Here is a 72089-nt window from a genome sequence, read left to right as displayed (position 1 = left end):
CGATTCTGTAAACAAAAAATAAAGAAATAAAATTTCTGCAGGAGGAGGTGCTGTTATGGTGAATGTTTTATGTCATTCGCTCAAACAGTGAATAAAGGTGGAAAAGTGAGGGCCCCGGCCAACGTTCCACATCATGGTCAAGGATGGTTGTGGACGCCAATTACTCGTACGTACTGTATATGGTTTTTGGAATATGGTATATATTGTGACGGTTGAGAGCACGAGGTCGGACTTCATGCTCTTCTTCACGACACTTGATCTTCAACCCGACCCAACTACCACGAGTGACATTTTCAGCACTACAGGTGGGGCAGTGTAGCCTCTGAACACAATCTCCCCAACATCTGGCTCACTGTACAGACTGCAGATCATCGGAGCTCTGCCACACGAAGAGAGCACAATGAGTGATTCAAGGTTGTAGTAAGGTCGCTCCGAACAGAGCGACCCCAGGTTCGCCAAAAGTCCTGTTCTTTCCTCTACCATCAACCTCTACATTTTCTTCCCCTCCTCATTCGAATCTCTCTGTGTCACTCCCCGTGGATCTAGTAGTGTGTTCTGTACTAATTGTCCATGACTGCTTTGGAGCGGGTATGCTCACGTAGGGGTAAGGGCGAATGTTTATGTGGTTCATATGTGCTGGTATACGTGCTATTTGTGTGTTTCATTTTTCCCGTAACTTTGTATTTGAACTTCACCGCCATTTTCTCTCCACTTATCATCGTTATATAATCCCGCTCTTCATTTTCTACTCTTTCGCTTCATTGTCCATGTCTGTGATAAATTCCTGAAATTGTTGATACGCGTCTTGATTTATCTTGCTTGTGGTTGGTCCAAGATAGCGTTCCAGGTGAGCAATTGGTCTGAGACTGTAGTTGTAATGGTAGCCTATGTAATGCAGCACATGGCATTTGTTCACTCAACTAAATAATTAACCACTGCGTTGTCACCGGTACAGTTCCTCATTTACCACATTTAATTCACTGGCACAGTAAAGAGACTTTGGGCACGAGGATCCATCCCGAGTTAAGGGTTGCAGACCACGCCGCCCTCTTGGAGTTATCCAGAGGGGAAGTCCATCACAATATATATGGCGTCCACAAATTATTATTCCAAATTCAAACTGGAATAAAAAAAAACAATGAAATGGGATACAACCAGCAACGGTACCCGCCCTATGGGCGGGGCTTCAATTGTGAGGCCCAAATGAAAAGGCAAAATATCAGAAATTGAAGGGTGTTTTTTTATTTTAAACGATTAATATAAACATCCGTTACATCATATCACATGCAAATCATCAAAATCTAAACAGTATTTGTAGAATTTCAATAAAAGCCACATCACGGTTCATATCGGTAAATATTATTCCATCCTGTTTGGAAAAACTGGAAAATTGGAAAAATTGGAAATTGGACAAATTGGAAAAAAATTGGAAAAACAATACAGCCTATTTTACCCCAGGAGGTCCCAGGATATCTCACCCAAAATTTCGTTGCGATCGGTTCAGCCGTTTTTGCGGTACCTGGGAACAGACGGACGGACAGACATTTGGTGAATTGTAGTAAGAAGATGACGAAGTTTCCTGAATTTGAAAACATTTCTCCAAGTTTTATTTTCATGATCATCATCTGAATCCAAATGGACTTATGGGGAATGTGCTCGACCTACGCACAAACATGTTCAACATCCTCACCAACTGTGCTTGGCCAGCATGCCTCTTCCTCCGCTGGATGCTACCGGTCTCCATAATGTTTTTCCTCGAAGGTGAATGACTGCCTTCCATACGTCGCCCTGAAGCTTTCTTCAACCAGCCTAGCTAATTTGGTCTCTAAACCAGGAAAGACATTGCACTTTTCCTTGTGGGAACATAATTTGGAGTAAATGCGACATCACGTGTCACAGGAGACACCTGGAAACGCCAAAATTGTCGATAAAACGTTGAAAAATGTTCTTTCATACGCAGCAAACTGCATTCTTGTATCTCATTTCAAGTTTTTTTTGTACAGTTTTAATTTGGAACAGTATTTTGTGAACGCCCTGCATATTTTCCTCATTTTAGGTTTTCTTTTGGATATTGCATAATGAAAATTCATGGGAGATTTTATCCTGCTGCTGCATCGCATTGCAATGGCAATTTCTTTAAGCGGATGAGTTCTCACATTATAAACCCTTCGAGACAGTTCCGGAAAGTACCGGTACCACCCAGGAACCTGCACTGATTGCATAGCCGTGGCAGCACCAATCACTCTTGTTGGTTCAGCCCTCGGTACAAACTGCCTCAAGATTGCCTCCTATAAGGGCACGTGGCAGGAGCTTGACAAGCAACCAGATGACATCGGGCAATTTGAACTGCTATGTTGGGTTATAACTGCCTGGAAATTTCTCGACGAATCCAGAAACTTCCATTTATCCATATAGAGACGACAAGGTGCTCACCTTTACAGAAATACGGTAATATCTTTGATCAGAGGTTTTCAATCGAGGAGTGAAAAACCAGTGGGCTAGAAGGATGGCCTAGTGGTACGCGGACATGCCCCAAAGCTTTCCAGCCTGGGTTTGAATCCCGACCCACCTGTAAACTGTCATCTTGGTGTTTCACAGGGTGATTCATCAATGTGTGTGCCATCTCTCTCATAACATAGATAAATAGGAAGAGTACAAACAAAAGCTGTTCACCACCATCTCTTATGTTCCCCCACCCAAAACCTTGATCTTTTCTACCCCCGTTAGTACACCCAAATCCACGTCCTTCAATCTCCGGCTTCATCTATCTATAATTCCACTAATCTCTGTCTGTGTGTGTGTATGCGACCGCTGTTTCTCGACAACTACCGGTCCGATATACTTGAAACTTGCCAGGTATATTGCTGGGGACCCGAGGATGTGCCTTTTCAAGGTTTCATATTAATCGGACAAGTAGTTACCGAGCTATGTCCAAAAAACGATTCAACCAATCAGAGAGCAGCGAGCTATCACGTGTGCCGAACGTGCCGAACAGACTCTGCCTCGGACGGCACATTTGAGAGCGTATTCATTTATTTCACGTTGGCAAACTATGTTGGCGTTAAACTATGTTTTAAAACTAATTAAAACTACTTTGCGATTCATCGTAACTGCGATTCGTAACTGCCGTTCGCTTTGGCTTTGCGAATGGACCAAACCATTTCATGTAAATAGAGGGGGGGGGGGGGGGGGGGTTGTCACCGTACTCGCAAGCCGTTCGCTTTGGACCAAACCATTTCATGTAAATAGAGGGGGGGGATATAATTTTAGATATAGATATAGTACGGGCATGCCCTAGTCTATCTATAATTCCAGTAATCTCTGTGTGTGTGTGTGTGTGTGTGTATGTGTGTATGTCTGTGTGTTTGTCTGTGACCGCTGTTTCTCGACAACCACGGGTCCGATATACTTGAAACTTGCCAGGTATATTGCTGGGGACCCGAGGATGTGCCTTTTCAAGGTTTCATATTAATCGGACAAGTAGTTACCGAGCTATGGCGATTTAGCCGTTCGCCGTTCGCTTTGGCGTTGCGAATGGACCAAACCATTTCATGTAAATAGAGGGGGGGGGGGTTCTGTGGTCGTTACTGGCTTTGCGAATGGACCAAACCATTTCATGTAAATAGAGGGGGGGGTTCTGTGGTCGTTGTGAATGGACCAAACCATTTCATGTAAATAGAGGGGGGGGATTGTCACCGTACTCGCAAGCCGTTCGCTTTGGCTTTGCGAATGGACCAAACCATTTCATGTAAATAGAGGGGGGGGATATAATTTTAGATATATATATAGTACGGGCATGCCCTAGTTCCTGAAATTCCTGGTTGTGTCAATTCGTTTTACACCGTGTACCAATCCCCCCCTCCGCCCCCCCAAGCCCCCTCCATTCCACAGATCTCCAGATGTCCCTGTTCTCTACTGTTGCTGTTCTTGTGTGCTTCCTTCTCTCTCTCTCTCCATCTTGTCTCCCACTTCCTTTATTATATGTTTTATGTGTCCGTTTATGTTTTTTGTGTTTAATGTGTTAGCTCTTACACGAGCCTCGATCTTGTATACAAAAAAAACAAAAAAAACAAACTGGGAAGGGCAATCTAGGATATACCCCATTATTTAGGGAACATCAGGTTTTGAGAATTCCTGCCCTGATGTCCTGAGTCAGAGAGGCGACCCGACCAGGATTGTAGCCTAATAACTGCTTTGGCGGCAGCAACACCTTGTAGGGCATGATGAAGAAGAAGATGAAGAAGAAGACGATGAAACAGATGATGAACTAATCTTGCTGGTGAAGGCTATTGTCAGCAGACAGGTAGAACAAGTGATGACATGAACATGATATTGATTGGGGTATGCTAGGAGACGTCATGAGAAGCAAGGAGACGTCAGACTATTTTTGTCCAATGAAGGGTTAATGGATGAAACGTCAGCTTCTCCCTGCTTCCCATGGCGGTTAGCATACCTCGATCAATATAATGTTCATTTCATCCATTGTTCAACAAAAGAGGCAAAGTGAACACACTCAAATCAAGGCATCAATCAATCAACCTTATGCAGATGATCTGTGGGTAGCAGCACATTATTGGTGAGTGACAAGGCCACTGATGCAGGAGCCAATGGCAAAGATCACACACTCAACTGGGTTGGGATTGAAACCTTCAGACACAGCATGTCTGTCCTTGCAGACACGGCCAGGCATTTATCATTTATCTGTGGATTTATCATTGCACACTTGCCATTGAACAATGATGTGTCATTTGACATTATCAGCCATTTGAATCAGAAATGCTGAAATGATCCAATAAATGATCCAATAAACATAATTGTACATACTTTATAGACAAAAAAAAAGAAAAAAAAAGTACTTACCAGATCGTGCAAATAACTCATCCTTTGGAGTTCTTTATATTCCTGGAAAGCGACGACATTTCAAAGGGACTGAAGGTGGTGAATGGTATAGACTGAAAAACTTGTCTTTCTCAATCATGAGCCCCTTTTAGTTTCTCATCAACTCTTAGCAAAAACCTTAATCCACACAATCACAAAACCACGGTCGAGGAAATAAAAAATAAATAAAAAGGAATAAAAACCCCTAACTTGCCGCCCAATAACAGCAGCCCTTCGACATCTGAACCTGCTGTTATATTGTTCACTCTTGTTCTTTATCGTACATATAATTGTATAATTATACGTACTTTATAGACATACACACGCTCTAATAGCGTGTACTTTATAAACATATACACGTTCTAATAGTATGTACCTCATAGAAAAAACCACGTTCCTAATAGTACGTACTTTATGAACCTACTCGCATTCTTAACAGTACATACTTTACAGACATTCTCACATTCAAATTGTACATTCTTTATGGACGTACTCACATTATAATGGTAGATACTTTATATACATACTCACATTATAATTGTACATACAATACATACATACTCACATTATAATTGTACATACAATACATACATACTCACATTATAATTGTACATACTTTATACACATACTCACATTATAATTGTACATACTTTACAGACGTACACACATTATTATTATTATTGTACATACAATACATACATACTCACATTATAATTGTACATACTTTATACACATACTCACATTATAATTGTACATACTTTATAGACGTACACACATTATTATTATTGTACATACTTTATATACATACTCACATTATAATTGTACATACTTTATATACAAACTCACATTATAATTGTACACACTTTATAGATGTACACACATTATAATGGTACATATTTTTTATACATACTCACATTATAATTGTACATACTTTATAGACGTACTCACATTCTAATTGTGCATACTTTATCGACAATCACGTTCTAATTGTACATACTTTGTAGACGTACTCGCATTCTTATTGTGCATACTTTATAGACAATCACATTCTAATTGTACATACTTTCTAGACATACTCACATTCTAACTGTACATGCTTTATAGAATATAGACACTCACATTCTAACTGTACATACTTTATAGACATTCACATTCTAACTGTACATACTTTATAGACATACTCACATTCTAATACTACATACTGTTACGGTTTCCGCATGACCCTCCTGCCCTTACCAAGGGGAGATTAAGCCCCTTGTTCTTCTTGGGTCGTCACAACCGCGAGATTTGAATTGCCACTCCCAGACAGACGCAAGGTAGGGTTTCGGGACAATTCTCGCATGTACCTAAATACCTGCGCCGCCGCGGGAGCGGGAATCAAGCCTCGCACAAACCACGCGTAATTTGGGTACGTCCGAGTGGATGACGTACCACATGGTCTGTGCAGATCTCTGGTATTGGAACCCGATTCGAGCGGTTTTATTCGTACCACGCTTAGTCAATAGATGGAAGGGATCTCCGGTCGAGTAAAAGGAAGAACACAGGTTTAACAATTATTTACACTATTATGTACAAGGATCGGTGGAAAGCAGAGACACAGAGCAGCCTTATACAGTCTTAACTTATACCCAGACACGGGCCCGATCACACTCACAGGGGGAAATGAAGGAAGGATGATGTTCACTCGCCGAACGCGCCGACTTGGTCGTCCAGGAACGGCTTCGCCCGGCGTGGCTCTCCCCGGTCACAGCACGTCCCTCGATGAAGGCAAGCAGGTGGCTTAAGGGATCCTTGCAGCGCGTCTTTCAAACAAAGGGGCAGAGCAGGCAGGCGGGAGGGAAATGTACGCATCTCTCGCCAGGCTTGGCGGTTTCTCACAGCGCGATTAATTACCGGCGGGCTCTCACTCGCGTAACTCATTGGAGGTTCTGCCTCAAGCTCAACTGAGCGCTTAATTTGTAAGAGCGCCTTATAACTTGGTTCACGCGCATCTTCTCTCAGAACTCGTTCAACAAGCGCCTCTCCCTTCTCATAACTTGGTTCAGCTCACCTCTCCGCAGAACTCCGTGGGGGGCTTCACACAATGGGTTATATTGCCAACCCCCTTAGCTCGCTTGAATGTTCTAACCACGCCTCTTGACCCAGTGACGCAGCCACTCCCTTCGAGCCCTGATTGGCGGCTCGCTCTTACCGTCGGCTTCTCCTCCGCCTTCCTTCATTCTTGCCTCGACTTGCCAGGCCTGCCTCGTGTTAATTTGCGCCAAAAGCCAAAGGCGGCATAAGGCGGCATAAGGCAATGAAAGGACCTAATAGTCTACTTGCCAGCAATGTCAACCCGGAAATGTTGAGTACCCCAAAGTTTAAAGTTAGAAATGTACAGTATGGGTCCCCAGCACTTAGAAACTGCCGGATGCTAACTTGCATATATTGGGCAATTAGCAAAATTAGCATTAATAGCATTAACCCTATCAAACATAGGCCTGGGACACTGAAATTTCTGTTTCGCTCTATTCCTCCACTTTTATTCACAGGTATTAGAGGTAACAAAGGCAAGTACCATACCAAACTAGAATAATATGACTATGGGTAAATAATATCCTCAAAATTAAAACACAAGTATACCCAAAATTATCAGAGCTGAAAAATATGTGCACTAGTTACACAACATAAAACTTCCATCAAGAAAGAGCGTCTTGCACTTCTACTACTCTGCACTGTTATAAAGCATATCCTCATCATAAAACTCATCCTCATCGTCTTCATCTTCTTCTCCTGACTCTACATTCTTGTCATATTGCTCTTCTTGCTGTGAGTGTGTGAGTGTGTTGCAACATGTACGATCAGAGCCTTTGCAGAAGCAGTAGCTGGTACAGGCCAGGCCTGCAGCTATGCAGCTGCACTTTGCTGTTAAACAGGGCTTTAACCCAGCTTTGCAGCTACAGCTGATCATTTCCAACACGGCAGGAGGAGCAACGGGGCTTGCATCCAGGATGGGCATGATGACTTCCTCTCCCTTCTTATTCCATCCAAACTCTGTTATGTCCACAGCTGGTGGGTCAGGGCAGTCTGCTGCTTTCCAAAGCAGCACCTGTAGATGGGCACGCCGTCCATGGAGGAGAGCGTTGCGCTCTGTAGGAGGCAGTGTCTTCAGTGCTGGGGGGGGGGGGGGTTTTGCGCTTTCGGTAGATGTCATATCTGGCGACGTTCAGAGATGCCGACTCCCTCTCGTTGTACAGAGCCAGGAAGAAACCACTCACTGCCTCTGTAATCTGTAAATCAGTAGCTCCCTCCTCTCCGATGAAGTGAAGCAGGTCACCAGGTACTACTCTCATGGCCTTGAGTGCGGACACCTTCCCTTTCCCCGCGGGATAGGAGGTGGTGTCACATCCGGAGAGAGCATGCATAGCCAGGATGGAGCGACACTGCTCACCGAGATTCTCTGCTGTCGAATTGATATTGAGAATAGTGCCATCCCATCTCTCCATCTGCAGGTTACATGTGATACCCACCTTCCAGCACCAATAGACCATGAGTACGAAAACATCAGTGTCGTCGCTGAGAATGCGGACAGTTTCAGCTCCGCGACTGGCTGCATCCAACATGTATGAGATGAGGGAGACGTCAGCCTCGTCATGAGTGACAATACTGTCTGCTTTGCTAACCATCTTGATGTGATCACCCAGTCTCCGTGAGCACAGGAGCTCACCCAGTCTCCGTTTGTTTGTCTTGTTCTTCATCACTTTGTCGCGGCTAGGTAGAGGGGTTGTCAGTGAGAGTCGGTACTCTGTTGAGCTCTCCCCAGCTCTTCTCTGCCTCTCGTGGTCTTTGGCAGAGACTTGCTCATACCGGTCAAAGATGACAAATCTTTCGGTGATGTAGCGATTAAGCCGGCGCCCCATGCTGGCTGCGAGGTCAGCCACAGTGCCTGACGATGGCCACACCACGTGGTAGATGAGCTGCGATGCATCAACGAGTACAACATGTGGTGGGTGGGGATTGGGGGCAAGGATTCCAAGACGCTGGACGATCACAGACTTGTTACCCTTCCTGAGGCATCCATACTCATCGATGATGGATGCAGGGACCGGACCGAGCTCGTAGTCAAAGAGGGCAGAGAGCTCCATTTTTCTCTTGCTCCCCACCACCAGCAGCCGAGCAAACAACGCCTCAAGGTCACATATGATCTTCGCATTGACCTTCACTCTTTTTTTGGTGAATGTCATTGTCACCACCTTATTTGAGATGGGCGCATGAAATCTCTCAGGAAGTGATGAAGAGAACAGTGTGCTCATGTCCTGTCCGATCTTCAATGCATCTTGCACATTCACCTTTTCATCTGCCACCTGGCCATTTATGATATGGTGGAGGGTCGCGGTCTCTATGGTGAGTGGATGGGAGTTTTCCTGTAGCACTCTCAGGATTTTAGCCCGGTCCTCCGCATCCAATTCCCGCCATCCTTTACCCTCTTCTTTGTGTCTGTTGGGCTTCATTGTCTTATCCGGTGCTTCAGCATCGTCGTAAATCTCATCCAATGACTTGGAGAGATAGGAGCAGATGCCGAAAGATTGGATCCACACGGCGACCTGCTCAGGGTTGGTGGAGATGCCCTTCATGCCTCCTACTCCCTTCCCTTGCTTGATGCATGTCTGCTCCCCAAACATGTCTCCACTCACTGCAGCTGCACCATCAGAGTGGCGGCACACATGGCTTCCAGCATAAAGGTCATCCTTGGCAGTAGCAGGAAGGTACTGCATGTCGCGCAGATGCCATGTGATCCATCTTGCGTAGTGGTGATGACCGGCAGCAAAGAAATAGGGCAGCATCTCTTCAAGGCAGTGTTGTTGCAGCATCCAATCACCCTCTCTTTCTGCTCGCCAGAACCTGTGAGCTATTAGGGTAGGGGTGATGAAACAATCCACCCATAGCCGGCCTGTGGGGTGCTCTCTGGCTTTCTCCAGGAATGCCGTTATCTGCTCGTGAGTCTTCTCTCCCTCCTCTAAGAAGTCATGAAGAAGAGCAGACACAACCATACGGAAGGCTCGCATAACCTTGGGCCAGGCCTTCCCGTTGAAGATGGATTTCAGGCCTCCAAATGATGCACCGACTAGCTCCTCCACACCTGTTGAATTCATCAGTTGTCCGATTGAGCCGATGAATGACATGAGAGTGTGCATCATCCCAGGTCTGAGAACCACTGATGACCATCGCTGCAGATCACTCCACTTGATCAGGCAAGCGATCACGTACAGCTGCATGTCAAACGTGATATGACTGTGGCTCATGCCAAGCTGCCTCAGTGATGTGTCTAAGTAGGCAATGGTACTGAGCACTGTATCAGGGTGGGCAGGGAGCGAGTCAAGCAGTGGTCCAAAGACACTTATCGTCTTCAGCTTTGGAGCACTGTCATCACCATTGCGATCTTGCACAACATTGTAGGCTGCCCAGCCTATCACACAAGCTGTTGACTCTCAGAAACTTGTCTCCTGATTCTGTTGTGGCTTTCGGTCTGCCAGACCTCTTCCTGTCAGAGTTTCCTCCAGTTTCCAATATACTACTTCCTGCAGTGCAATATTGTCCAAATAATGCTTCAGAAGGTGTAATAACAGTCTGTTCCAATCCTGCTTTTATACATACAGGGGGTTTGTAATCAAGTAATCAGCAGAGGTTGGAATTGTTTGCATCAACTGTCAAGGCTTAATTTACTTACATTGCTGCAGAACAGCTGGAAGTTGTTAACCCATTACTTGTTCCCTGAAGGCCTTTTTTTTTACAATATAACTGTGCAATTTACATTATTTTCCCACTTTTGCTAACCTAAACTGTTTTTTTAAACCTCAAGCAGTTGACTGCTTACCTTTGTACCATTTCAGGTTATTCACTGGACTTGAATTGCTTAAATTTCAATAAAAACTGGAAAATTTGAGGTGTTCTAAAGCTCTTGACCAGTCGTGTACATCATCAGGACCAATCAAATTTGTTGCTCGAAGACTCCGCCCATGTGATTGCTTCCAAAGACAGCGTGGGGTAAGGTGGTCTTCTATGAACTCTGTATATTATTATTCTGTGGTCATTTGTTTATATACGTCTGTGCTGGTACCTATAATAAATTACTTGTTTGTAATCAAAGTGGTACTCACTCCACCCTGTGGTGCAATTATGCTCCAAATCGAACTTGGGAGGTGAAAATAATTGGTGTCCACTCGACCGGATTGCCATGTGAGCTTGTGTGTGTCATTGGTTGTTATCTCCATGATTACTCCCACCAGGGAGTAATGCGTTCGATCGTGTCCGTCCGTGTGTGTGTGTGTGTGTGTGTGTGTGTGTGTGTGTGTGCGTGTGCGCGTATGTGTGTTCGTATGTTCGTGTGTTGGTGTGTTTGTGAACAAGATATCTGGAAAAGTTCTGAACAGATTTGGATGAAAGTTGGTGGGATGATTGCCCTTGGGATAAGGAAGAATTGATTAGTTTTTGGTGAAGCTCAGGATATTATTCCGGATCCAGGAATTTTTTGAAGGATTTTTTACCATTGGAAGATAGGGCTCAGCAGCGGCCACCCACGGCGGGCGTATGCGCTCTACTGAGTGGCGTTCTAGTTTGGGTTGTAGAAGGTGAAACGGAGCCCTCCCAGGTCTCAAATTATCCACCTTCGTGTGTGTGTGTGTGTGTGTGTGTGTGTGTGTGTGTGTGTGTGTATGAATGTATGCACGTATATGCATGTGTGTATGCATGCAAGTTGTTTTTGCCTGCTATCGCTATCTGTGGGTGGGCGCAAAAACTCAGGCCCCCTTGTCACTCGGGTCCACCAAATCTCAGATCTCCAAATCTCACTCAGGTCCGCCAAAACTCAGGCCTTCCTCCAACTCAGGTCCGCCAAATCTCAGGCCTTCCTCCAACTCGGGTCCTCCAAAACTCAGGCCTTCCTCCAACTCGGGTCCTCCAACTCAGGTCTTCCTCCAACTCAGGTCTGCCAAATCTCAGGTCTCCCACCCACTCAGGTCCTCCAAAACTCAGGCTTTCCTCCAACTCGGGTCCTCCAAAACTCAGGCCTTCCTCCAACTCAGGTCCGCCAAAACTCAGGTCTCCCACCCACTCAGGTCCACAAAAACTCGGGCCTCCCTCCCACTCGGGCGTGTGTGTGTGTGTGTTTGTGTGTGTGTGTGTGTGTGTGTGTGTGTGTGTGTGTGTGTGTGTGTGTGTGTGTGTGTGTGTAAGAGCCGTGTCCTCAGGACATGGCCTACTTCCACCTACAGGTGTGTGACTTGGTGTTGATTGAGACCTTCCATTTACTGAAAAGTGTTTTTTTCCCCAACTTTGGCTCATGATTAAAAATTGCCATTATAATTACAAAACAATGAGACCAATAATTTCATTGACGTGAATCAATTATGAACGAAATTCATATTTAGTTCATTCAAACAATGACAAAAACAAACCACCTCGATAAAAGATTACATTTTCGACGATGTTTGGGTTTGAACAGAGTTTGTGAAAATGAACAAAAATAAAAAGCAGAGTCAGCTGCAGCCAAACATGAAGTTAAAACCAAAGTGAAAAGAAAGCGCTTTGATGACCAAAGTAATGGAATCATTACTTTTGATGTTTTATTAGCGTTTATAATAAAATATTGAATGCAGCAGATGGAATGCCAGGGACAAAACAACTGAAGCCATTTTGTGAGGTCCAGAGCCTCAGGGCAGCAGCAGAGATATTTGTGCTTTGGTAACCTGATCAAGAACCAAAGGTGCAACATTAATGTACTTTGATGAACGATGATATAACTGGGAGATGACAGTTTAATTTCAGTTTAGAGAGAGAAACAACAAACTAAGAGTCTTCTCTTCTTTAGCAATTCCAATGTGGAAGCAAAGCAATGAGGATAAGCAAAATAAATGGCCGCTCATTATATTACAATATTGGCATCTCCCACAATGAGGCCAAATCACAAGGCCTGGTACTCTCACCTCAAAACATGTGATCGGTGGCCTTTCCTTTTCTTTAACCTCCCTCTCTCCGTTCTCTCAGCCCTGTGACTTCACCCTCCAACCCCAGCTCCTCAAGAACGCACGGGGTCTTCCAGTAGCCCCCCTCGTGGTGTAACTTCCAAAAACCAGGCTTACCACACACCTCGACTACTGTGTTCCACAACTATCGGGGACGCCTCTCCGCGGTGGTTGTACCATCCAACCCAAGCCGGGGACCAAATCTATCCCAGATTCGTCAGGGCAGCGCGGTCACAGTCAGAGTGCCAATCGGTCCCCATGGACCGGCCCTTTCCCTCTTGTCTGTCTCTGTCTAACTCTGACTCTGTCGTTGCTCTGATAAACAACAACAACAACAACAACAACAACAACAACTCTTTTCCTTTTTCCTCTTGCTTTTGAAACTCCCTTCACCCCCACTCTTCACTCCAGGGCTTCCAGTGAGCAATACACCACCATATGTCACCCCCACCACCCCCCATCCATACCATTTTATAACCCCATTAATAACCCGACGTTCCTATATACTGTACTTGTTTCCAACTCCTCTCTCTACTCTCTTCTTTGGTCGTCCCTTGCTTGTCGTGTTCAAATGTTTCCCCACAATCAGTTTGTTGCCTTTTTATCCTGTGTCAATACACTCTTCCATGAGTCTCGATCTTATGTAGAAAAAAATAATATATTAACGTAAAAAGAACAATTGCTTCAAATTCACAAATGTAAACAAGTGTGGCATATACGTCAGTATATATATACAGTGGGACCTCTAAATCCGAATTTAATTCGTTCCAGCGGCAGTTCGGATTGGGAAAAGTTCGGAATTAGAAACTATTTTCCTCATTAGAAATAATGGAAAGTGAATTAATCCGTTCCTGGACCCCAAAAATCCATTATCAAGACACTTAACTGCAAATACACATGATTCAAGGTAAAATAAGATGAGTAAATGCCCGAAATATCAAATAATAATAATAATAAAAACAAGAAATAAATGTACTAACATGAAAATAACTGCATTTACCTTAGTGGAGAGTTCTGATGGTGCATGTGGAGGCTGGAGAGGAGGAAGGAGGGAGAGGGTTTTATTGCTTGGAAGGTGAGGCACCTTCCAAGCTAACATCAGATGACTGTGCTTCTGGTGTTTGCTCTGTTTGTCTCTTAACACCACTTGTAGAGGGTTGGGGCTCACTAGGCTTGCTTTCTTTAGAGAACCACCTCTCCAAAGTTTCCTGGTGTTGGCGACTTTTCTTAATTTTTCTGAAGTGGTCAATCACATTGTCACCGAACAAGTTAATTCTCCTGTTAACCACTGCTTTATTAGGGTGCCACCTTTCAACAATGGCCTGTGTTTTAGACCAATGGAAGCACAGTTCTTTAATTTCAGCACTGGAAATGTTACCACTAGCTCCCTCTTCCTCCTCTGAATAAATTTCCACTGCCACTTCTTCTTGCTGCATCTTGTGGAGGTGCTGAAGTTCTTCTGTGGTGAGTTCCTTGTTGTGATCCTCCACTAACTCCTCCACATCCTCTTCACTCACCTCCAAGCCCATGGACTGACCCAATGCTACAATAGCAGGCACAATAGGTTCTTCAAAGCCTTCAAAATCTCGACACTCGCGGCGGGAAATATGAACGACGCTAACGCTATGTTGGCGGTTCGGTTATAGAAATACATTCGGAATTAGGGACAAAATTTTCTCGAATTTACGGTTCGGAATTAGAGTAGTTCGAGATGAGGGGCGTTCGGAATTAGGGGTCACTACTGTATATATATATATTGTTGCGGATTTGAGAATCCGTGCACTGTGTGTAATTCATTGTTGTAAATATCACCCTCTGTCAATTCTAGTGATTCTTGTAAATACCTCCATCAATTTGTGTAAAGATCAAAGGTCGTCCCCTTAGTTAATCCATCGCATGCACGTAGAAAATCATATACCCTTCTAAATAGTTATTTCCTTATTATGTGTTCCAGTTTAAGGCTCTGTTGCCCATTAGTTGACACTGCATTGCACCGAATCGAATAAGATAGGATCCCTCCGACACCCCCATGGTCTCCTAAAAAGCGCCAGTACGGCGGCGTTCGCCACTACTGCTTTGGGCGGTTTTCTGCGGCGTTCGCCACCGTTGCATTGGGCTGTTTTCTTCACCCCAAAACTCCATTATGCACGCGGTCAACTCGGGGGAGAAGGGCGTGGCTGGCCCATCGTCTTCAGAAGGTGGAGCCAGGAAAGCCCCGAACGACCAACCACAAATCAGTGGGTACCCTCGGACCTCCCTGTCGCCCGTTCTGTGGACCACCTGAACCTTCTCATCCCTCCAGCCAATCCTACCTGCAATTCCCCAGTCGTGTGAGTCTGCTCGTCGTCTGTCCTCTGTGTTGTCTGGGGTATAATTTAAGCCTGTGTAGATAAGCTAGAAATTGCTCTGTGTCCTTCCGCTCCTTCCATTTCCCTGTAAATTACATTTCTTTTCTGCTTTGGTTGTGTGTAAATAATTAATAAATCCCTGTGTTCTTTCTTTACCCCTTTTGCTTCTTCACATTCGGTCACTTTAGAGGTTTCCACATTGAACACCTGTGGCACGATTTGGCCAACGTTTAGGATCGGGTTTAGTACTGCTAATGGTTCGAGCCGCGGGCTGCTAATCCGCTCGGCAAAATAACATCTTGCCCGTGGTCTCGAACGAGGTTGCCCACCTGCCTCGTGGAGGGAGCGGGGCTGCTTCAGGATCGGGGACGGCCAGTGCAAATAGAAGGGGGATTAACCCCCCCCCCCGCAAAGGGGGAGTGCCGTGCTCCATTTCCGCAACAATATATATATATATATATATGTTGATCAAGGCACCTCCTAGATTTAATGGTGAGCACCAGCCACGGATTATGTCTCACACGGTACAAACCGCATAACCCGCAAGGAACCAACAGCCTGTCTGCCACACAGACCATCGTTCCCGCCAGTGCAAACCAAAACCTCCCCTCTCCCTCCCCTGTACACTCTCTCCCCCACTCCCCTCTCCCCTGTCCCCCCCACCCCCTCTCCCCCCCCCCCCCCACTCCCTGTCCCACCCCACTCCCTTCTCCCTCCCCTCCTTCTCTATTCCTCCCCTCACATCCCGCTCCCTCTCCTCACATCTCGCTCCCTCCCCTCACATCCCGCTCCCTCCCCACTCCTCTGTCTGTTATACAACAGACAGGAGTGAAAACATAACCTCCATCCATCTTCGGTGGCGGAAGTGTTACGTGGTCCCCTCGGTGAATACCTGGTCTCGGTGACCCCCGGACCGTGAGAGGAACTTCGCCAGAAAGTTGTATTATATATGCGCTTTCGCCACGCAATCCATATGAATTCCACCCAAGAGACAACTGATGTTCAAGGATATATTTCAATGGTAATGATACCATACAATTTCAATGATACAACCACGGAGATTTTCCCCGAGCAATCAACAATAAGCAACCATCAACCATTCCCAATCCACAATCAATTCCCTTTGATTAAGATGGCCATCTTATATATGTGTGTCCCCGTGAGTACTCACGACCCCCTTTTGGTCTCGGTCCCGCACAATGTCTCTGGGCCCCTCCTGACCAAGATGATGGTCGGCGTCGCCGCACTCGGGTGGTTGAACGAACCCCGGGTGGACGTGTTTCCACCGGGCAGGTCTCGTACCAGGCACCCCGGCTGCAGCCCCTCGTGGCCACGCGAAGCGGGTACGGGAAAGCAAGCCAAAAGCCCCACGCCGCTTGCAAGGCGTGTTAGGCCCCAACGGGCGACCCGTACGCGTCTTTTTAGACGGTGTCGCGAACGGTGCCAAACGCTGGGTCGGTGCACGGCCACACGACAGTTTGACGTCCACCGGGCAGGTCTCCGTCCCGGTAACTCCTCTCGCCAGACGGGCTCGGGAACGCCGCTTTTCCACACGGCTCAATCAATCCCACCTTTCGTCGGAGCGGGGCAAGGAAAAAGAATACTCGTCCTTTTTCTTCCTCGTGTCTTTTTCTCTTCCGTTTCCGGTCACTTCCGTTTCCGGACACTTGTCAGAAGGGCTCCTGACCCTCCAACCACAACAACCCTTAATCTATTACACATGGCTAAGCAAAGACCTGAATGGTAATTCACATACATTCACATAAATATGTAACACTCCCCCCCTTCAAGAAAGAAAGTTTGAACCCAGCGAAAACTTTCTTTGCCGGCCAATTTGGAGAAACAAACCAGATAACTCAACCCCCCCACATTATCAGTTAAAAATAAAGCAACCAAAATTTCCCCACAACCCCCTCCAGATTACTCCCTCTGGACTAAGCACCAGCAACGACACTGTCCCTGCCAAATCAAACTCCCTCTCATGACCCTCTGACTTTGACCGTCAGTTTCTTGTGAATGAAGGTTAAGGGGTTGATCAAAGATCCAAAGTTAAGCAACTCGATAGCACTTTTTCCGGGAGGCCAAACCGAGTATTCACTACATGGATGCCTTTAGGAACGTGGAGTTCACGGTTAGTCCGTGCAGGAAAGTTCTCTACATGGGCGCCTTGAGGAACGTGGAGTTCACGGTTAGTCCGTGCATGAAAGTTCACTACATGGACGCCTTTAGGAACGGCGTTCACGGTTAATCCGTGTAGGAATCTTGGCTCGGCGGCTCCGCCGCATTCAGTGCTTCAACTTCTCAGAACTTCCCTAATAATTATGGTGGGACCCCTTGTCCCTGTAGTCCCATGAATAGCGGTCTCCTTCTCGGCCACTACTTTGACAATCCTTCCTTCGGGAGCTGCCGTAACTCAGGGAGCCTCCATAATAATATTGATTGCGGCCACCACCAAAACTACCGCCCAGTTGTCCTCTCCTGTAGACCTCTCGACGCCTACGAAATGCCTTCCCTACTGTTATCGTCCGACCCTCCAAATCCTTGCCATTCCAATTCTTCTCTGCCTCTCTGGCGTCTTTTGTGCTGGCAAACGTGACAAAGCCGAACCCTCTTGACTGTTGCGTTTCCCCGTCTCTTACCAACCGCACTTCCACCAGCAGCCCATATCGGTTGAAGACAGAGGTCAGAACTTCTTCCTCTGTTTTGAAGTTCAGTCCCCCTACAAATAACTTGGCACTTTTGTCGCCATCCCGAGCTGGTGTGGTGTTATTTTCCCTGCTGGGCTCTTTACCAACCCTCAGGTTACCATAAACTTGACCCCCGGCCAAATCATTCCTGATAACCACAGATACACCCTCTACAGGAAGCGTGGCTTGTAAACCGACGGTGACCGGTCCTGACACCAAATCGGACTCCAAATGTATGACATGAAGGGGAGCACTAACACCGCCCCCGATCCCCTGTAAACGAACACTATCCCCCGTTGCCGTCTCCTCGGACCATGGCAAAATGCCTTCAAGCATTAAAGATTGATGTGCCCCTGTGTCCCTCAATATCCTAACCGGTCTCCGGTTAGTCGAGGCTCCATCCAGGGACACAAACCCCTCTGAAATAAATGGTTGGTAACCCTTTTGATGGCGATTTCTTACGCTAGCCATCGCATTCGGAGTTGTAATAGTCGGACTCCGCTCTGGGTTGTCCCTTTTCATGAGGTAACAACTGGACATCAAGTGTCCAGGTTTCTTGCAAAACGCGCAAGTAGGCCCGGAGGAAAAACTCGTGGTCTGCCTCGGGCCCCCTGAAAAATAAGTTTGTCTTGGGCCCGCAGCCCTCTGACTTCGAACAGGTGGGGTATCCGCGTTGTCCCCATAATCCTCTCGAGGCCGCCGCCATGTATTGTCGTTCTCCGCACCTGCTGTTCCCCACCTCCCCTGCGGAGATCTAGGCGAGGAGTTAGGTTCGTGGACCCCTATTCGGTGGGTTAAGGCATAATCATCTGCCATGGTGGCTGCGTCCCACAACTTTGGTCCCTTCTTTTCCTGCAGGTACACTTTGATGTCCTCGTGGACACACTGCTGGAATTCCTCCACCAGGATCAAGTCACGCAATGTTTCGAAGTCTTTCCCGACTCCTTTTGACTCACACCACCGATCAAACATGTTTTCTTTCACTCTGGCAAACTCCACATGGGTCTCACTCTCCCTCTTCCTGGCATTCCTGAATTTTTGCCTGTAAGCTTCCGGAACCAACTCATAGGCTTTGAGGATGTGCTTCTTCAGTACCTCATAATCTGCACATTGGTCCATTGGTAGCGCCGAATAAATTTCCTGAGCTTTCCCCACCAGCACACTTTGCACGAGTATGGTCCAGGCCTCCTCGGGCCAGTTTAATTGTCGAGCCACTTTCTCAAAGTGTGGAAAAAATTTCGCGACTTCCTTTTCACTGAACGGTGGAACCAGCCTCACATGTCTGCCCACATCCCAGGTTTTCTGGTTAGGTGTCGACCCCGTCAGCAAGGGTGGTGCCTCTCCCCGTTCTCTCATTAACTCCAGCTCCTTGAATTTGATTTCTTGCTGAAGCTCCATGTCACGTTCCTTTAATTCCCTTTCCGCTTTTCTCTCCTCTGCTTCGAGGTCCCTTGCAGCTCTCCTCTCCTCTGCTTTTCTCCCTTCTAACCTTTCCTGGAGTTCTCGTTCCACTCTCCTTTCCTCTGCTTGTTTCTCTTCTCTCCTCTCTTCTGCTTTCCTTTCCTCTTCTGATCTTTCCTTTTCTGCTTTCCTTTCTTCTTCTGCTCTTTCCTTTTCTGCCTTCCTTTCTTCTTCTGCTCTTTCCTTTTCTGCTTTCCTTTCTTCTTCTGCTCTTTCCTTTTCTGCTTTCCTTTCTTCTTCTTTAATCCGTTCCTGGCTCCGTAATTGCAACTCCAGTTTCCGGAGCTCAACATCTTCTGGTTCTTCGGGTAGCCACTCCCAGGCTAACTCGTCCCATGTTCCTAATCCCACCATAGATTGTATCACCGTGGCCTGCAACTCCGCCTTCCTCAAATTAGTTCAGACCTCCAAGTTAAAATGTGGCCAATTTCAAGAGGTCCGACTTTAGTAACGCTCGGAACTGTGCCTCACTCGGTGTTACCGCAAAGTTCTGTGCCACAAACGCCATGGTGACTATCGTTAACCCTGTTAACCTTCACCCAAGACTTTACCCCAATTTCCCCAAAAATTTTCCAATTAATACTTAATTAATAAATTTTAATTAATAAAAATATTATTTTATTATTTTATACAATTTTAGATCCCGGACGTAGACCCAATTGCAAAACCGCAAATCGTAATTTGGACGAGCCCCCAATTCTGTTACGTGGTCCCCTCGGTGAATACCTGGTCTCGGTGACCCCCGGACCGTGAGAGGAACTTCGCCAGAAAGTTGTATTATATATGCGCTTTCGCCACGCAATCCATATGAATTCCACCCAAGAGACAACTGATGTTCAAGGATATATTTCAATGGTAATGATACCATACAATTTCAATGATACAACCACGGAGATTTTCCCCGAGCAATCAACAATAAGCAACCATCAACCATTCCCAATCCACAATCAATTCCCTTTGATTAAGATGGCCATCTTATATATGTGTGTCCCCGTGAGTACTCACGACCCCCTTTTGGTCTCGGTCCCGCACAATGTCTCTGGGCCCCTCCTGACCAAGATGATGGTCGGCGTCGCCGCACTCGGGCGGTTGAACGAACCCCGGGTGGACGTGTTTCCACCGGGCAGGTCTCGTACCAGGCACCCCGGCTGCAGCCCCTCGTGGCCACGCGAAGCGGGTACGGGAAAGCAAGCCAAAAGCCCCACGCCGCTTGCAAGGCGTGTTAGGCCCCAACGGGCGACCCGTACGCGTCTTTTTAGACGGTGTCGCGAACGGTGCCAAACGCTGGGTCGGTGCACGGCCACACGACAGTTTGACGTCCACCGGGCAGGTCTCCGTCCCGGTAACTCCTCTCGCCAGACGGGCTCGGGAACGCCGCTTTTCCACATGGCTCAATCAATCCCACCTTTCGTCGGAGCGGGGCGAGGAAAAAGAATACTCGTCCTTTTTCTTCCTCGTGTCTTTTTCTCTTCCGTTTCCGGTCACTTCCGTTTCCGGACACTTGTCAGAAGGGCTCCTGACCCTCCAACCACAACAACCCTTAATCTATTACACATGGCTAAGCAAAGACCTGAATGGTAATTCACATACATTCACATAAATATGTAACAGAAGTAATGAAGAACTTGATGTATCAGCATTTAAGTGAGTTGAAGCCTTCTCTTATAAATCTTGCTTGAAATTGTAGAGCAACAGTCATGTGCATGTGTATCGGATGGTGTTTCATGATTTATCCACAACCTTCCCCCGTATGTGTCATTTTAGGACAGGAAGCCTGACTGAACGAACGTCTCCACGCCAAGTGTCTGCAATTGCCAATCAATGGATCCTCAAGATTTACACCAGTGAGCTGGTCTTTGTTGATAACATCTCTGCTGGTTCTTTGGCACAGAAGGTCCATTTTTCAAGTTCAGAAACTGAACATGCAGAAAACAAGACTGGAGGTGCACCTGTTAAATGTACACCAGAAATATGTATCCATGCAATGGGCAATGCTGCCATGATGCTTTGTACTGAACTGTCCATGGACACTGGTATGCAGGTTACTTGGCCACCAATGTCATCAGACTTGAACAGAAAAGCTGCAGAGGCAGTTGTACCTGTTTCTCTGTACAATATGTTGGCATGGGGGGTGGGGGGGGGGGGGGGGTTAGGTATATCAGATGAGCCTATACTTGAAAATTATGTGGAGGTCCCAGGTAATGCTCATCTCAAGCTCCCGTCTCATGTACTGTACAGGATGTTGTTGCAATCCAAAGGAGCCAAGACAACACACAAGTCTCTCTGTCTCAACCTGATGAGAGATCTGAATGTCTCGACTCGTGTCCTTGGTTTGTTGAACAGGTTGGGTCACTGTGCGTCCCATTGTGCCATACTTGCATTTGAGACCACTCCAGATCAAATGCAGCTCAAATGCAGGCAAGGTGTACATCCCAGCGTATTTTCAGGACAACAAGGCGGCCATCTTGTATTTTGACGTGGCGACCCAATTTTCAATAGCGTTCTTCCTTATGCCTAGATACACCCACACACCAGATTAGAAGTTGGTACTTCGCTTATTTTTCAAGATATTTCGCTCACAAGGTTCAGACATACATGGCATCAGACATACATGGTGGTGGCCATCTTGGATTTTGACGTGGGTTGCACCCACACACCAAATTAGAATTCGGTCCTTCGCTTATACATGCACACACGCACGCACGCGCGCACGGATGGACGCACGGACGGACGGACGCACGGACGGAGGGGAAAACCATAGTCCCCCTTTCGCTCCGCGGTGCGACGGGGTACATAAAAACAACACACTATCCTCGTCTGGGACAATATTGATTTTTGTGAAAAAGATGTCTCTAGGTCTAGGACAACAGACCACACACATGGCGTCATGATACAGCATGGTCAGATGATTATTTTTGCTACTTCCATCACACCCGCTGCATGTGGTCTATGTCTTATGTGGTCTATGTGGTCTATGTAGATGTGGTCTATGTCTTAATGGTCTATGTCTTAGAGATGTGGTCTATGTCTTAATGAAGGAAATTGACTCCGTTGTGAAAATTCCTTCCTTGGCACACCTGAACTTTTGTCCACCTACAAGGCCTTCATCCACAGCTTTTTTTTTTTTTTTTTTTTTTTTTTTTTTTTTTTTGTATACAAGATCGAGGCTCGTGAAAGAGCTAACAATAATCACAAAAAAGACAAACCGACACACAAAACACAAAAAAACAAGGGGAGCGGCAGACAAGATGGGGAGAGAGGGGGAAGGACACAAACACAACATTTGAGAGCAGGGACATCGGGAGGACTTGGGGGGAAGTGGGAGAGGAATAAAACATATGAACGCTGCAAGGACTCTGGGGTGAATTACCGGGGGTAGAAAAGATTAGCTTGATGGAATACAGCTCTCCTCTCAGGGCTGGCGCCCCTACTTCACATCTTGCTCAGCTAGATGCCATGGAATCCAAGGCCTCAAGATCATTGGAATATCCTCGGATGAAGTTGAGTCTATGGGCCTATCCCTTTGCCATTGCCAACAGGTTGGTGGTCAATCTGTCTTCCACCACGTCATCTCTGGTCTTGCACCTTCTGCTCTTTCTGTGCATTGTCCCCCACAGGTTTATGCTGGGCACATACGGTCCACCAGCAACCCCCTTCAGGTGAAACTCCCAAAGTCCAAAATCACTGCTCACCTCCAGTCATTTGTTCCTCTTTTTTCCCACCTGTGTAATCAACTTCCACCCGCTCTTTCATCTCATTCTTCCCTCCAGGTCTTCAGAAAAGCTCTTCACCATCTCAGATCACCAACCAATGAAAACCATCATCTTTTCCATCCCCCAGTGACCCTCTCCAAGTCCACTTCCTTCCAAATTTCCAGTCTTTCCTTCCTGAGAGTTTCCTTCTGTATCCACCGTGTCCACTCCATGCATCCTTCCCTACCTCCTCATTCTTCCCCACATTCCTTATTTGTCCAATCCTCCCTCTATTTTGTTCCTCAACCATGCGGTTCATGTGTTTCCCCCTCTCTTTCTGCTCTTCCTTTTGCTCTGTTTTGTTCTGATCCGTTCTATGTTCTCACTCTTCTATGAGCTTTACCTTTGCATTCAAAAAAGAGACCATGGAGCTCACAACTGACCGGGCTGGACAAGTTTCAATACAACGTTACATGATGGTGACGATCATATCAAGTCCGCCATCACCTATCTTCCTGTTATTGAAGCACATCCAACAGATGGAGACACTTTTAACACCAGTGTGGAGATCGCAAACTAACTGGCATTGAAGGCCATTGTTTTAGTCTTCAACCTGTCCATCTATGCAAAGACCCAAGAGATCCGATGGAACAACGACAAATTCAGTGGACAGTTGGTAACTCATCCTGGTGAATTCCATACCAGCATGTCATATCTCTCCATTCTGGGTCGGAGACTTTGCGATGTAGTTGTCGAGGCTGGGATCATTGCCCGCACTGGTCAGTTAATGTTGTACTTGTTGGAAAACAGCGCAACAGGACAATCCATGCTCACAAGTTGATGTCCAAGGCAATGCAGAGGTTGGGATTCAAAGCATTCCTTGAAACTTTAGCTAATGCCGAAAGGGATGAAGTGGTTCGGGGAATCATGAACCTGCATATGCGTTCCTTTCTTCACCATTTAAGGAATCTTGCTGTAGCGGTGAATGCGCTGACCCTAACAACTCTCAACAGGACATTTGCTTTTTGAAGCTCATACATTGAAATGTGGGCAGTGCAATTTCCTTCTCCGTTACATCCGCCACCGGAAGGTGGACGGAAGTTATCTTTTCAACCCTGCTTGTCTGTCTGAAGAAGCATACACCGGATTGGCATTGCACTGAAAGCACGCAACGAGCACCGGTAATCCAGAAAAGAATTGCTGCCAGAATGTGTAAAGCCTTACTGAACATTTATGTGTTCAGTGGATACGACGCAACCAGTGCTTTTGATGGCAAAGAGAAGACTCACCCATTCTGCTTGCTGAATGAAAACAGCCTTCCAGGATTGCTTCATGGAGCTTGGTCAACAGATTGAACTCTCTGATTTCATCTTTTGAAGAGTTTGTTTGTTCCCTGTATGGTCAAGCTGGCAAAAATGCCACTGAGGCCCGGTACAAAAAGCTTTCCATATGAAATATTTGTGTGAACAAAGTCTTATGCCCACATCTGACAGTCATGGACTACATTGTAAGAGATGTAATTACCGGACTGCCATTCATCGTCGGCCATTGTACCAGTTTATCTTTGCTCAGCCATGCCGGCCATGGGTGGACGATAGAGGGAAACGGTTTGAAAGTCGAGCGGATGACAAAGGAGCCTATTCAAAGTGACCTGCTCGAGCACGTCCACTGCAAATGTCACAAAGATCACTGCCAGAACAATTGATGCTCCTGTCACAGTTGTGACGTATCACGCACAGACTTTTGTGGCTGCTGTGACTGCCTCAATGGGAATGCAACACTCCCAGAACCATCACTGATTTGCAATCAGACACTGATTCGGCTGAAGACGTATGAAAGTATGGTGCCCCATCAGGTCCAACGTGTACTCAAATGTTCATGTCTATCTTTTAGTTACAAGTTCAGCACCAAGCCCATAATGGTCCCAACTTTGGAAGGAATTTAACTTGTGACATTTATATAATTGCGGCACAATTCCATGTCATGTGTTTTTGGGCGAATTGATGACATCAAATCGTCGAGAACAAACAAAAACAATACTAGGATATATTTCACCCACTCTAGATATCTCACTTGAGGAATTTGTTTCTTGGGAATCATTTTGAGGGCAAAAACAATTATTGGGGCATTTTGTACTCTTTTTGTGATAGTGAATGAAACAAGAATCATGGAATTTGCCATTTTCCTCCAAAATAAAGTTGTAACCTCAGAACCAATGATTTGAGTAAAATAATTACCTTTTGAACAGTTTTAGGGACATCTAAGCCGAACCACGTGACCAATGAAGTCAGCAAAAAAAAAATTCTTGCCAAATTTATCCCTAGATCATGCTCAAGAAATTTCATACTCATCGATTCTGGTGATCTACATATCGATTTATGATATCATAATGAAGGCACCTATGACATCATCATCTATTTCGCCATGTGAACTACTTTATAAATAAGCCACCTGTCAACTTTTTCCATGGAGTGGTTTCGGAGATATAGAGGTGCAAAGTTCTTCTGTTTTTTTCCCAAGATACAGCCTGTAACACGTGACCTATGAAGTCATAATGATAATTTTAAAAGTCTACAGAACGAGTCGCTCCGATGGTGAAAATTGAGTCAATCGGACCAACGGTTGCAGAGAAAACGAATTTTGAGGAAGGGACGGGACAGGGCCTGAAAAAAATATATGCCTGAGAAAGGGACATACATACATACATACATACATACATACATATGAAGGAGCTGGGCTCCAACGCGAGTTGAAAGAATTGATGCGACCAAAGATGGAAATTCGTCCGAGTAGGTTTAATAAATGTATCACACTCGGGTACTCTGAAAAGCCCGTTTATCGGGCAGCAATATATATACACATTTATGTCGGGAAGTTTGCCCGGCAAAAGCTATACCGGGCATGCCCGGGTATCAAGGGCGAGCCTTGGAAAGGCGAGTCTGGACCTGCCCGGGTGTGTTTGGCTGCGGCCTGGCAAGTCGAGGCTGGGCGTGCCCGGGCGCTCTGGACGAGCACTGGAAAGGCGATAGCGGGCATGCCCGGACGCTCTGGGCGAGCCCTGGAAAGGCGATAGCGGGCATGCCCGGACGCTCTGGGCGAGCCCTGGAAAGGCGATAGCGGGCATGCCCGGACGCTCTGGGCGAGCCCTGGAAAGGCGATAGCGGGCATGCCCGGACGCTCTGGGCGAGCCCTGGAAAGGCGAGAGCGGGCATGCCCGGGAAAGACGAGACCGGGCGTGCCCGGGAGGTTCGGGCGTGCCCGGGAACAGTGAGTCCGGGCATGCCCGGGAGAGGCGCGTCTGGCCGTGTTCTGGCCGGTGCAAGGCGATTGTGTGCATCCAGCGGTAACCGCTACACACGCCCCTCCAGAATCGACCTGCACCGGCAGGGTCAATTTAAGGGGGGTCCGGATGACCCGGCCGAAGCGACCCCTGGAGGGTCATGGGGAGGGGTCCGACATGGTGGTGGGTGGTCGAGCGGGGGGAACTGTGGACGGGGGGCGGCCTCGCCGCGGAGGAAGGGCCAACCGTGGTGGTCGGTCGACGTCCATATGCGCCGGTTTGAGGCGGTCCACAGAAATCCGGTCCGCCGGCCGCCGAAGTCGACGATGAAAGACTTGTCGCCCCGTCGCAGGACCCGGAAGGGCCCGTCGTACGGCGGCCGGAGTGGCCCCCGGTGCGCGTCATGACGCACAAAGACGTACTCCGCTGTGCGAAGCGCCGGGGGGACGTAGGACTGGGGGCCACCGTGGCGGGACGTCGGCACGGGGGCAAATCGTCGGGCGGCCTCCTGGAGGTCCGAGCGCTGGCGAGCGGCGGACCAGGGACTGGTTGCGTCGGGCACGAATTCGCCTGGGACGCGGAGCGGCTGGCCGTAGACGAGCTCGGCGGCGGACACCTGGAGGTCTTCCTTGGGGGCCGTGCGAAGGCCCAAAAGGACCCACGGCAGCCGGTCGGCCCAACCGTCGTCCTGAAGGCCGGCCATGAGTGCGGCCTTCATGGAGCGGTGAAACCGCTCGCACAACCCATTGGCTTGGGGGTGGTAGGCCGTGGTGCGGTGCAGCGTGACCCCCAACGAACGGGTGACCGCGCCCCAAAGCTCAGACGTGAACTGTGGGCCGCGGTCGGACGAGATGTCCGCTGGTGCGCCGAAGCGTGCGACCCAGGTGGCGATGAACGCCTGCGCCACGTCGGCGGTGGTGGTGGAGGTGAGGGGCACGGCCTCCGGCCACCTGGTGGTCCTGTCCACCATGGTGAGCAGGTGGGTGAACCCCCGCGAGGGGGGCAGGGGACCCACCTGGTCCACGTGGACGTGGTCGAAACGCCGTTCAGGCACGGCGAAAGGTGCCAGCGGGGCCTGGGTGTGGCGGTGGACCTTGGCTCGCTGGCAGGCCGTGCAGGCGTTGGCCCAGTCGCGGATGTTTCATCGAAGGCCGTGCCAGACGAAACGCGCCGACACCAGCTTCTGAGAAGCTTTCCGGCCCGGGTGAGAAAGGCCGTGGATGGAGGCGAAGATGCGGCGCTGCCAGGAAACGGGCACGATGGGGCGAGGCTGGCCCTGGGAAACGTCGCAGAGCAGGACGGTGCCCGCGAAGGGGATGTCGGCCAGGCGGAGGCCCGTGTCCGCCGCGCGGAGTGCCTGCACCGAGGCGTCGGTGGTCTGGTCGGCCGCCATGAGCACGAAGTCCACGCCGAGGTGGACCGCGTTCACGCTGGCCCGCGAAAGGCAGTCGTCCACGGCGTTGTCTTTGACGGCGACGTGCTGGATGTCCGTGGTGAACTCCGACACGGCGGAGAGGTGGCGCTGCTGGCGGGCCGACCACGGCTCCGTGACCTTAGCCATTGCGTAGACCAACGGCTTGTGGTCGACGAAAGCCGTGAACGGGCGGCCCTCCAGGAGGTGTCGGAAATGGCGAACGGCCAGGAATAGCCCGAGCAGCTCGCGGTCGAACGTGCTGTAGTTTAACTCGTTCGGCCGGAGTTGCCGGCTGAAAAAAGCGAGTGGCTGCCAAACCCCGTCCACCCATTGCTCATGGACGGCGCCCACCGCGTAGTTGGAGGCGTCCGTAGTGAGGGCGATGGGCGCGTTGAGCACCGGGTGAGCCAGCAGCGTTGCGTCGGCGAGGGCCCGTTTGGCGCTGGCGAAGGCCGCGTCCATGGCCGCGGACCAAACAATGTCATGCTTGGCCGGCTTGCCCCGGAGGGCCTCGTAAAGGGGCCGCATGAGCTGAGCAGCGCGGGGCACGAATCGGTGATAAAAATTCACCATGCCGAGGAACTCTTGGAGGGCCTTGATGGAACGGGGACACGGGAACGTGGTGATGGCCTCGACCTTGGTCGGCAGCGGCACGGCCCCGGTCTTGGTGATGCGGTGGCCCAAAAAGTCAACGGTCGTCGCGCCGAAGTGGCATTTGACCAGGTTGACAATTAAGCCGTGCTCGCTGAGGCGACCGAACAGTGTTCGGAGGTGGAGGAGGTGCTCGGCGCGGGACGTGCTGGCGACGAGGATGTCGTCCAGATAGACAAAAAGAAACGGCAGGTCGCGCAGCACGCCGTCCATCAAGCGCTGGAACGCCTGGGCCGCGTTCTTGAGGCCAAACGGCATCCGCAAAAATTCGAACAGGCCGAACGTCGTGATGACGGCCATCTTCGGGACGTCGGCCGCCCGGACAGGTACCTGGTGGTAGCCCCGTATCAGGTCAATTTTCGAAAAGATGACCCGTCCCGCCAAACGGGCGGAAAAGTCCTGAATATGCGGGATCGGGTACCTGTCGGGGGTGGTAGCGTCATTGAGACGGCGGTAGTCGCCACACGGGCGCCATCCACCCCCCGGCTTTGGCACGATGTGCAGTGGCGAGGCCCACGCGCTATCGGAGTGCCGCACGATGCCGAGGTGCTCCAACGCGTCGAATTCGGCCTTCGCCACGGCGAGCTTGGCTGGGTCGAGGCGGCGGGCCCTGGCGTAGACCGGCGGGCCCGTAGTGGGTATGTGGTGCTCGATCCCGTGCCGCACCGCGACGGCCGAAAACGTCGGCCGCGTGAGGGCCGGGAATTCCACGAGCAGGCGAGCGAACTCGTTCGTTGCCGGGAGGGCGCACGCCAGTTCGGTCGGCGCGGAGCTGCTCATTGTGCACGCCAGGGAGCTGAAGGTCTCGGCGTGGACAAGGCGACGTCGTTTGACGTCGACCAGCAGCCCGTGCGCGCAGAGGAAGTCGGCGCCCAGCAAAGCCACGGGGACGCTGGCGGTAACAAAAGTCCATTGAAAGCGCTGGCTGCCGAAGCAGAGGGTGACGACGCGTGGGCCGAAAGTGCGTATGGCCGAGCCATTAGCAGCGACCAAAGAGGGGCCGCAAACTGCGTCCAGCCTGTCCTGCTTGGAGGCGGGTATGACGCTCAGTTGGGCGCCGGTGTCGCACAGGAAACGCCGCCCAGACGCTTTGTCCCGAATAAACAGCAGGTTGCCCGAGTGGCCGGCGCTCATGGCTGGGAATGAACGCTGGCCCGGCCGTTTCCCGACCTGCCAAAAGTGCACGGGGGCCGGCACGTCCGAGCCTTGTGTCCGAACCTGGCGTGGTAATAACACCACGCCCGGTCAGGTGGAGGCCCCGGCCGTCGTGTCGGAAGCGGGCGGTGCGGCGTGGCGGCCGCCAGTTGCACCGGCAGTTCGGCCTCCAACCGTGCAGGGCGCTCGGGCGTCGCCTCGGACGGCGGCGGGCTCCAGGTAACCGCACCGATGTGCTGGCCCGCCGAGGAGATCTTATCGGCTTCCCTGGCGAGGGCGCGGGAATCCGTGATCAACGTGCCAGCCAGAGCGAGGCGTACCGGGTGAGGCAGCTGGCGAAGGAACAGCTCGCGGAACAGAAAATCCGGAGAGTGCTTACCGAGCAACGAGAGCATATAGTCCATGCGCTCGGACGGGTGCGTGTCGCCGAGCTCGGGCAGGTCAAGCAGGCGCCGTGCACGTGCTGCCGGTGAGAGGGCGAAAGCGTCGAGGAGGAGTGTCTTCAGCGCGTCGTATTTGTCAGCAGCCGGCGGGTGCTGGAGGAGGCTCAAGGCGCGGGCCGCGGTGGCGGAACCGAGCGCCGTCACAACATGGTGGAAGTGGGTGTCGTCCGCGGTGATGCCTCGCAGGGCGAACTGAGAGTCCGCCTGAGCGAACCAAACAACCCGTGAGCCTCCCAGAAGGTAGGCAGTTTAAGCGTCACTGCCGTATCCATGTCGGTAGGTCACCAATGAAGGAGCTGGGCTCCAACGCGAGTTGAAAGAATTGACTCGACCAAAGATGGAAATTCGTCCGAGTAGGTTTAATAAATGTATCACACTCGGGTACTCTCAAAAGCCCGTTTATCGGGCAGCAATATATATACACATTTATGTCGGGAAGTTTGCCCGGCAAAAGCTATACCGGGCATGCCCGGGTATCAAGGGCGAGCCTTGGAAAGGCGAGTCTGGACCTGCCCGGGCGTGTTTGGCTGCGGCCTGGCAAGTCGAGGCTGGGCGTGCCCGGGCGCTCTGGACGAGCACTGGAAAGGCGATAGCGGGCATGCCCGGACGCTCTGGGCGAGCCCTGGAAAGGCGATAGCGGGCGTGCCCGGACGCTCTGGGCGAGCCCTGGAAAGGCGAGAGCGAGCATGCCCGGGAAAGACGAGACCGGGCGTGCCCGGGAGGTTCGGGCGTGCCCGGGAACAGTGAGTCCGGGCATGCCCGGGAGAGGCGCGTCTGGCCGTGTTCTGGCCGGTGCAAGGCGATTGTGTGCATCCAGCGGTAACCGCTACACATACATACATACATACATGCATGCATGCATACATACATTGTTATGAATTTTGGGGAAGAGTGATATATAGATCAGGTAAATCTGTGTAGGTATCATGCTCCGACTGTCGTGAAGTAGAAGAACCATCTCGATGTACATAAGCATGGACCTGTTTAGCTTGAATGTCGGATTAAGGTGTATCTTCATCCCCATTACGAAGAATGGGGCATGTTAACAAGTTATAGTGATTATGTTAACTACTACCTTGTTAGTCAAACCTCTGTGACTTATCCGTTGTCCCTTATGGCACTACACCAATAGACACTCGACAGGCCCATTAGCACACACACTAATTAAATTCCCCCCACAATAAAACTCACCGGAAGCTAGTTCGGAGCACTGCTGATGGAACCGCAGCCAGCAACATCACCAACTTGTATAGCAACACACATAGTACAGGCAGGCCGGGAGCCACGCCCAGAAGGACTCGCTATTGGGCAGGAGTCGACCAACCAAAGGCTAGAATAAGGAAGGGCTTGTGATTGGCCAGGGGCGGGGCAAGAAGCTTCCCGCGGATTGGTGGAGGGAAGGCTGAGAGGGAAGTCGAGGACTGATTGGCAGGGCACGCCAATTTGGTGGAGAGCTGGACAATGTAGCGGTGGCCTGTGGAGGTTGGTGAAAAGGACCGATGACGTAACACCATGAGCGATAAAAGAACTCGCTGGCCGGCATTTTGCCCCTTCTCGTTCTGCACCCCTTCTTGTTTTGGATCCCTTCGTGCTTAGACCTCTTCCCTCTGCTGCCTCTTGGATTCCTTTGCCCTCGACCTCTTGCTCCTTTCGCCCACCTCTGCCCTTGGCTCTTGGTCTGGTGCCTGCCTGGGAGTGTGTGTTGAAAATCTGCTCCTCTTGGCGTTCTGGACCTCAGCGCAAGTGCTTGTGTGCCGGCCTCGTCTCCTCGTTCCCCTGTTCATTTGACATCTGGGATTGAAACAGCTGACGGGAGAGGCAGCGCGTGGAAGAGAGAACGAGCGCTGCGGCATGTGAGGACATCGAGGCCTGGTTCCCGCCAACGCGCATGCTTCGCGCCAACGACCGGAGGTTCCCGCCAACACACCAGACGACTTTATGCGACCCTGATGAGACCCCACAAGCCGCTCGCAGCTAAGTGCACAAAATAATAATTACACTTATTTTCTCTAGCGTTTGTTTATTCCCCCGTCACTGTGTATACTGGTGTGGGGGACGTCCCAATTTAGGACATTATTTATTATCGCGCATTTCATTTTGTATTATCGGCCTTCCGTTTAATAAAGCCGGCGTTTATTTTTGTACATAAAATCCGGTTAGTTTGATTTTATTTCCTGCAGGCTTTGAAGACTGCGTGGCGAGATCGCGTCAGGTAAAAGCGGCCAGCTTCTTCTACTTCTCTCTTCCTCCCGTGCTTGTGTAGTGAAATCCGTATTTGAACTGAATGCCTTTGGAGTTAGAGCTGGCTTTGGCTATCCGTGATTTCCCCGGTATTAACCGAGGGGGAGTCACGTGACAATACATACATACATATGTCGGGTCTGCCCATCTTTATCAAAAATGTGACAGACAACTTCATAGACGAAAGGAGTATTTATTTGTATGCACAGAGACAAATGCTTGTCCACAGGGACAAACAGTTCTCTGACTTCTATTCTGTCTGCATTTTAATTTATACTCAAAGTGTCTACAAGAAAGGAAGGCAAAAGCAAAGACTGCATCATGAGATCAGAGCATAGGAATGCAGATATGAGGACCCTTGGCTTGATATTTTACACAAGGTCAAGTCACAGATAAAACATATTTTTGCCAACTCAACGCAGAGACACAGTTCTGCTCGACAAATGTGAGATGGCTTTTTGCCAGTGGTGTACAAGCAATCATATTTCCCTTAGCTCCGCGTGACTACATCACATGATACAAATACCCAGCATGCTTTATGACCATTGGTGCCACTGATTGGTCCAGAGATGACAATTATTCATTTTTACACCGACACATACATACATATATATATACATACACACATACATACTATTGTGTCAGTCCCTGCGGTTAACACCGCCGGGTGACGAATAGCTGAAACGGTCCTTAATTCCCGAGGCATGTAGCCAAAATTGGCGGCTGGTCCATTGTGCGCGGGGGGAGGAACCAAAGTGCTTACCTGCACAAAACACACAGGTTGATTCCCGAAACCCACAACAAAGAAAAACGACACCACAAATGAAATGCAACACAATAATGGTTTAATAAAAAATTAATGCAAAATGAAAATGGGGAAATGAAAGGTGAGGTAAAACTGAATCCTAATTTTGAGACATCTCCAATCAGACACAAATACAGACAAGGGGAAGGAGAAAATAAAATAAAAGTTCTTTCTAGTCGGCTGGCACTCAGGTCTAGTCTTGAAGAGCACTTTGGTGGGTTTGGTCAACGAGAGGACAGCGTGTCGAAATGCCCAAAAAACGGCGCCGGTCAATGGCGAGCACACTGAACCGTGCAGCAGGCAGCCAAACGTCTCCTGCTCAATCCCGGGCCAGCCACCACAACAAGGCCCCCAGCTCCCCCGAAGCGCACCATAGACCAGCAACACCTCCTCCTTCGATTATTCAAAAGTTCCACAACGGCTCTGAAAGCTCTCTTCACAAGCGCACGCGGACCACAAGCCCGAGCCACCCGAGAGACAAAGACCGAGAGGGAGATTCTTCTTCTTCCTGCTCTCGAACCTTCTCGCTCTGATGTCACCCTGAAGTCACGTCGACCAACGGCCGAGCGCTATTGGAGTACCCCATGTCCACTACCAATGACAAACTTCTGGACGTGGCGTGCTGGCTTTGCTGGGCGTGAGCATCATTAAGGCGTGGCTTACTTGCTGGATCGGCAATGTCCGTCTCCTGTCGGCGGTGGTGGGGCAGGGTTTAGCCCGACCGGTAATGTTCTGTGGTCCTTTCGGCAGTTATGTCGGTTATTGTTGGTTAATCGGAGGTTTTATGGCCAGCCTGGTTGTAATTGTGAATATTAACGTAGGAAAAGGTCAAAGGGGGCAATCACATACTGGGAAAACTAGCCTTAGACCCTACTGAGTTAGCACAACACCACCCCCCCACCCCCCCCCCCCCCCGTGTGGTGACACGTAAACGATCTTAAGCTCACAGTTTTCCCTACTTAAATACATCAAGATGTCTCCTACTTGTACATGGTCCATGCTATACCGATACGATCCTATTTCCTCTATGGTATTTCATCCCCCACAAACGTAACAATTCATACATACACATATACATACATATATACATACATATATACATACATACGTACGTACATGCGTACATACATACATAAATACATAAACCGGACGGACAGACACACGCTGTTCCAGACGCCATTGCTCTACGGGCTACGCCGTAAAATTATTGACGTACTTCATCAGCATACAAAATGAAAGACAATAAATCAGATCCTTTATATATATGGGCTGATAGGATGGCCTAGAGATATGCAAACTCACCTCAGAGCCGTCTCGCCTGGGTTTAAATCCTGACCCAGCTATAAACTGTCATCCTGGTGTTTCACAGGCAGGGTGATTCATCGATGTGCGTGTCGTTCCTCGGATGGACGTTAAATGGGCGTCATGACTGCCGGAAAATTAGCTGATGGACGTTAAAGATCCCATGGTGTCCTTCGCAAAGGCGAGCTATCACCAGCACTCTGAACAAATTCCAAATTCCTGCCCCAACTACATCTTCGAACGTCAGGCTTGGCCAACTAGTTCGTGAAAGACATGGCTCAAAAACTTCCCCAGGCCAACCCCACAAGGACATAGGAATAATTGTGGCCAATAAAGAAGTAGCAGTAGTTTTTTATGCCCCCACCACCGAAGGTGGCTGGGGGTATTATATTTTTGGGTTGTCCGTCCGTACGGGCGAAACCTCGTTTTTCTCAGCAACCACATGTCCGATTAAGACAAAACTTTCAGGGTAGGAGCCACACCCATGTAAAAAGTTTTTATGATAATTGTGACGTCATAAGTCACGTGGCATGGCAGCCATCTTGGATTAAACACAAATAATTAAAATTTTATTTCTCAGAAACCGCTGAATGGAAAAATTTGAAACTTGGCACATTGTCAAATACTCCCAATGGGGAACAAAAGCATGATGACGATGACATCGGTGAAGTGGTATACCAGCCACAAATGTTTTAATCGAATGCCTTATCCTAAAAATCTGAAATTGCATGCACATGATCTATGGACCATTTGTATTGAAATATTAAATTTATGACATCATAGGTCACATGGTTTGACAGCCATATTGGATTTAATCTAAAACCTTAAAAAACCACCAAAAACTTAAAACTTAAAAATCTCCCAAACCACCAAACCGATCGACTCAAAACTTTATGTTTGTCATCGACTAGGCATGGTGATTAAAAGTTGATCACGAAAACGTCATCAGTCACATGGTGTGGCAGCCATATTGGATTGAAGGAAAATATTAAATCTCAGAAACCGCTTACCCTATCAATGTGAAACTTTACAAATGTCATCTAACACCACTGTTGCATATCGTTTGAAAATGATGACATCACAGGTCACGCGGTCTGGCAGCCATCTTGTATAGAGAAAAGAACCTTATCCGATCAACAAGGAACATAACAAATGTGATCCCCTACCCATACAAATGCAGAGTGTACATTTTTGATGTCATACGTCATCTGGTATGGCAGCCATATTAGCTTGAAAACAGATATTTAAAAACCCCTTCTCCAAACTGCTTCACCAATCGATGTGAAACCTGTCATGTCTGGTGAAACTGTGATACTTGAGAACAGCTGAGGGATTTAAATCAAACATGTCTATTTTTAGGACAGTGAACGAGAGCATCTACCCGTTTTCACGGGCAGGGACTGCACGGAGGCATATTGGCTATGCAGTCAAATTGCTCGAATTATATTATTATTTTATGTATAGCCAGTGGCTGCTGGTTGCATCATTGCTGGGAGCAATGGGAGCAATAGGACAGGAGATAAAAATGTGCGGAAATGATAAGAAATGGATGAACTTGACGGGGAGTAGACGGACACGATGGGGAGTAGGCGGACACGGCGGGGAGTCGACGGACACGACGGGGAGTAGACGGACACGGAGGGGAGTAGGCGGACACGGCGGGGAGTAGGCGGACACGACGGGGAGTAGGCGGACACGACGGGGAGTAGGCGGACACGACGGGGAGTAGGCGGACACGACGGGGAGTAGCGTGACACGACGGGGAGTAGCGGGACACGACGGGGAGTAGCGGGACACGACGGGGAGTAGCGGGACACGACGGTGAGTAGCGGGACACGACGGGGAGTAGCGGGACACGACGGGGAGTAGGCGGACACGACGGGGAGTAGGCGGACACGACGGGGAGTAGGCGGACACGACGGGGAGTAGACGGCAACGACGGGGAGTAGACGGCAACGACGGGGAGTAGACGGCAACGACGGTGAGTGGGCGGACACGACGGTGAGTGGACGGACACGACGGGGAGTAGACGGCAACGACGGGGAGTAGACGGCAACGACGGTGAGTAGACGGCAACGACGGTGAGTAGACGGCAACGACGGTGAGTGGGCGGACACGACGGTGAGTGGACGGCAACGACGGTGAGTGGGCGGACACGACGGGGAGTGGGCGGACACGACGGGGAGTGGACGGACAAGACGGGGAGTGGACGGACAAGACGGGGAGTGGACGGCAACGACGGGGAGTGGACGGACAAGACGGGGAGTGGACGGGCAACGACGGGGAGTGGACGGCAACGACGGGGAGTGGACGGCAACGACGGGGAGTGGACGGCAACGACGGGGAGTGGACGGCAACGACGGGGAGTGGACGGCAACGACGGGGAGTGGACGGCAACGACGGGGAGTGGACGGCAACGACGGGGAGTGGACGGCAACGACGGGGAGTGGACGGCAACGACGGTGAGTGGACGGCATCGACGGGGAGTGGACGGCGACGACGGGGAGTGGACGGCGACGACGGGGAGTGGACGGCGACGACGGGGAGTGGACGGCATCGACGGGGAGTGGACGGCGACGACGGGGAGTGGACGGCGACGACGGGGAGTGGACGGCGACGACGGGGAGTGGACGGCGACGACGGGGAGTGGACGGCGACGACGGGGAGTGGACGGCGACGACGGGGAGTGGACGGCGACGACGGGGAGTGGACGGCGACGACGGGGAGTGGACGGCGACGACGGGGAGTGGACGGCGACGACGGGGAGTGGACGGCGACGACGGGGAGTGGACGGCGACGACGGGGAGTCGACGGCGACGACGGGGAGTGGACGGCGACGACGGGGAGTGGACGGCGACGACGGGGAGTGGACGGCGACGACGGGGAGTGGACGGCGACGACGGGGAGTGGACGGACACGACGGGGAGTGGACGGCAACGACGGGGAGTAGGCGGACACGACGGGGAGTAGGCGGACACGGCGGGGAGTAGACGGACACGGCGGGGAGTAGACGGACACGGCGGGGAGTAGGCGGACACGGCGGGGAGTAGGCGGACACGACGGGGAGTAGGCGGACACGACGGGGAGTAGGCGGACACGACGGGGAGTAGGCGGACACGACGGGGAGTAGGCGGACACGACGGGGAGTAGGCGGACACGACGGGGAGTAGGCGGACACGACGGGGAGTAGGCGGACACGACGGGGAGTAGGCGGACACGACGGGGAGTAGGCGGACACGACGGGGAGTAGGCGGACACGACGGGGAGTAGGCGGACACGACGGGGAGTAGACGGCAACGACGGGGAGTAGACGGCAACGACGGGGAGTAGACGGCAACGACGGGGAGTAGACGGACACGGCGGGGAGTGGACGGCGACGACGGGGAGTGGACGGACACGGCGGGGAGTGGACGGCGACGACGGGGAGTGGACGGCGACGACGGGGAGTGGACGGCGACGACGGGGAGTGGACGGCGACGACGGGGAGTGGACGGCGACGACGGGGAGTGGACGGCGACGACGGGGAGTGGACGGCGACGACGGGGAGTGGACGGCGACGACGGGGAGTGGACGGCGACGACGGGGAGTGGACGGCGACGACGGGGAGTGGACGGCGACGACGGGGAGTGGACGGCGACGACGGGGAGTGGACGGCGACGACGGGGAGTGGACGGCGACGACGGGGAGTGGACGGCGACGACGGGGAGTGGACGGCGACGACGGGGAGTGGACGGCGACGACGGGGAGTGGACGGCGACGACGGGGAGTGGACGGCATCGACGGGGAGTGGACGGCAACGACGGGGAGTGGACGGCAACGACGGGGAGTGGACGGCAACGACGGGGAGTGGACGGCAAAGACGGGGAGTGGACGGCAACGACGGGGAGTGGACGGCAAAGACGGGGTGTGGACGGCAACGACGGGGAGTGGACGGCAACGACGGGGAGTGGACGGACACGACGGGGAGTAGACGGCAACGACGGGGAGTAGGCGGACACGGCGGGGAGTAGACGGCAACGGCGGGGAGTAGGCGGACACGGCGGGGAGTAGGCGGACACGGCGGGGAGTAGGCGGACACGACGGGGAGTAGGCGGACACGACGGGGAGTAGACGGACACGGCGGGGAGTAGACGGACACGGCGGGGAGTAGACGGACACGGCGGGGAGTAGACGGACACGGCGGGGAGTAGGCGGACACGACGGGGAGTAGACGGCAACGACGGGGAGTAGACGGCAACGACGGTGAGTAGACGGCAACGACGGTGAGTAGACGGCAACGACGGTGAGTAGGCGGACACGACGGTGAGTGGACGGCAACGACGGTGAGTGGGCGGACACGACGGGGAGTGGGCGGACACGACGGGGAGTGGACGGACAAGACGGGGAGTGGACGGACAAGACGGGGAGTGGACGGCAACGACGGGGAGTGGACGGACAAGACGGGGAGTGGACGGGCAACGACGGGGAGTGGACGGCAACGACGGGGAGTGGACGGCAACGACGGGGAGTGGACGGCAACGACGGGGAGTGGACGGCAACGACGGGGAGTGGACGGCAACGACGGGGAGTGGACGGCAACGACGGGGAGTGGACGGCAACGACGGGGAGTGGACGGCAACGACGGTGAGTGGACGGCATCGACGGGGAGTGGACGGCGACGACGGGGAGTGGACGGCGACGACGGGGAGTGGACGGCGACGACGGGGAGTGGACGGCGACGACGGGGAGTGGACGGCGACGACGGTGAGTAGGCGGACACGACGGTGAGTGGACGGCAACGACGGTGAGTGGGCGGAGATGACGGGGAGTGGGCGGACACGACGGGGAGTGGACGGACAAGACGGGGAGTGGACGGACAAGACGGGGAGTGGACGGCAACGACGGGGAGTGGACGGACAAGACGGGGAGTGGACGGGCAACGACGGGGAGTGGACGGCGACGACGGGGAGTGGACGGCGACGACGGGGAGTGGACGGCGACGACGGGGAGTGGACGGCGACGACGGGGAGTGGACGGCGACGACGGGGAGTGGACGGCGACGACGGGGAGTGGACGGCGTGGACGGGGAGTGGACGGCGACGACGGGGAGTGGACGGACACGACGGGGAGTGGACGGCAACGACGGGGAGTAGGCGGACACGACGGGGAGTCGGCGGACACGACGGGGAGTGGACGGCAACGACGGGGAGTGGACGGCAACGACGGGGAGTGGACGGCAACGACGGGGAGTGGGCGGACACGACGGGGAGTGGGCGGACACGACGGGGAGTAGGCGGACACGGCGGGGAGTAGACGGACACGGCGGGGAGTAGACGGACACGGCGGGGAGTAGACGGACACGGCGGGGAGTAGACGGACACGGCGGGGAGTAGACGGACACGACGGGGAGTAGACGGACACGACGGGGAGTAGGCGGACACGACGGGGAGTAGGCGGACACGACGGGGAGTAGGCGGACACGACGGGGAGTAGGCGGACACGACGGGGAGTAGGCGGACACGACGGGGAGTAGGCGGACACGACGGGGAGTAGGCGGACACGACGGGGAGTAGGCGGACACGACGGGGAGTAGGCGGACACGACGGGGAGTAGGCGGACACGACGGGGAGTAGGCGGACACGACGGGGAGTAGACGGCAACGACGGGGAGTAGACGGCAACGACGGGGAGTAGACGGACACGGCGGGGAGTAGACGGCAACGACGGGGAGTAGACGGACACGGCGGGGAGTGGACGGCGACGACGGGGAGTGGACGGCGACGACGGGGAGTGGACGGCGACGACGGGGAGTGGACGGCGACGACGGGGAGTGGACGGCGACGACGGGGAGTGGACGGCGACGACGGGGAGTGGACGGCGACGACGGGGAGTGGACGGCGACGACGGGGAGTGGACGGCGACGACGGGGAGTGGACGGCGACGACGGGGAGTGGACGGCGACGACGGGGAGTGGACGGCATCGACGGGGAGTGGACGGCAACGACGGGGAGTGGACGGCAACGACGGGGAGTGGACGGCAACGACGGGGAGTGGACGGCAACGACGGGGAGTGGACGGCAACGACGGGGTGTGGACGGCAACGACGGGGAGTGGACGGCAACGACGGGGAGTGGACGGCAACGACGGGGAGTGGACGGCAACGACGGGGAGTGGACGGCAATGACGGGGAGTAGACGGACACGACGGGGAGTAGACGGCAACGACGGGGAGTAGACGGCAACGACGGGGAGTAGGCGGACACGACGGGGAGTAGGCGGACACGGCGGGGAGTAGGCGGACACGGCGGGGAGTAGGCGGACACGACGGGGAGTAGGCGGACACGACGGGGAGTAGACGGACACGGCGGGGAGTAGGCGGACACGACGGGGAGTAGGCGGACACTACGGGGAGTAGGCGGACACGACGGGGAGTAGGCGGACACGACGGGGAGTAGGCGGACACGACGGGGAGTAGACGGCAACGACGGGGAGTAGACGGCAACGACGGGGAGTAGACGGCAACGACGGGGAGTAGACAGACACGGCGGGGAGTAGACGGCAACGACGGGGAGTAGACGGCAACGACGGGGAGTAGACGGCAACGACGGGGAGTAGACGGCAACGACGGGGAGTAGACAGACACGGCGGGGAGTAGACGGCAACGACGGGGAGTAGACAGACACGGCGGGGAGTAGACGGCAACGACGTGGAGTAGACGGCAACGACGGGGAGTAGACGGCAACGACGGGGAGTGGACGGCAACGACGGGGAGTGGACGGCAACGACGGGGAGTGGACGGCAACGACGGGGAGTGGACGGCAACGACGGGGAGTGGACGGCAACGACGGGGAGTGGACGGCAACGACGGGGAGTGGACGGCAACGACGGGGAGTGGACGGCAACGACGGGGAGTGGACGGCAACGACGGGGAGTGGACGGCAACGACGGGGAGTGGACGGCAACGACGGGGAGTGGACGGCAACGACGGGGAGTAGACGGCAACGACGGGGAGTGGACGGACACGACGGGGAGTGGACGGCAACGACGGGGAGTAGACAGACATGACTGGGAGTAGACAGACACGACTGGGAGTAGACGGACACAATGGGGAGTAGACGGACATGACGGGGAATGGAAGGACACGATGGAGAATAGACGGACACGATGGGGAATAGACGGACATGACTGGGAGTATATGGACACCACCGAGAATATAGACAGACACGATGGGAAATACACGGACACGATGGCGAGTAGACCGAGACGGTGGTGGGGAGACGGACACGATGGTGAGTCGACCGACACGATGGTGAGTAGACCGACACGATGGTGAGTAGACCGACACGATGGTGAGTAGACCGACACGATGGTGAGTAGACCGACACGATGGTGAGTAGACCGACACGATGGTGAGTAGACCGACACGATGGTGAGTAGACCGTCACGATGGTGAGTAGACCGACACGATGGTGAGTTCATGGACACAATGGGGAAATGACAGGACAGAAGATGCAGAGAGGATTTAATGGTACTGAGAGTAAAGCAGACTGCTCGTTATTATGACCCAAATTACAAATGACCGACAAATGGAAAGGAATCATAATCTAATCGTTGTGTACTCAAGGAAAAAGTGGGATAACAGTCGGACACAGAGGCGATTCCATGGGTAGATGAAATGTGGCACCAAGAGTTTGTCATCAAACATAGCTTATGTATAGAGACTATGATGGTCATAAAAACAAGAGTGATGTCGACATATTCCTCCGTCCTCATAACTGTCATGCGTCAACCTTCCTGGAGCTTCTCATCCCTTCCCCGCCACGCGGCTTGTGGGCAATGTGGCGTTCGTGTGGGCAATGTGGCGTTTTATGTTGAGATGGCACTCACAATCTGACAGCAACCTTCATGAAACGGTGACAAGGAAAAGACAACTGTAAAATATTTATTAACTAATCTTAAAGAACATCTTACCGGAAATAAAAAATTGAAGAAAGTCAGATATTAGAACATGACAACAACCATCAGAAGGAATACTATAAGTACCGCAAAACGTGAAGTCTGAGGACACGGCCCGCAACATAAGGTGGACATGGTTTGCCCATTGCAGAAGATTCTGAACCCAAAGGTCCTTTTCTGCATAATAGTTATGGCAAGTAATGTAATTAACCACAAGCTCCAGAAATCCCATCAAATGGATTATTTCATTTTTTTAATTATTTTTTTATGTGTTTTAAATATTTTAAAGCTTTGTTTGTGCAGCATGCGCTTATGACATTGCATTGCTCGACCTAATGCTCTGCCTCCTCCGATAGCTTCGACACCACGCAGCGAGTTTCCGAAACTGCCTCGAGATGAAAGAGAAACACGTTTTTCATCAAAGCGGATGAGTGGTTCATTTGTCTCTAAACATTGCAATTGTCCATGCCAGGCAACCTAAGAGAGTAATCTCCACTCCATCGTGGCAAATGTGCCACAGCATGATTCTGGGACCTCAAGCCATTCCGGGTCAATTAATGGAGGCTCGCTCTGCTATGCCTCCGGTCGGTGCTCACGAAAAGAGGAAATTTGGATTGTTCATCTGTAGGTCACATTTTATCCACCAGAATCCATCGTGAGGGCTTTGCAATCTGAAGATGTGGCAGTTTGGTTGTGTTTCGATTTGGCCTGAGAGAGAATCAATGCTGCGGAAACTTTTATGTGATCAGACATTGGCTGGAAGGAAACATGCAGTACAAGATCACATTGATTACACCGTCGTCGTCTGAGCATCGAGAGTTAGGCAATGCACATCTCACATCAATCATGCAGTGCCATGTTTTACATAGCAGCTGAACACACTCAGCAGAAACTATTTCACGGTTAAATGTCCTTCATTACTTTAAAATAACGGTGGTAAAACAAGTAGAGCTACATTCAAGGTACACCGCCCCATGCTGTTACGTGTTCCTCCCCGACCTCCTGGTCTCGGTATACCTCCGAACCCCGGGAGGAGCCACGGCAGCAAAATTTGTTATTTCGTGTCGAAATCAATATGGAAACCACACCAAGAGTTATCAACAAACCAATAATATATTAAAAATCACACAGGAATAACGATACAACAATGATAGCAATCAACCATACAATCAATATCTTAAGATGGTATCACCACTAAAGTCACATAACTCACTGCGCTCCCAGTGAATGGAACAGAACACTCCTCAATGTCTTTATAACTCAAAGGGGACCCCGGCGAAGAGGCGATGAGGCGAAGAGGCGATGAGGCGAGTAAGGAGGTGTAGGCAAGGCGTGGACTGTCACGTCATCCCAACCAACAGCAAACTGGCGGTGGAAAGAGAAATCCCAAAGACGCGATCCAGACGTGCACATTCACCGTTCAACCAGCGAACCGCAGTGTAATCTTCAAACGCCGCTTTCGTGCACACACATCCCCGGCAGACGACCGGGGAATGAGAAAAGTTGACGCATAACAAAACCTTTTTCGGTGAACGCAGCGCGCGGGGCAAAATGGCGGACGGCTCTTACTCGAGCCGGAGCCTCTAGGCAAGGATTCTCCGGAACCTCAATGCCTATACCTGACTACGCATGTTTCTCAATACTCCGGCGATAACACCTATCGCACGAACTTCCTTTCAAGGTCTCAACGTTCATTCGCGACGTTCGCTCGATCACGCTCGCTATGGAGCTTCGACACGCGTCTTCTCCAACTTTTGCCTCACGCCCTCCTCTTCTTCTCCCTCCTCGTCTTCCAGTGCTCGATCCTGTTTCCTGTCTCGTTTTTTTCAGGAGCGCTTTTAACCTTTTAACCACAATAACCATTTCCCAAAAACAACAATAACCATAATTGCCGTTTCCTTCAAATCCCAAAAATAATAATAATAACTAGCCGAAACCCGTGGAACATCCACGGAAGGGAGGATGTGGTGTATGGATAGAGTGTACCATTATGGATGGCATAGGGGATTTGCTTGTCCGAGTAAGAGTTAGGAAGAAAGATCAATTTTCACTTGTGCAAAAATGCTACTCACAATTACATCGCCTGTGCGTCGGCCTGTGATTGAGCCAGAGAGTTGGCCTGTGATTGAGCCAGAGAGTTGGCCTGTGAGTCAACTTCCTTTCCAATGTCTGCAAGAGTTGAAATACTGATTGTGAATGTGTAAAATTATATGAAAGAAGAACATGCATATCAATAGACGATGCCATCGAAAACGAGAGCAGGATGTCCATAGAAAAGGATGTCTGACTTATCAATTTGACATTATTGCACAGGAAATGCCAAACAAAGAAACAGTTCATTTCCATCGGGTAATATTACGATGAGAGATCAGCCGATACCTTTATTATGTCCATCAGCATCCATGGCACTTAGAAAAAAAAAACGTGGCATCAGCCAGCCGCAGCCAACTATCACGTACCGTCTCGAAGTCAATGCCATCCTTTTATCTCTTCGTATACAACTCACTGATCACAACGTCACTCCATTTAACTTTATTAAAATGACGATAAAGACGTGAAACCCGTGGAACATCCACGGAAGAGATATCGTTCGTCTGTTTTCAGCTCGTTATCTTTAAGCTTCCTTACGTCTCGCCACCTGCTACACCTCTCTGAGTTACGAGGATTTATGCAACGCACCCCGAGTATCGCAACGTCACTCCATTTAACTTTATTAAAATGACGATAAAGACGTTTCCTTATATATCCTAATTTCAAATGTTCAAGGGAATAAAAATGCTTCCTTATGCCTCGCCACCTGCTACACCTCTCTGAGTTACGAGGATTTATGCAACGCACCCCGAGTATCGCAACGTCACTCCATTTAACTTTATTAAAATGACGATAAAGACGTTTCCTTTTATATCCTAATTTAAAATGTTCAAGGGAATAAAAAGACCATTTGGTTCACACCACCCATCACACCACTTGACTGTCGAATCAGCGGACGGCTCACATCGCCTTCGCCCAGCAGACGCCAATACGATGGTGTCGTAAGATGGCGTTGTATCGGCCGATAATCGGATGTTTTTGGGTCCCAAAGTCGGCGAATTCAGATTTTTCGAGTATGGCTGTACGTGATAAACAAAGAGCGCGGTTCGTAGATGGAAAATGCATTAGTGCCGTGGGCATCGGGTCACTGGGTGCGGTGTAAAAGGGATAACAAAGTCGAGTCCTTACTATAGATACCTAACCAGAAATGTTTCAAGTGGATGAAAACCACAACCACGGAAGTGCCGAATTCATAACACTCCCCCCCCCCCCCCCCCCCTCAAGAAAGAAAGTTTGAACACAGTGAAAACTTTCTTTGCAGGCAAACTCTGTAAACAAACAAAGTAAACTCACAACCCAAATCCTCAATAGTACATGGTGTTATGTAGAATTATTATATGTTAGTGCAAAATTTGCTACACTAGTGGACCCAATGTTTTTTTGCATCTATATACCCTTGGCAACAAGACCTGAGTTGGTTCCATTTTTTTCAATGGCGTCTTCGGCGGCCATTTTGAATTTCAAAATGGCCGCCGTTTTTTGCAATTTTGTATGTATTCTAATTTCTACAGTCTTAAATTACACATATATAACTATAATTGCAATAATGAAAGAAATATGAACATTTGCTTTATTCTTTTTTATCTTACAGGTATTCATAGACAAGTTGGATTTCAGCTTCACCGCCGCATAATGTCATCGTTTGAAGAGCCGCCTTCTAAGAAGCAATGCACAAGTTACGAACTTTGTGTATTCTGCCAAGAGAGAACTCCTGAACCTTTGGTTGACGTTGCTCATGCCAATTTCAAATGTGCAATTTCAAATTTCCAGGGAGCAGCCACCACCAAAACACAATCACGCAATGAAAAGATAAATGGAACATGTGCACTTATTGGACAGCACATCATCCAGGAGTTCAAATCTTATCGGCAGGTGCAATATCAGCCAAAGTCCTCAACTTCAACCTTCAGGTTCACAACTGAAACGTCATTAGGGGTTGGACTTTCACTCCATAGCCATCATGCACACCGCAGTCGCAGAGACAAAGACATGTTGTACCAGAGTGGCGTTGGTGTTTCATATCAACGTGTAAAGGAGATCACTTCAAAGATTGCCACCACAGTCCAAGAGAATATGAATGAATTCAATGGCGTTTACGTGCCTCCAGGACTGTTGAAAAATCTGCCAATCAGATGCTCAGCTGATAACATAGATGCCAAGGTAGACACAGCTGATGGACGGAACACATTCCATGGGACTGCTCTTGCTGTCTATCAACAAGTTCCCCCAGATGTATCAGAATACGAGACTGTAGCTGTACAAATACTATACAAGGAATGACATAAATGCCAGAAAAAAAGGTTAATCAAAGTGTTTTATGTGAAAAGATACATACAAAATTGCAAAAAATGGCGGCCATTTTGAAAGTCAAAATGGCCGCCAAAGACGCCATTGAAAAAAAAAGAACCAACTCAGGTCTTGTTGCCTAGGGTATAAGGATTCCAAAAAACATTGGTTCCACTAGTGTAGCAAATTTTGCACTACAATGACACAACACCATGTACTACAATTCCCATGAACAACAATAATCAATATTTCCCAAAAATAAAGCAACAAACTTCGAACAACCCACAGAGATTTCCAAAGTTAACTGACTCTGGACAAAGCGTCAGCCACGACATTGTCCCTGCCCTTTACATGTTCAATTTCCCAGTTGGACTCCTGCAAAGCCAAACTCCATCTCATCCCCCTCTGATTTTACTTTTCGTTTCTTTTGAATGAAGGTTAAGGGGTAGTGATCAAAATCCAAATTCAAGCAAAACTACAGCACTTTTCCCGGGAGGCTGAGCTGAAAGCCAGGTTCCATGGTGGTTGGGGTGGAGAGGCCTGGAAGTAATCACTACATGGACGCCTTTAGGAACGTGGAGTTCACGGTTAATCCGTGTAGGAAATTTCACGACATGGACGCCTTTAGGAACGTGGCGTTCACGGTTAATCAGTGTAGTAATTTTTTGCTCGGCTGCTCCGCAGCATTCAGTGCTTCAACTCTTTCTAACTTTCGTAATAATCACGGGTGGACCGCTTGTCACTGTAGTCACGTAAATAGCGGTCTCCCTTTCGGCCACTACCCTGATTATCATTCCTTCAGGAGCTGCCGTAACCCTGGGAGCCTCCGTAGTAATATCGACTGCGGCCACCACCAAAACTACCGCCAAGTTTTCCTCTTCTGTAGCCCCCTCGCCGCCTACTGCCTGCCTTCTCTACGGCTATGGTCCGACCCTCCAAATCCTTACCATTCCAATTCTTCTCTGCCTCTTTGGCGTCCTTTGTGCTTTCAAACGTGACAAAGCCAAACCCTCTTGACTTTTGCGTTTCCCGGTCTTTTACCAGCCGCACTTCCAAAAGCGATCCATATTTGCTGAAGACAGAGGTCAGAACTTCTTCCTTTGTCTTGAAGTTCAGTCCACCTACAAATAACTTGTCAAATTTGTCGCCCTCCCTAACTGGTGTGGTGTTATTTTCCCTACTGGGCTTTTTACCAACCATCGGGTTACCATAAACTTGACCACTGGCCAAATCATTCCCGATAACAACAGATACTCCCTCTACAGGAAGCGTGGCTTGTAAACCGACGGTGACCGGTCCTGACACCAAATCGGATTCCAAATGGATGACATGAAGTGGGGCACTAACACAGCCACCGATCCCTTGTAACCGAACACTATCACCAGTTTCCGTCTCTTCTGACAATGGCAAAATGCCTTCAAGCATTAAAGATTGATGTGCTCCTGTGTCCCTCAATACCCTAACAGGTCTCCGGTTAGTCGGGTCTCCATCCAGTGACACCAACCCCTCTGAACTAAATGGTTGGTAACCCTTTTGAGGGCGATTTCTCACATTTGCCATTGCATTCGGAGTTGTACTAGTCGGACTCCGCTCCTGATTTTCCTTTTCCAGAGCATAACAGTGGGACATCAAGTGTCCAGGTTTATGTCAAAAAGCGCAAGTAGGCCCAGAGGAGAACCTCGTGGTCTGCCTCGAGCCCCCCTAAAGATAGGTCTGTCTTGGAACCGCAGTCTTCTGATTTCTAGAAGTTGTGGTATCAGAGTTGTCCCCATAGTCATCTCGAGGCCGCCCCCATGCATTTTCGTTCTCCGCACCGGATGTACCATAGCTCCCCTGTTTAAGTCTAGGCGAGAAGTTAGGTTTGTGGAACCCCATCCTGTGTGTTAAGGCATAGTCATCTGCCATGGTTGCTGCCTCATACAGCTTTGGTACTTTCCTTTCCTCCAGATGTACTTTAATGTCCTCGTGGACACACTGTTGGAATTCCTCCACCAGGATCAAATGTCGCAATAGTTCGAAGTCTTTCCCAACCCCTTTTGAATCACACCACCTATCAAACATGGTTTCTTTCATTCTGGCAAACTCCACATGGGTCTCACTCTCCCTCTTCCTGGCATTCCGGAATTTTTGCCGTTAAGCTTCAGGGACCAATTCATAGGCTTTGAGAATGGTTTTCTTCACTATCTCATAATCTGCACATTGGTCAATCGGTAAAGCCGAATAAATAACTTGAGCTTTACCCACCAGAACACTTTGCACTAACATGGTCCAGGACTCCTCAGGCCATTTTCGAAGTTGAGCCACTTTCTCAAAGTGTGAAAAAAAATTGGCCACCTCCTTTTCATTGAAGGGTGGAACCAGCCTCACATGTCTGCCAACATCCCAGGTGTTCTGACTCGGTGTCGAACCAGTCGGCATGGATGCTACCTCTCCCCGTTCTTTCATTAAATCCAGCTCTTGAGTTTAATTTCCTGCTGAAGCGCCATTTCACGTTCCCATAACTCCCTTTCGGCTTTTCTCTCCTCTGCTTTTTTCTCTTCTAACCTTTCCTGTCTCTTTCAACTCTCCTTTCCTCTGTTCTTTCTTGTGCTTTTTTCTCTTCTAACCTTTCCTGGAGTTTTCTTTCAACTCTCCTTTCCTCTGCTTTTTTCTCTTCTAACCTTTCCTCGAGTTCTCGTTCCTGTTCTGCTCTTTCTTTTTCTGCTTTCCTTTCCTCTGCTTTTAACCTTTCCTGGCTCTGCAATTGCATCTCCAGTTTCCGGAGCTCCACATTTTCTTGTTCCTCGGGTAACCAATCCAAGGCTCCCTCTTCCCATGTTCCTTGTCCCACCAGAGATTCTATCACCAATCTCTGCATCTCTGCTTTCCTCATATTCGTTCGGACCTCCAAGCTAAAATGTCTGGCCAATACCAAGAGGTCCGATTTTAGTAACGCTCTGAACTGTGCCTCACTAGGGGTCGCTGCAAACTTCTCTGCGTCAAACTCCATGGTGACTATTGTTAACACCGGTTAACCTTCACACAAGAAATTTCCCAAAAAAAAAAAATCTTTTTTTTTTTTGGAAATATTTGTGAATGTTGGAAAAAGTTCCAAATTTGGGAATTCTGGGAATGTTAGGGAATTCTTTCCCGGACTAAATTTAGGGAATTTTTTTCCCGGACGAGCCCCCAATTTCTGTTATGTGTTCCTCCCCGACCTCCTGGTCTCGGTATACCTCCAAACCCCGGGAGGAGCCATGGCAGCAAAATATGTTATTCCGTGTCGAAATTAATGGGGAAACCACACCAAGAGTTATCAGAAACCAATAATATATTAAAAATCACACAGGAATAACGATACAACAATGATAGCAATCAACCATACAATCAATATCTTAAGATGGTACCACCACTAAAGTCACATAACTCACTGCGCTCCCAGTGAATGGAACAGAACACTCCTCAATGTCTCTATAACTCAAAGAGGATCCCGGCGATGAGGCGATGAGGCGAAGAGGCGAGTAAGGAGGTGTAGGCAAGGCGTGGACCGTCACGTGGTCCCAACCAACAGCAAACTGGCGGTGGAAAGAGAAATCCCAAAGACGCGATCCAGATGTGCACATTCACCGTTCAACCAGCGAACCGCAGTGTAATCTTCAAACGCCGCTTTCGTGCACACACATCCCCGGCAGACGACCGGGGAATGAGAAAAGTTGACGCGTAACAAAACCTTTTTCGGTGAACGCAGCGCGCGGGGCAAAATGGCGGACGACTCTTACTCGAGCCGGAGCCTCTAGGCAAGGATTCTCCGGAACCTCAATGCCTATACCTGACTACGCAGGTTTCTCAATACTCCGGCGATAACACCTATCGCACAAACTTCCTTTCAAGGTCTCAACGTTCACTCGCGACGTTCGCTCGACCACGCTCGCTACGGAGCTTCGACACGCGTCTTCTCCGACTTTTGCCTCATGCCCTCCTCTTCTTCTCTCTCCTCGTCTTCCGGTGCTTGATCCTATTTCCTGTCTCGTTTTTTCCAGGAGTGCTTTTAACCATTTAACCACAATAACCAATTCCCAAAAACAACAACAACCATAATCGCCGTTTCCTTCAAACCCCAATAATAATACCAATACCTAACCAGAAATGTTTCAAGTGGATGAAAACCACAACCACGGAAGTGCCGAATCCGTAACACATGCCAAATAATTAAATATCCTCCAGCGCACGACATCACAGGGGCTCCTTCGGCGCCCGGCAATGCTACTGTGGAGCACATGGAGATGGACAGAATTGGGAGGGAGAATTATACAATAATTGATTGATTTATTGATTAAATGCATAATTAAAACAAATAAATAATGATCGTAAAATGATTAATTAATTAATTAATTGGCACGGAGGCATATTGGCGATGCAGTCAAATTCCTCTAATTATGTTATTATTTTATGTATAGCCAGTGGCTGCTGGTTGCATCATTGCTGGGAGCAATGGGAGCAATAGAACAGGAGATAAAAATGTGCGGAAATGATAAGAAATGGATGAACTTGACGGGGAGTAGACGGACACGAAGGGGAGTAGACGGACATGACGGGGATTAGACAGACACGACGGGGATTAGACAGACACGATGGGGAGTAGACGGACATGACGGGGAGTAGACGGACACGACGGGGAGTAGACGGACACGACGGGGATTTATTTCGATGGAATTTATTTATTAATGTACAGTAAACATGCACAGATACCCCCATGCCAAATAAATTAATATCCTCCGGAGCCCAGCGATACCGCTGTGCAGCACATATAGACGGTATTGGGAGAGAGATGTGTACAATAATTGATTGATTAATTGTGTAATTAAAACCCTAAACCTAACCCTAACCCTAACAACAAATAATAATCATAAAATAATTTCTTAATCAATTGGCTAATAGCATAACTCAACCACCAGTGTTTCATCCGAAGCTGTAACTTTTCAAAAAGTAATTAAATAAGTCATTAATTGAAAAAAATTAATTATGAATTGATTAATCAATAAATCAAAAATATCCTTTACAGCCAAACCACTTGGTCATTGTGGTGTCCAAATATTAGCTTCCCAGCTCAAAAGGTGCCTGAGATATTGCCCAGATGAGAAAGAAAATAAATAAATGATTAATAATGAAAATAAATAAATAATAATCATTCAAAAAATTTAATAGTTAATCAATTGGCTAATAGAATACATAAACCACCACCATTTCATCCGAATCTGTAACTTTAAAAAAAATTGATTAATTAAGTCATTCATCGAATAATTAAATAATTAATCGATTAATTAATTAATCAATAAATCAAAAATACCCTTTGCAGTCAAATCACTTGGTCACTGTCATGTCCAAATATCAACTTCCCAGCTCAAAAGGTGCCTGAGATATTGCCCAGATGAGAAATAAAATAAATAAATAATTAATAATGAAAATAAATAAATAATAATCATGAAAAATAATTTATTGATTAATTAATTAATAATTAATCGATTAAATGATTCATAAATAAATCAAAAATACCCTTTGCAGTCAAATCACTTGGTCACTGTCATGTCCAAATATCAACTTCCCAGCTAAAAAGGTGCCTGAGATATTGCCCAGATGAGAAAGGAAATGTATAAGTACTTAATTAATCGCTAATAATTCAATAACTAATCAATAAATTGATTAATCAAAAAAAAATTGCGTTTTTGACAAAGTACTTACTCACTATTGTGCCGAAATTTCAGCTTCCCAGCTCAAAGGATGGCTGAGATATCGCCCAGACAAACAAGAAAGAAAACAAACAAACAAGAAAACAAACAAGAAAACAAACAACCAGAGCGAAAACTGAGTACTCCCTTTCAGCGTGCGTCATTGCCGAGCCCCCTTCGGTGCCCGGTAATGATGTTATGCAGCGCCTTGAGATGGCATAGGAAAGGAGCGGTGTACAACAAGAAAGAAACCGGAGTGAATACTGAGTACTCCCTTTCAGCGTGCGTCATTGCCGAGCCCCCTTCGGTGCCCGGTAATGATGTTATGCAGCTTCTTGAGATGGCATAGGAAAGGAGCGGTGTACAACAAGAAAGAAACCGGAGTGAATACTGAGTACTCCCTTTCAGCGTGCGTCATCGCCGGGCCCCCTTCAGTGACAGACAATGACGTCATGCAGTGCCTGGAGATGGTATAGGAATGGAGCGATGTACAACACACAATAAATATGTCGTGCAAAGCATGATTATTGAGAAATCCCTCATACACGTTGTTGACCTTTGGCATATGTTGACCTCAAAATAATTGGTGGTTGAATTCAGTGACTTTGATATGCAAATCCTGTTCGAATTTCAAGTCAATCGAATGGAAATTGAAGATATTAGAAATTTGACAAAGTTGTTCACCTTTGGCCTATGTTGACCTTTTCACCACAAAATGATTGGTTTCTTCCTTATAACAAACTGCACGATTTGGTGATGTTTTGAAAAGATCGGTTTAAAATTGTGACCTGTAGGTGATTGACATACAAACAGACAGCCAAACAGAGAGACAGAATAACGCAAAAGACCAACCAATAAACTTGAAAAGTCTTCGATTTTGCAAGTACCAAACTAAAAACCGAGTACTGCCTTTTGGCAACACGTCATCGCTGGGCCCTGTTAGGTGCCCGGCGATGACGTCATGCAGCGCCTGGAGATGGAATAGGAAAGGAGCGGTGTACAACAAGAAAACAACAACTGTGAGATGGTACTAGATAAGTGGAAAAATATATTAGCTTCATCCAAAGGCTTGGATGGTCTACCAGAACCCTCTCACCATTCATGGATATTTAGCCCGTCCCCCACGGGGTAGGAGTTGGGTTTTGCAATTTGTAACTTTTTTCCATTTCAGCTTATGTAATCAAGTTTTCAACAAAGCTTAATTATGAGACTATGGAGAAGACAAGTTAATAAAAGGTCAAAGGTCAACCTCACATAAAATCGTCAATTTTCAAATTTCCCCATTTGACCTGAAATTTTATGAATTTGCATACTGGGTCACTGAATTGGTTCACCAATCGGAAACTAGAAGCCGATTGTTTTTTTTTAGATCAAAAGGTCAAAGGTCAAGGTTGCATAAAATCATCAATTTTCATCCGACTGACCTGTAATTTTATGAATGTGCATTTTGGGTCAAGTAATTGTTTCACCAATTGAAAACCAGAAGCCGATTGTATTATTTTTTTTAGATCAAAAGGTCAAAGGTCAAGGTTGTATAAAATATCAATATGTCAGTGACCCAATATGACCCAATTCATTGTAACCTGCGTTCTGTCAAGGTCAAATGTCAAGAACAAAATCGTCATTTTTCCATCTGATTGACTTGAAATGTGAGCAGGCTTTTGCATATTGGGTCACTGAAGCCTGTTATTTTTTAGGTCAAAATGTCAAGGTCACCTAAAATCATCAATATTTTCGTATTTTTAGCTGTTTTCGTCATGTTTAGCATACTGAAGAAGATGTCGTCCAAAAACAAATCAGATGTGGTCGGGCTTTTCATTTTCAGTTGCTTTCTAGTTTGTCTTGTGATTAACAGATATCATTGGAAGATAGGTAATGTTACGGCCTGAAACACACCAAGCCAAGCATGCGATCAAACCGGCTTTATTTATAGGTTATAACAATCGGAAATCTATTCCTATACATAAAGAAAGAGGGAAGAAGAGAGGAAAAACCAGATTAGGCCAGCACAAGGGTGAAGGAATAGGCAGCCAGGGCTGGAGGGTGCCGCTCAGGTAAAGGCGCGGGGCGACCTGAAGGAACCCCTCGGAATCCGGTCAGCCCCAATGGAGGACCTACTGGTGGTCCTGAAGATGTCAGAAGAGGAGACCCAGACGATGCGGATGTGAGCATACTGTATCCTCCCATATCAACTCAAGGCCAGGTCGGGGATCCAAACTGGAGAAGCCGCAGCAAGAGTTCGAATAACCACAGCATTCAAGGCAGGCCCAGCAGTAGGCCCCAAAACAGGCCCAGCAGTAGGCCCCAATGCAGGCCAAGCAGTAGGCCCCAATGCAGGCCCAGCAGTAGGCCCCAATGCAGGCCCAGAAGTAGGCCCCCATGCCAGCCCAGCAGTTGGCCCCCATGCAGGCCTGGCGGTAGGCCCCAATGCAGGCCCAGCAGTAGGCCCCAATGCTGGCCCAGCAGTAGGCCCCAATGCAGGCCCAGTAGTAGGCCCCAAGGCAGGCCCCAACAGTAGGCCCCAATGCCAAGATAAGGCAGCAAGACTTCGATCAAAGGCAACCTTCAGGTAGAGAGGCGGCCGCCGGGGTTTGATCAGGCACAACCTTCAGGTGAAGAGATTGCAGCTGGAAACTCGATATCACACGAAAAGGCACCATAAGCCCTCCTCCAAAATGGCCACTCTCCCCCTCCCCTGCATCAACTTCCTGGTATTCTCTCTGCCCCACAGCCAATCATAGGCTTCATGCCCGTGGGCCGAACCACATGGTCTAACTCAGGATTGTGGGAAGAGGAAGAAGCCGCATCAGAGAGAAAATAAAGGTCACAGACCATAACAGCAAGCACACAAACACGATGGTAAAATATTTTGATTGACACACCTACGAGCTAACCCGATCAGGTCTAGTTTCTATCAAACAGTTTCAGAAAGCAAATTAAAGAAAATGTTTAAGTCCCGACTTACTACATGAACAATTGATGAAACCAACCAGGTCGGTGATTTCTCAGTCTTCTACCGCCTCCCGTGTGGACTTGCACCCTCTACCTCTTTCCCCGCTTTCTCCCCACCAGCCTCATCCCTCAGGGCACACACGGTCCACCACCAACCCCCTTTTGGCAAAACTACCAAAACCCACGATCACTGGTCACCTTCACTCAATTGTTCCTCGTTCTTCCCAGTTGTGGAACCAACTTCCACATCCTCTTCAATCTGATTCTTCCCTCCAGGTCTTCAAGACAACTGTTCACCATCTCTCAGATCATCCCCCCATCCAAAACCGAGACCTTTTCTTCCCCCATTAAACCAACCACAAAATGGCCGTTTTTTATTCCTGAGAGTTTGATTTCTGTTACGGGGCCCCCGGCTCCCCCTTTCCTCTGGTCTCGGTGGACCTCCGAACCCCGAGAGGGTCCCCGGCAGAAAGATGTGTTATCCCTGGTTGAAACACAGCAGATAACGTCCCTCAATGGAACCAGCAAATGAAACAGCCGAACCAATGATGCATTGCATTAGTTGGTGATGAGGTGTTTTGAATTACTTGGTGGTGAGGTGTTTTGAATTAGTTGGTGATGAGGTGTTTTGAATTACTTGGTGGTGAGGGGTTTTGAATTACATTGGTGGTGAGGGGTTTTGAATTACATTGGTGGTGAGGTGTTTTGAATTAGTTGGTGATGAGGTGTTTTGAATTACTTGGTGGTGTGATGTTTTGAATCAGTTGGTGGTTAGGTGTTTTGAATTAGTTGGTGGTGAGGTGTTTTGAATTAGTTGGTGGTGAGGTGTTTTGAATTACTTGGTGGTGAGGGGTTTTGAATTACATTGGTGGTGAGGTGTTTTGAATTAGTTGGTGATGAGGTGTTTTGAATTACTTGGTGGTGTGATGTTTTGAATCAGTTGGTGGTGAGGTGTTTTGAATTACTTGGTGGTGTGATGTTTTGAATCAGTTGGTGATGAGGTGTTTTGAATTACTTGGTGGTGTGATGTTTTGAATCAGTTGGTGATGAGGTGTTTTGAATTACTTGGTGGTGTGATGTTTTGAATCAGTTGGTGGTGAGGTGTTTTGAATTATGTGGTGGTTAGGTGTTTTAAATTATGTGGTGGTGAGGTGTTTTGAATTAGTTGGTGGTGAGGTGTTTTGAATTACTTGGTGGTGAGGGGTTTTGAATTACATTGGTGGTGAGGTGTTTTGAATTAGTTGGTGGTGAGGTGTTTTGAATTACTTGGTGGTGTGATGTTTTGAATCAGTTGGTGATGAGGTGTTTTGAATTACTTGGTGGTGAGATGTTTTGAATCAGTTGGTGGTGAGGTGTTTTGAATTACTTGTTGGTGAGGTGTTTTGAATTACGTGGTGGTTAGGTGTTTTAAATTATGTGGTGGTGAGGTGTTTTGAATTACTTGGTGGTGAGGTGTTTTGAATTACTTGGTGGTGAGGTGTTTTGAATTACTTGGTGGTGAGGTGTTTTGAATTACTTGGTGGTGAGGTGTTTTGAATTACTTGGTGGTGAGGTGTTTTGAATTACTTGGTGGTGAGGTGTTTTGAATTACTTGGTGGTGAGGGGTTTTGAATTACTTGGTGGTGAGATCTTTTTAATTACGTGGTGGTGAGGTGTTTTGAATTAGTTGGTGATGAGGTGTTTTGAATTACGTGGTGGTGAGGTGTTTTGAATTACGTGGTGGTGAGGTGTTTTGAATTACGTGGTGGTGAGGTGTTTTGAATTACGTGGTGGTGAGGTGTTTTGAATTACTTGGTGGTGAGGTGTTTTGAATTATGTGGTGGTGAGATATTTATAATTACGTGGTGGTGTGGTGTTTTTAATTACATGGTGGTGAGGTGTTTTGAATTAGTTGGTGATGAGGTGTTTTGAATTACGTGGTGATGAGGTGTTTTGAATTCCTTGGTGGTGAGGTGTTTTGAATTACTTGGTGGTGAGGTGTTTTGAATTCCTTGGTGGTGAGGTGTTTTTAATTAGTTGGTGATGAGGTGTTTTGAATTCCTTGCTGGTGAGGTGTTTTGAATTACTTGGTGGTGAGGTGTTTTGAATTCCTTGGTGGTGAGGTGTTTTTAATTAGTTGGTGATGAGGTGTTTTGAATTCCTTGGTGGTGAGGTGTTTTGAATTACTTGGTGGTGAGGTGTTTTGAATTCCTTGGTGGTGAGGTGTTTTGAATTACGTGGTGGTGAGGTGTTTTGAATTACTTGGTGGTGAGGGGTTTTGAATTAGTTGGTGGTGAGGTGTTTTGAATTACGTGGTGGTTAGGTGTTTTAAATTATGTGGTGGTGAGGTGTTTTGAATTAGTTGGTGGTGAGGTGTTTTGAATTACTTGGTGGTGAGGGGTTTTGAATTACATTGGTGGTGAGGTGTTTTGAATTAGTTGGTGGTGAGGTGTTTTGAATTACTTGGTGGTGTGATGTTTTGAATCAGTTGGTGATGAGGTGTTTTGAATTACTTGGTGGTGAGATGTTTTGAATCAGTTGGTGGTGAGGTGTTTTGAATTACTTGTTGGTGAGGTGTTTTGAATTACGTGGTGGTTAGGTGTTTTAAATTATGTGGTGGTGAGGTGTTTTGAATTACTTGGTGGTGAGGTGTTTTGAATTACTTGGTGGTGAGGTGTTTTGAATTACTTGGTGGTGAGGTGTTTTGAATTACTTGGTGGTGAGGTGTTTTGAATTACTTGGTGGTGAGGTGTTTTGAATTACTTGGTGGTGAGGTGTTTTGAATTACTTGGTGGTGAGGGGTTTTGAATTACTTGGTGGTGAGATCTTTTTAATTACGTGGTGGTGAGGTGTTTTGAATTAGTTGGTGATGAGGTGTTTTGAATTACGTGGTGGTGAGGTGTTTTGAATTACGTGGTGGTGAGGTGTTTTGAATTACGTGGTGGTGAGGTGTTTTGAATTACGTGGTGGTGAGGTGTTTTGAATTACTTGGTGGTGAGGTGTTTTGAATTATGTGGTGGTGAGATATTTATAATTACGTGGTGGTGTGGTGTTTTTAATTACATGGTGGTGAGGTGTTTTGAATTAGTTGGTGATGAGGTGTTTTGAATTACGTGGTGATGAGGTGTTTTGAATTCCTTGGTGGTGAGGTGTTTTGAATTACTTGGTGGTGAGGTGTTTTGAATTCCTTGGTGGTGAGGTGTTTTTAATTAGTTGGTGATGAGGTGTTTTGAATTCCTTGGTGGTGAGGTGTTTTGAATTACATGGTGGTGAGGTGTTTTGAATTCCTTGGTGGTGAGGTGTTTTTAATTAGTTGGTGATGAGGTGTTTTGAATTCCTTGGTGGTGAGGTGTTTTGAATTACTTGGTGGTGAGGTGTTTTGAATTCCTTGGTGGTGAGGTGTTTTGAATTACGTGGTGGTGAGGTGTTTTGAATTACTTGGTGGTGAGGGGTTTTGAATTAGTTGGTGGTGAGGGGTTTTGAATTACTTGGTGGTGAGATATTTTTTAATTATGTGGTGGTGAGGTGTTTTGAATTAGTTGGTGATGAGGTGTTTTGAATTACTTGGTGGTGAGGTGTTTTTAATTAGTTGGTGGTGAGGGGTTTTGAATTACTTGGTGGTGAGGTGTTTTGAATTAGTTGGTGGTGAGGGGTTTTGAATCAGTTGGTGGTGAGGGGTTTTGAATTAGTTGGTGGTGAGGGGTTTTGAATTACTTGGTGGTGAGGTGTTTTGAATTAGTTGGTGGTGAGGGGTTTTGAATTAGTTGGTGGTGAGGGGTTTTGAATTAGTTGGTGGTGAGGTGTTTTGAATTACTTGGTGGTGAGGGGTTTTGAATTACTTGGTGGTGAGGTGTTTTGAATTAGTTGGTGGTGAGGTGTTTTGAATTACGTGGTGGTGATGTATTTTTTAATTATGTGGTGGTGAGGTGTTTTGAATTACTTGGTGGTGAGGGGTTTTGAATTACTTGGTGGTGAGGTGTTTTGAATTAGTTGGTGGTGAGGTGTTTTGAATTAGTTGGTGGTGAGGTGTTTTGAATTACGTGGTGGTGAGGTGTTTTGAATTAGTTGGTGGTGAGGTGTTTTGAATTACGTGGTGGTGAGGTGTTTTAAATTATGTGGTGGTGAGGTATTTTTAAATGACGTGGTGGTGAGGTGTTTTAAATTTGGTGGGGGTGGGTGTTTTAAATGACGTGGTGGTGAGGTGTTTTAAATTATGTGGTGGTGAGGTGTTATAAAATTAGGTGGGCGTGAGGTGTTTTAAATTATGTGGTGGTGAGGTGTTATAAAATTAGGTGGGCGTTACGTGTTTTAAATTATGTGGTGGTGAGGTATTTTTAAATGACGTGGGGGTGAGGTGTTATAAAATTAGGTGGGCGTGAGGTGTTTTAAATTATGTGGTGGTGAGGTATTTTTAAATGACATGGGGGTGAGGTGTTTAAAATTATGTGGTGGTGATGTTTAAAATTATGTGGTGGTGATGTGTTTAAAATTATGTGGTGGTGAGGTATTTTTAAATGACGTGGTGGTGAGGTGTTTTAAATTACTCGGTGGTGATGTGTTTAAAATTATGTGGAGGTGAGGTGTTTTAAATTATGTGGAGGTGAGGTGTTTTAAATTATGTGGAGGTGAGGTGTAATCATCCCAAACATCCAGTCTGCACCTACCCCTCCCCTTTGTATGTGCTGAGGGGTTGTTTTTTTGAAATGTTTTTTTTGTTTTTTTTGAAAAAACGTTTTTTTTTTGGAATGCATACATATATATTGCCAAGTCCGTGGCCAATGAATACCAGCCATGGGTGAATAGCCGGATGGTCTTTAATTCCGAGGTAAACTCCTAATAATAGCGGGACTTTTTGGTGTAGGACGGGACAGGACCGAAGTGCTTACCTGCACGGACAAAAGCCACAGAGTTTTATTCGAAACCCAACTCCATGCAAACAAGACACCACAAATAAAATGCAACAATAATAGTGGTTTAATAAAGATAAATGCAATGTGATAGAAATGAAAGGTGGTAAAAAATATAATTCCCTATGGTGAGGGACACTCCACGTAGACACAAAAACAGACAAGGGGAAAGAGAAAATATAAGAAAATCCCCCCTTTCTGCCGGCACTCAGCTCTGGTCTCGACGAGCACTTTATGTGGGGTCAGCCACAACTAATCTGTCATATTCTGCTGTCGTTATTGTTGATCGAATTATGCCGGGAGCAAGTGATTAATCACACAAAATGTGACTGCAAGTGTAGTGTGTTCTTCCCCACTCCCTTCCATTGCATTGTACAATGTACATGAACATCTACTATGGATGGATGAGGTGTGTGTATGTGTGTGTATTCATGTGTGCGTGTATGTGTGTGTGTGTGTGTGTGTCGTTCACAGACAGATAAACAAACGGACAGGGGTGAAAATATAATCTCCATACACCTTTGTTGGCGGAAGTAAAAATGATAAACCAATATGTGCTGGAAAACAAATTATGATGCAAAGTTCTGGGATTACAGCAGACTATGACAGATTTCTTGCAAGCTCACTTGTAGGACGTGCCGTATGTTTCTTTATTATCTTTTATACTCCTCCTCCATTTGAACGAATGACTGAAGCTTCTGATATTGCTCTCAGCTAATTCCACGCTCAAAATGCCATTTGCATGGACCCCCGGCCTTATTGTCGTAATCTACAGGCAAACTTTTGTTAACATTTGGGAAGTAACATTTTATCAACTACCTCCACTTTATATCTTGCACGACACGTTTTCTAACTCCGGATTGAATCCGACAGCAATGGGGATTCTAAACTCCGCTTGTGTTTGAAGCATTTCCTTTATTTATTTATTTTTGTGAATTTACCACCTGACTGTGCGTGATAGATTAACCAATCAGCAGGGTGTAAAATTTCTCATGCTTATTTCCAATCTTCTCATTCGCATTCTGCAAGTGAAAAAAAAAGTCATTGTTTTTTCTCCGGAGTCGTATGAGGGATCCGATTCATTTCAAAGTCATCGTCGTGTGCATTCTTGGAATGCTGATCCATAATGCATGCGCAGTGCCCATTGTTTGTTGGTGCCACTAGGGATCACGGGACCGAGCCCTAGGTGGAAACGGCTGGGTTATGGGCCGGTGTGCTTGTTACCCTCGCAGGAGGAGAGGGTATTGCATTTGGGTCCGCTTGTCTGTTTGTCCGCACAGAATAAATATGACATTCTCGGCAACTGTTGGTCCGATCGACAGGAAATTTCCACCATAGGTGCAACTCCACCTGTAGAATTTTTAGCCGCGTCGCAGACGCTGCTCATAGAGTGCCCTCTGCTGTTGTTGTTGTTCTTCTTCTTCTTCTTGTTCTTGTTCTTGCAGAGAAGACAAAACCTCAAAGCTCCACCCATTCTGGGAACCATAGCTCCACCCATTCTGGGAGAGCCTTCATATAAACAAATATCCACCATTTTATTAACTCGCATAGCTTTGAGGCCTGTTTTGTAGGCCCGTGGTGTCTTCCTCTCTCACACAGTTTTATTTCAAATCAAATTCGATATATCATTTCATTTTTCACAGTCGCTAACATAGTTTTAGACTCGGTTGAAAAAAAACGGGAAGAAAATCCGATGAAAGTTGCCCTTTATAGAACGAAATGAATTCTCAAAGGCCTGTAACTTCAAGTCCATTGGCATTTTTTTTTTAAATCGCGGCATGGTCAGTCATACACCGCCCGAAATAAGAGATGGGAAAATGCCGAGATATATATATTTTGTTTAAATCGCGGCATGGTCAGTCATACACTGCCCGAAATAACAGACGGGAAAATGCCAAGATATATTAAAAATTCGTCCATTTGATGACAATCGTCACGATGAAATATTTAATTTATACGTCGTCACAATAATGTGGAGAGAGGAGCATAGCTTCGTTCACGTGTCGCCACACACGGGAAATTGCCGAGATTTTTTTTTTTTAATCGCGGCATGGTCAGGCATACACCGCCTGAAATAACAGACGGGAAAATGCCGAGATATATTAAAAATTCGTCCATTTGATGACAATCGTCACGATGAAATATTTAATTTATACGTCGTCACAATAATGTGGAGAGAGGAGCATAGCTTCGTTCACGTGTCGCCACACACGGGAAATTGCCGAGATTTTTTTTTTTTTATCGCGGCATGGTCAGTCATACACCGCCTGAAATAACAGACGGGAAAATGCCGAAATATATTAAAAATTCGTCGCCACACACGGGAAATTGCCGAGATATATTTTCACTTTGCACAAAAATAACATCAAGTAATCGAATCAATAGGAATGTCCTGTGCCTATAACATCGACGTTATAGGCACAGCTGCATCTAGGCATTGTGTAACATCGACGCGGCTTTTGTTTTAATTAAAACTTTTTGTACTTGTTTAATGATAAATTATGAAGGCATAGGTCACATGGTATGGCCGCCATCTTGGAAAAACCGAAAACTTTGCACCTCTATATCTCTGAAAGCCCTGAATAGAAAAAATTGAGACATGGCTCATTGTAAATAACTCTCCATGGGGAATAAAATATGTTAATGATGATGTCATAGGTGCCTCCATTATGACATCATAATTCGACAAGTACAAAACTTCATCCGATCAAGATGAAATTTCTTGAGCATCATCAAGGAATAAATTAGTGAGAAAAAAAACAAATATGGCGTCATAGGTCACGTGGTTCAGCCACCATCTTTGAAAAAATGAAAAACTTTGCACCTCTATATCTCTGAAAGCGCTACATAGAAAAAATTGGGACATGGCTCATTCTAAAGAACTCTCCATGGGGAATAAAATATGCTAATGATGATGTCATAGGTGCCTCCATTATGACATCATAATTCGACAAGTACAAAACTTCATCTGATCAAGATGAAATTTCTTGAGCATCATCGAGGGATAAATTGGTGGAGAAAAAAGTAATAATGACGTCATTGGTCACGTGGTTTGGCCGCCATATTTGTTTTTAACACAAAAGCCTTAAAAACCACTGAAAACAAATCTCTGATTGCTCTTTCTTGTTGCCTTTATAGAGGGCGCTGTTGGCCTTTCTGCAAATCTGGGTCATTTAGCCTCATATCCTTTTATTTGTGCATCATTGATTCGTGTTTGGTGAAATGTAGCTCACTTTGTTGGTCAAGTTGCATCATGCTGGTAATTTTGTGTAATACTCTATTACAGCTTCACACCTCCATGGGTGTGCAACACGATGGTGTAGTGGCTGAAACCTTTCAGGTAAGTACCTTTGGGTTGTCTGATGATGGTTTGATTTCCGACCTGACTGCTTCTCGGGTAGCATTAGTTGGTGGATGTTAAATATCCCATGGTATTTTTTTTTACATCAGTGGTAGAACTATACTCCCCAATTCCTCCCCTCCAAACCCTCCCCCTCCCAAATTAGAGTATACCTCTGGGCCAAACTTGCAATTGCCTCCCAGTCCAATATACATGCACGGACCCCTTCAATATGACCCAAAGAAGGTTTTCGATGTCTCTAATGACTTTTTCGTTCTCTACATACAATTATTGTTGATCGAATTATGCTGGGAGCAAGTGATTACTCACACAAAATGTGACTACAAGTGCAGTGTGTTCTTCCCCACTCCCTTCCATTGCATTGTACATGAACATCTACTGTAGATGGATGAGGTATGTGTATGTGTGCGTATGTATGGATGTATGTATGTGTGTGCACACATATGTGTGAGTGTGTGTGTGTGTGTGTGTGTGTGTGTGTGTGTGTGTGTATGTATGCATGTGTTGACGCATTTGGGTCTCACTATCTGCCATGATCTTTTCTGGGAAAACCACATTTCAAATCTGGCCTCCAAAGCCAGTCGCCGACTGGGCATCCTCCATCGTGCGAAGTCCTTCCTTGGCACACCTGAGCTCCTCACCACATACAAGGCTTTCATCCGCAGCTCAATGGAATACTGCTCTCCCCTCTGGGCTGGTGCTCCTGCCTCACACCTAGCTCGTCTTCACGCTGTTGAAACCAAAGCATTCAGAATCATTGGAATCTCCCGCGATGAAGCTAACTCCAAGGGCCTCTCACTCACTCACCGCAGGCAGGTTGGTGGTCTTTCCGTCTTCTACCGACTCCTCTCTGGCCTTGCCCCCCCAGCTCTCTCTGGGCTCTGTCCCGCAAATATTCCTACAGGTCGCACAAGATCTGCCTGCAACCCTCTTATGGTCAAACTGCCAAAATCAAGACTCTCTGCTCACCTTCACTCCTTCATTCCTCTTTTCTCCCGCCTCTGGAACAAACTCCCTCACTCTCTTCAATCCCACTCCACCCTCCAGGTCTTTAAAACAGCTGTTCACCACCATCTCTTATCTTTCCCCATCCAAAACCTTGATCTTTTCTACCCCCGCTAATTTCACCCCAATTCCACTTTTTTGAAATACCAACTTCTGTCCTGGAAGTACTTGGTGTCCTTGTGTTTTATACTTCTCCCTCCCCCTTCCCATGCCTCCTCCCCCCAAGCCCTCTCCCTTCCACACATCTCCCTGCTCTCAAATGTTGTGTTTGTGTGCTTCCCCTTCTCTCCCCATCTTGTTTTCCGCTCCCTCTTTTTATATATTTTGTTTGTCGGATTGATTTGTTTGTGAAGTAAATGTTAGCTCTTTCACGAGCCTCGATTCAGTATACAAAAAAAAAAAAAAAAAAAAATGTATGAGTGTGTGCACGTATGTATGTGTGTACAGTGTATGTATGTGTGTACGTGCATGCACACGTGCGTACATGTGCGTCTGTGTGCGTGTGTATGCACAAAATATGTCCAATATGTCACGCACAAGACTGGTGTACACAACATACCACTGTACAACATGTCACACATAACATGTGTGCATATAATACAACATGTGCACAATACGTACATATCGTCTCATTATAATAAGGCAAAAGTTTGTGGTTATGTCTGTTTGTTCGTATGTATGTTTATATGCGACCAAAACGTCTTCTTCTTCTTCTTCAAATAAAATTAACACCCTCTTAATTACATTTAGACTGCCGAGACCCCTCAGACCTTTGACGACCTTTTAAGTCCCCCAAGACCTTTAAGACCACCAAGACCCCTGAAGACCCAAAATACCCTTAGAAAAACCCAAAAGACCCCGAAGACCCCAAAAACGCCCCGACCCAAAGACCCAAAATACCTTTAAAGGCCCAGAGGATCCAAAATTATGTTGAGGATCTGCATCTATGTATCTATATATCTATACATCTATACATATATATATATATATATATATATATATATATATATATATATATATATATATATATATTGTTGCGGTTTTAGAACCCACACTTTTGTAAATAAATAATCACTTGTAAATATGACATTAAAGGTTAAAGGTAGCACCCTTAGTTAGGCCACAGCAACACGTAGGCCACCTTAGAAATTCCAGTTATTTCATTATTATGTGTTTTAGTTAAGGCCGTGTTTCCAATAGTTGAATCTGCGTTGCATCAATTCAACAAGAGTAGGTCCCATTTCAATTTCGGCCATTTTGCGACCTCCCTCTCCAAGCGACGCCATTACGCGCCTTGCCAGCAGCGTTTGCTGCTTTAGCGCTCGCTCAAGCGACGCCATTGACCATGCGGTCGGCTCGAGGAAGAAGGGGGCGGAACGCCAAGGACAAGGTGTGGCCTGAAAACCAGCCGTCAAAGGCGTGGCCGGTAAGCCCCCACCAGCCAACCAGGGCTGATGTAATCTGACCGACGGGCGTGGCCTGGCGGAGCGCGGAGTGATCTTGAAGCGTGTAATATAAGCACGAGCGCAAAGCCCTTTCACAGACTGCGCAGGGGACCATGGTGATTGAAGAAACTTCTTCTTTTGGTGAACTTGATGAGAGAGCGCTGAGTGCATTGCGAAAGCCTATACGGAGCGCACATTTGCAAAGGAGGACTCACTCGCTGGCACTTTTAAGAGAACCCTGGAGAGGGTGCGTTTGGCAGAGCCATTCATTTATTAAGTACGCTGAGGAATCCCAGTCCCCCCGCTATATGTAAGGTCCGCTCGCGTCCAACGATACGCAGAGCTGCATGCCGGGTTTCGCCCGCAGAACCGGAGCCTGGACTGGAGTGGACCGGAGCCGGGACCCCATCGCCTGGACCATCTACCTGAACCTTCCACCCTACCAGCTACAATCCCGTGTGAGTGTGTATGTTTGTCTGGGGTTGTAAGTTAAGACTGTGTAGTTAAGCCTGCCCTGTGTCCTGCTTCTTCTTCTTCTTCCTGTACATTCTTTCCTTTCCTCTTCTTTTTGGTTTGTAACTAAATTACCTTGTTTTTTCTTGGTTTTCCCTAATCCGATCGCATCCGTCCTTCCTTTCAATTGAGTACCTGTGTCACGATTCGGAACCGCTAGAATCGGGTTTTGTCTCTTCGTTAATAGCTCGGATCGCGGATTGCTAACCGCTCGGCATTATCCATCATATCCGTGGTTCGAGCGGGAGTTATTCCCTCGTTTCCGGCGGGCGTTAGTACTCAGGTAGCAGCGAATCCCTAGGCCTAGCAAACCCTACCTAACGCCATGCCGGGAAGGACGTTATAGCTTCCAAGAACTCGGGACGGCCAGCTAAAAAGACAAGGGGATTAACCCCCCCCCCCTTGATAAGGGGAGCGCTGACCCCCGAGATCCGCAACAATATATATATATATATATATTGTTGCGGTTCTCTACGCCGGCCTTCTTCCCCTTATCAAGGGGGGATTAATCCCCTAGTCTTTACTGGCCTGGCGGAACCGAGACTTATTACGTCCCTCCCGGACACACGCGGAGTAGGATTTCGGGACTACTTTCTCACTCGTACCTAAGTACCCGCGCTGCCCTGGGAGCGAGGAAACAAGCCTCACACAAACCACGTGTGATGTGAGTATGCCGAGCGGATTGCGTACACGTGGTCCGCGCAGTCTTAACTAGTGGAACCCGATTGGAGCGATCTTATTCGTGCCACGCTTAGTCAATGGAGGAAACCACAGAAACGATCGAATCAAGAAGAAAGGAAGAACAGATGGGTTTAATTATTCCCACACATATATACAGTTCAAGGACGAAGAGACACAGAATAGCCTTAAACAGTCTTACCTTATCCCTTGGACAACGGGCCCGTCTCACTCACACTCACACAGGGGATTGCAGATGGGCAGGTGTTCCCCAACGCATCCCGGGATGGTCCTCGTCCAGCTCTCCACGGTCCCCGGCACGTCCTGCGAAGATGGTGGCAGGCGAAGACAGGGACTTGTAGCGCGTCTCTCGCACAAAGCAGATGATCGGGGCGAAACGGTAGAGGGCGGACTTTAGCGCGGCTGGCGGTTACTCAGCCTCATTCACTCGCGTGGCTGAAATGCGCTATTTCCTTATAAACGTGCCTGGCTGCGCCCGCGTATATGTAGCGACCAACTCCTCTTCTTCAATACACTTGGTGTTGGTTAGCACGCGCGTTCTCGTGCAATGGTCAAGTTCATCAGGCAGTACAACGCGAGTCCTTTTATCTCTCTCTCTCGCAGCAAGTCAAGTCCTCTTAGCCCTCCGATGCAAGTCCTCCTCTGCAAGTCCTGTCGAGGGCTTGCAGCGGGTTTTATAGCTACGCTCCCCCGAACCTTCTGGAACTCACCAGACTCTTCTCACCACGCCCTCTGATGCCACGCCGCCGCCATCTTCCTCGAGCTCTGATTGGCGGCTCGTGCTTACCATCATCGCTTCTGCCGCCCCGCCTCGACTCCGCCCCGATCCTCCTCTGCCTGCCTCGTGTTAACTCGCCCAATATGAACCAACGTTTAAAAAAGGGATTGAGGCTATAGTAGGTGGCTTAGCGTCTATTTTGTCGATTATCGTTACAAGGTGGATAAAAGCGTCATTTTTGGTACAGAGCTTCCTTGTGGCCTAACTTTTTATTTTAGATGGGGTGCCACCTGAACGGGGTCATGGATCCGGGTCAGGGGGGCCAGGGGCACTAACCCCCTCCCATGTAGCTGTAATATGGGTTTTATGCCTATCTCACATTGTCTATTAACACCAGTTTGGGTTCATAACCTAAGTTACGCACAACATTTCATTTTAGAATGTGATGGCCCTTGTAACAGGGGCTAAAGGTCAGGTGAGCGGCAAGGGGGAGCCCCCCCCCCCCACCCACTTCTCAATGTCAAAAATATGGGCTTTGTTCGCAGTTATTAGAGATTTATTTCTGAGTTAACATGTGTTGTTGTTTTCGTTTTATGATGGGTGTACTTGGATTAGGTCTGTCGTTTGTTGCCCACACAAAATCAGCGACACTTTGTTGCAACATTAATTCTCCAAGTTATCTTTCTGCTTGTGTCGAACAATGGTCAACCTGCCCCCAACACAGGATGCACTGCTGCAGCATGTAAGAAGGGCAATATATCAGGCAGGAATCTGGACAACAAGTACTCAGTCTCTGCAAGTGATTCCATCTCCAGAAGACTATGGCTGGACCAAGGAATCAGGATCCTGGGTGCCGGTGTGGATGACAGTTCCAGAGGTCTCCAGAGCATGCCGAGAACTGATCAAATGTTCCTGCAGAGGAAACTGTTCTACCTGCAAATGTAGTGTGGAAGTCCCTACAGTAGCAATGCAAATCTGATTGCTCTCCACTCTGCAAGTGCAGCTGTAAGAAATAGACTATGAACTACTGCATTGCAAGATACATCTGTCTCATTTCTGCTTCTTTTTCTTGCTAGAAATTGGGGGGGGGCTGCAGCCCCCAGCCCCCTTCCCCCGGTTCCAGGGCCCATGCTGAAGATCTCGCATGTGCTTTATTTCAAAAATAGGAAAATCTAAAATCAAAAGTTGGGACATAAGATGAGCTCTGCCAAAATGTGCCTCATAATTATCACAAGCAAAGAAAAATAATATTATGGTGTGGGGGGGGGGGGGCTCCCCACCCCAATCGCCCGACCATTTGCCCCTGTTCTCAGGAACCTCACATTCTAAAATGAAATGGAGTGCTTAAAAATGTTATGTACCAAAAAATTGTGCTCATAGACAATATAAGATTGGTGTAAAACCGTATTTCAGCAATATGGGAGGGGGGTAGTGCCCCCGGCCCCCCTGACCCGGATACATGACCCCGTTCAGGTGGCACCCCTTCTAAAATCAAAAGTTAGGCCACAAGGAAGCTCTGTACCAAAAATGGCGCTTTTATCCAACCTGTCCCGATATTTCCACGAAGCCACCTAACTACTATGGATGCTGGGAAATCGGTGGCAAGTAGGGCCTATTTTCCTGGCTCCTACTCAACGCAGAATTAACAAAGGAGAGGAACTAAGCTCACAAATACTAAGACATAACTATACTATTGCGAGGCTACACATTGCTTGTGTGACTAAATATGGGGGACAGACTTTAACCTTTATTTAACTCACTTGACAGACTCAAAACCGCAACAATATATTGTATATATATATATATATATATATATATATATATATATATATATATATATATATATATATATATATATATGTATATATATATGTAGGGAGCTGTAATGCCCCTCCCCCTTTGTATATCCTTGCTGCTTTACCAATTACCAAGTATAACCAATTATATGTTTTGTTTTGACTGATTGCTGTACTCTTTATAATACTTAGTCCTTTCTTGTGCATTGAGGATGTGTAATATCCTAATAAGGAGTTCTGTGCCTGTGAGCTCTTGGCCTGTGTGGGCACAATCTCTCGTTCCCCTTCCCTGGCCTTGGTGGCAACTGTTATCTCTCAGCCTCCCTCTAGACTTTGCCAATATCCTGTGGCCTGACACATTTACGAGTGTCCCCTCCCTTTGTACTTTCCCAACCAAGGTTTCTATACAGAAAGTTGTAAACATGTTGCCACATATGGCTGACCATCTCCTTATCTGAGTTAAACTATGAGTGGCCTTGATGAGCTTCCTCTAACTAACTGAACAACAGGATGGGACTATGGTGGGAGGGCCAATGAGCCCATTCTGTCTCTGTATCTTGTGAGCTAAAACCACACCCGATATTCCTTATATAAAGCAAGTTTAAATCGAATTATTTCAGAGCATCTTGCTGTAGTGTTGGTCATTTTGTGTGAGCCTTCCTGCGACACCCTGCTCCCGCAAGCTTGTGTAATCGAGTTCTAATAAATATATCCGTTGCTCCTTTTCTCTGAGTCTTCTGAGTCCCAAGTTCCAAGTCTCAATCCGACAAGTGGTGGCAGCGGTGGGATCAGTCTGTGCAGTCCGGGACGCGGTCCCAGGCAAGTGAGGGGTGAGAGACCAGCTGGCAATTGATCCGGGTCAGGTGAGCTGTGGTTTTCTTTTGTTTTTCCTTTATAGCCTGGGGGTCAGTCCAAATTGTAACCCACACTCTCTTGCTCGGATGCCGTTTGTTCCGTTCCCTGCTCAGACCTGATCCTCGAACCTAAATTTAAATACGGACCGCTTGGGTCCCGGAGCAACTGACTGTTTATGGACTCGTCAGGGTAACGTTACGTAAGGGAAAGTGCCCCACGTTGGGCGCCTGTGGATAAGGAGTAATAGATCTCTGGGTTGTGAGGGTAAGGATAAGGGCGGCGGCCCGATCCGAGGCCTACCCGGGAGACGTTGGAATTATAAGTAAGGTTAGAAGTATTATACGGGCGTAGGACGCCAGGAGAGTATAGTAAGGGTAGGTTAGACGGCTGAGTAGGCGGGCGATCCTCTCAGGAGAGTAGGTAGCGTGGCTGTACCGCGAGGCGGGCGATCCTCACGGGTACAAGGCTGCGAGCCTCTCAAGAGTTAGGTAGACGGCTGTACTGCGAGGCGGGCGATCCTCACGGGTACAAGGCTACGTCGGTAAACTAAATTTTCCTAGGATGGGGAACAGGATGGGTAATAAGATTGTAAAGGCAGGTGAACCGCTTAGAAATACCCCAGCATTTTTCATGTTTCGGAGGTATGGCTATGATGCTGCGAGACCAGGGAAGTCATGGGTTGCGCTGACGAAGGATTTAGGTGAACCGTGGCCCGAAGGAGGGTCTTTTGCGCTGGAAAAATTGGACGCATTGTATGAGGCATTAGAAAAGTTGGAACAGGCCACGAAACACTTCCCGCCTGACTATTGGAAAGTCTTTGGTTGGTGGAAGGAAGAAGCAATGAAGCGACACACAAAGTCTAAACAGGCCAGCTTGGCCGGTGAGGTAACAAAACTCAAGGGTCTGAGGAAACAGGCGAATAAAGTGCAGGATGAAGCGCTTAAGGAAATAGAGAGGCAGGCCAACGCGCGACTGATGTCGCTCGTTGAAAACCCAGACCCCGCGGTAGGGGAAGTAGTGACCAATCTACCCTCCCCAGCCCCAGACCTAAGCCCTGTCCCGGGGTTTCAGGCACCACCTATCCTTTCTGCGCTCCCGCCACCACCTCGCTATAACCCCGCTACCATCGCGCCCCAGATACCCCAGAACCACCCGAGCCAGGGAAGACCGTTTGCACAACTCGGGGCTAACGGAATAGATGACGGGACCGACATCGCAGGGTTCCCGCCACCGATAGGACTAGATGGGTTATACCCCTCACTGGTAGGCTGTAATGGGAAAGAGACCTCACAAACTACCCCATTGGAATGTCAGGAAATAGAGGGAAGGAAAACATTGTGCCCCCTACAAGTTATCGGAGTTGACGCAGCAGGTCATGGGGTTCGAGAAAGGGTACCATGGAAAGAATCCTCTTTAACGGTAATGCGGGAAAGGATTCAACATTTGCTTATTGAGGATCCACGACAGATAGTGCCAACCATGTCGAA

The sequence above is a fragment of the Myxine glutinosa genome, chromosome 8, assembly GCF_964187855.1.
Source record: "Myxine glutinosa chromosome 8, kmMyxGlut1.1, whole genome shotgun sequence".
In the NCBI taxonomy this organism is placed as follows: Eukaryota; Metazoa; Chordata; class Myxini; order Myxiniformes; family Myxinidae; genus Myxine; species Myxine glutinosa.
Note: the sequence above shows the minus strand (reverse complement) of the source record.